Genomic DNA, 72,089 nt, shown 5'->3' on the forward strand with positions numbered 1-72,089 from the left:
AACCCGCTTGACCACTTTAAGATTTCAAGATTAATTGGACCCCCATCTTATGTTATACACAAAAATAAACTCAAAAGGATTACAGCTTAAATTTAAGACCTAAACCATAAAACTCTTAGAAGAAAATATAGAAGGTAAGCTCCCTTACATTAGCCTTGGCAATAATTTTTAAAACTTGACATCAAAAGCAAAAGCAAACACAAGCAAAAATAAGCTAGTGGGACTGCATCAAACTAAAAAGCTTCTGCACAGTAAAGGAAATCATCAACAAAATGAAAATGCAACCTATGAAATGGGAGAAAATGTTTGCAAATCATATATCTGATAAGGGGTTAATACCCAAAATATAGAAAGAATTCACATAATTTAATAGTAAAAAAGACAAAAACAAAACAAAACAAATCTGGTTTAAAAAAATAGGCAGAGGACTGAACGGACATTTTTCAAAAGAAGACATGAAAATAACCAAGAGGTCCATGAAAAGGTGTTCAACATAACTAATCATCAGGGAAATGCAAATCAAAACTACCTCACACCTATTAGAATGGCAGTCATCAAAAAGAAGAGAGAACAAGTATCGGGAAGGATGTGGAGAAGGGGGAATTCTTGTGTAAGATTGGGAATGTAAACTGGTGCAGCCACTATGGAAAACAGTATGGAGATTTTCCTCCAAAAAACAAAAATAAAAATAGAACTACCATATAATCCAACAATTCCACTTTTGTTTTCTGGGTATGTTTCTAAAGGAAATGAAAACAACCTCTCAAAGAGATATCTGCATTCCCATGTTCATTGAAGCATTATTCATAATAGCAAAGATACAGAAACAAGATGACTGTCAGTGTATGAATGGATAAAGAAAATGTGGTATATATGTGAAATGTAATATTATTGAGCCATGAGAAAGAAGGAAATCCTACCATTTGCAACAAGGATGGACCTTGAGGATATCTTGCTAAGTAAAATAAGCCAGAAAAACAAATACTTCACTGTATCACTTCTATATGGAATTTAAATAAGAAGTTAACGAAAGAAAATAATAATTACTCATCTTTCTGCAAATTGCCAAAAATATATTTTACAACAGCCACAATCAGCAACAACCAAAAGAATGGGATCTTGAAATCAGGCACAGGATAGAATCTTGGGTATCTAGGTGAGCAGAGTATGTAATAAGGTAGTTTCTCAGCAGTGAATACTTGGAAAAGAATTATTGGCAGTGCAAAGTCAAAAGCTTGGTAGGATTCTTGTGATCTTTCACAATCCATGGACCCTCTATTCCCTCTCCCAGATCTCTTTCCAATTACTGCTTACCCCAAAATTGATCCTAGGGGCCACCACAGCTCGGTGTTAAACAGATTTAGGCTGGACTCCCAATACACCTGTTGTTGAAAGGGCAAGTTATTTAGCCTTTTTCAATTCCAGTACTAACTACAGTTAAAGAGGGATTATAACATCTATCCCAACAAACTATTGCAGAAATAAAGAGACAGTGTTGCAAAGTACTTAACTATAAGCCTATCAATGCCTCAACATTGTCATCTGCAAAATGAGGATGGATTAAAAGTGACAGGTGACAGATGGCAGCTATATTTGTGGTGAGCATAAGTATAACATACAGAGTGGTTGAATCACTATGTTGTATACCAGAAACTAATGTAACGTCATGTGTCAACTATACTCAAAACAACAACAACAACAACAACAACAACAGAAGAAGAAGGAGGAGGAGGAGGAGAAGGAGGAGTGGAAGGAGGTCATCTCAGAGGTATCTTTCCCCTGATATGAAATTCCATAGCTACATAAGTATCCAAATTAGGAATTTTCCAATTAATTCTTCTTTGAGCTCAATAGCCTAACATTAAATTCCCTTCCTGTGCCCACTAGTTTTCATCACCAATCTTTCAAATGATTGTGAAGAACATGAAAGATGATAGGAATAGAATTTAGTACTGCGGGATGATCAAAAATTTTTGCAACTAAGGCAAACAAGTTATTTTAACTGCTTAAGAACTTGTTTTCTATTCTAAAAATTAGGCTAATAAGTAATACCAAAAGGTGCTAGAGTGTGAAAAGTTTCACTAATGTATCTAGCAGGCACTCAAAGCTATATAGTTATTTTATCTCAATAACTTGACCAAAATACCCTGAAAGAATCAAGAAGATTAAGCTTTAATACTTCTAGATATGCTTAAGGCATTTTGACAAAATAATCCAGCAGTGTTTTAAGAAAATCCCCTCCCCCAAATCTTGTGTATTTTAAAATAAAAATTACAGCAATAGTGAGATAAAAATGCTTGCTCTAACTTTGCCACTAAATTGTGACAAGATAAGACTATCGAACATGTGAAATGTGTCTCAGTTTGAACTATCAAGAATTATAACCACATCTAGAAATGCATTTTAAATTGTTGTAATGAGCACATATTAATGATGAAACAAAAATTGTTGTTTGCTTTTGAAAGACCCCCAAACTGAATATTTAAGTACTATTTCAAAACCTATTTTCACAAAGTGCATCAAAATGTTCAGAAAGATTATTTGTGAATAACAAAACACCATTTCAAAGTCAGGAAGAAACTAGAGAATGGCTCACTTTTCAGTTCTCATATTATTAGTTTAATAGATTTATTTAAAACCCTTTCTTGTCTCCTTCTCTGACTTACTGAAAGCAAATTTTGAAAAGTGAAGAACCTATAGAGGTTTTTGTTTTCTATTAAGTATCATCCATATATCCAACATCAATAAAATATGACAGCCCTGGACCTGAATATGACACCCTTTATATTGTTCCTACACATTGTCTAGCCTATCAGCAGAACAATCAGTAAAGTCAGCAAGAAGGAAGATCAGTGAAAATAGGAATGTGAATTTAACTCAGATAGCTGAGAATACCAAGTTACTTTCACGTATTCTCAGCACTGATTACTTTTAAAAATCCATAAAACTTAAAAAAAAAAGTATATGAGTACTAGTGACTAAAGAACAATATATTTCATGAAGACAGTGACCATTTCTGCCCCATTAGACCCCTGGAGATACTCAACTAATATCTACTGAGCACCTACTATACACCCAGACACCTTCTAGATGCTGTCTTTATGGTGGTGAATAAGAAAGAAACACAAGATCACTGCTCTGATGATTTTAAAAGGGAAACAAATGATAAATAAATGGCCAAAATAATTGCACAACATTGTAAATGCTACAAAGCTACAAAAGAGGCTACCAAAGTGATCAGGTGATTAGGGGGAGGGTACTGATTTAGCTTCCACAGTCAAGGAAGTTTCAGGAGAGCTTCTCCAACAACCTGAGACCACAATGACAAGAAGGAGGCTGCCATGGGGATAACTTAAACACAAAGAATTTCAGACAGAAGAAGAAGCATTTTAGCAAATACAAGTTTGAGTTTGGTGTATTAGAAGTACAGAAACAGGGTGACTGTATCTGGAGCCCACAAAACGGAGAGGAGACTGATAGGAAATGAGATCACAGAGTAGGTGAGGCAAGAGAGGAAATTCAAATTCTGTTCTAAGAATAATGTAAAGCTACTGGAATGTTTTAAAGGAAATTTCAGGTGGAAGGGACAGGAGGGAGGCAAAAGTGGGAGTTATCAGGATCTATCATAATAATCTACGCTAGGTATGATGAGTTTTGGATTAGGATTAAAAGTGAAAAATGAAGAGAAGTGGTCAAATTGGAATATATATTTGAAGATAAACCTTAAATGACCAGCTTTTGGTCTGGGTATGATTAAGGTTAAGACAGAGAGGGGCTGTGTTTTTGGCTTGAGTCATTTATGTGGATGGCTCTAAAACTACAAGAGGAATAGAGATGGGTGGGAAGAGCTCTGTTTTAAACAATGTTTCTTTTCTGCTATGGATATCAACTAATATTCAGCCTTTATCTATAGCAAGATTAATACAATGGCACACTAAATAGCATATATATTATGTAGTTTAATGCTTGCTTCCTGCCCAGTATCACTTTACAGCTCTATCCATGAAGTAATTTTTGTCAAATTATATGTACACTTCTAGCTACTTAAAGGTACACAGATATTTTTCTCTTTCACACCATTTGCCCTCCAAATGGAAATGACATTTAATTTATTGTTATTTTTAGAACCGAACAACCTAAATCAATCCTTGAAATCAAAGCCATAAGAAAGTTTTACCTATTCATGGGGATCTGAAAGATCGTAATGACCTACTAATGATTTTAATGTTTTGTTTCTGTGTGAAGCCTGCAGCACTGAGGGTGACAAATGATTTAATTATGTAAATAATAAGGCTCAATCCCTCAGTATCAGAAATTTCCAAGCCAAACTTTATTACACCAAGGTACTCCCAGGGCAGTATCACATGTTTGTCCATAATTAATATTCAGTTGGCTTTTATATTTCAACAATGACAGTAACAATAATAACAATAACAACAATGGTTAACAATTTCTTGAATACATGCTACAGACCTGAATCTCTGAACTTAGCACTTTACATATGTGACCTCATTTAATCCTCAAAAGAACCCTAGTCATAGTTTAGAAAACCAAGGCTCAAAAATCTTAAATAACTTCACCTGATCAAACATTAAGTAATAATGGAGCCAAGATTGGAATTCAGACATGCTGTATGTCTTTCATTTATTCATTCATGTATGTATGCATTCAACAAATGAATCTTTTTCTAAAGATATGCCACTATAGTAGAAATATGGCTGCCAATTATTTCTCCCTGTACTAATTGAGAAACAAAGCCCATTTCCTCTCCACTTGAATCTGGGCTTGCCCTGTGACTTAATTTGACCAGGGGAATCTGGTGGAAATAACTGAGTCACTTCCAAGGCTCAGGCCTGGCCAAGGAGATCTGCAGATTTCTGCTATCATACTTGTGGAACATTCTTGGAACTATTCTGTAATAGAGAAGCCCAATCACATAAGAGACCACATGAAAAACAAGATATTCCAGTTAATAGCCCCAACAGATGGGGCAGCATCAAACACGAACTCTGTGTGTAAACCATCTTGACAATTCCAGGTCAGTAGAACATCATGATCATTATAGCTCCCATCAACACCACTAGAGCAAAAGAACCACCCAACAGAGTACACAGTCAACACACAGAATAGTGAGAGATAATAAACAATTGTTGTTTTAAACAACTATGTTTAAGTGTGGTTAGTTATGCAGTGACAATCTAAAGAGCCATAAGATTTTTCTTCAAAGGAGAGTATGAATTATAGCAAAATGTGACTCTAAAAAGCAAGAAAATACATTGAAGAGACTGCTTTGCTCTTATGGCTGTGTATATTTTTCTAATACTCATAGCCTATTAAAGTAAGAAAATCAGAAAAGATCATGGCCCATTTCCTTCACTTGTTCAATCACTTATTCATTCATTTACTTACTCATACATTTATTCGTATATTCATTCAGCAAGTATTTCCTGTTATATGTGAGCCTCAGGGGATTACTGTGGGTGAATCAAGAAACTAACAAAAGACTTTTAAGAACTTTTTAAGAATTTTTTAATCTAAAGAATGGCTTTGGGCACCTGGGTGTCTCTGTCAGTTAAGCATCCAACTCTTGGTTTTGGCTCAGGTCATGATTTCACAGTTTATGTGATGGAGCCCCGCATTGGGCTCTGTGCTCTCAGTGTAGAGCCTGCTTGGGATTCTCTCTCCCCCTCTCTCTATCCCTTCCCCACTCTCTCTCGATCTCTCTCTCAAAATAAATAAACTTTAAAAAAAGTAAAAGAAGGGCTCAACAAATACTTCTGGCTGATTAATTCTTGCTCATTCCATAGGGAATAAAGTGAAATTTAGGAAAGTGGAAGAAAAAAGTAGGATAAGCCTAGTTTACATCGAAAAAGTTTCTGTTCTGGGGCTCCTAGGTGGCTCAGTCAGTTAAGTGGCCGACTTTGGCTCAGGTCAGGATCTCATGGTTAGTGAGTTCAAATCCTCCACTGGGCTCTGTGCTGACAGCTCAGAGCCTGGAGCCTGCTTTGGATTCTGTGTCTCCCTCTCTCTCTCTACTTCTCCCCTGCACTTGCTCGCTCTCTCTCTCTCTCTCTCTCTCTCTCTCAAAAGTAAACAAACAAAAAAATCTTAAAATTTTTCTGTTGATAACACAACATAGATAATGCAGCATGCACTGTATTTACATTTTACTACTTTATTCCTACCCATAAGATGTTAACTCCCCCCTTCCCACACACACACACACAAATAGACATTAAAAAAAAGTACACATAAATTACTTTTGCTCTTCTGTTTGGCTCTCCTTAAAAGTACTGACTCATTTCCTAACCTATCTGAGCTTCAATTCTCTTAAATAAAAAAGTGAGATGATTCTAGCCCTATCGATCCCTAGAGATGCTGTGACATGCAAATGATAATAATTAGATAAATTCTTTAAAACTTGACATTTGGGCCAACAGTTGCATGACCATCTCATTCATTCAGTGAAAAGGTTCCTTTTTGTAAAAGTTATATTTTATGCACAAGTAAGCAAAGGATAAAAGAAAAAAAATAAACTGTAAAATCACTACCTAGACTTAACTAAACAGTGTCTCCTGAAATTTAAATATGTGATTCTAACAAGACTGAGAATCTTGGCCTCAGAACTGGACATGTGATGCAACAGAATCAAAGTATCCCCCTAAGGATATTTAGATTTAGAACCAATGGAGGAAGTGCTTGGATTTTGAATCACTGAGACAAGAGGATGTGAATCAAATAGGCTAGCATCATCTTCCTTGTTACAAGAAGGTTAGGTCCAAGGAGGGAAGGGCTTCAACTAGAAGGTAAGGGGTATAATCAGGTTGGTGACTGAGGTCAAGTTATCACATGTCTCTTTTGTTCTAACCAGGGTCTTATTTTAAGATTAGAGATGCTTTTATCCTAAGAGATTAATTGTCCAATTTATAAAAGTCTCAGATGACTTCAATATGCCTTTTACGTTCTAATTTTTTAATTCAAACTTGTTTGGTTACAGCCAATAGAAATTAAACTTCTACTAATTTGAATAATAAAAGGGAATTCATTGGCTCACAAAACTTTGAAGTTAAAGGCTATTATGGCTTCAGGCATGGCTGGATCCAGCAGCCCAAGTGAGGTTTCAGGACTTGTCTTTCCTTCACTTCTATAGGAAAATATGAGGTCCATAGAGAGAAATAAAAGGGAGAGACAAATCCTGAAAATCTCACTTGTATCCTCTTGCCAACCATATACCAACACAGGCTTTGTCTCACTTTTTCTTTTTAACTTCTATATCACAACATGCTATCCCTCTAGGATGCTACAAAATGAGCTCTAGGCTGGGGAAAGAGCCGAGAAAGGGAGGATAAAATTTAGTTTGCCATCTGTTGGCACAATAACTGATACCTCTAACCCTCAACAGATGCTCAGAAGTCCTGTGCCCAAGAAGCCTTATTCATTACCACTAAAGAAATTAATCTTACACATTAGCTGCACTGAATATGTTAGGGGAATGGAGAAGCAATGCTATTTGGATAATCAACTCAAAAGAAAATTAAATTTACTAATGAAAACTACCACTAGTCATTTTTTGGATTCATATAAAGATAAAGACAGCTTAAAACAGCAAACAGACAACTAATCTATTAACCTTCAGATATGGTGCAAAAACATGACCTAAAAGGTACTTAATCATTACTAGTAAAGTAGGCTATAGTCGCAAACTGCACCTTAGACCACTGAACATCTGCCTGTTTGTCTTGTGCTGCCCTTCCCTTTCAGTGCCCTAGATACCAAGGAACTTAGCTGCTAAAGGCTGAGGCTGTGATCAAAGTGCTCTAAGCTTTCCTACCAGAACTCCAATCATGAGGCAGAAGCAGACTGGGAAATAGATTCTCTCTAGAAACTGCATGGCCCTTCAAAATACTAGGTCTCTAAATAAATTAGCATGGGGCCAAACTGGACTCAACCCTAGTCCTAGGAAAGAGCAAGAGTATTGTGGTCATTCTGCCTTGTGGCCTTTGCTTACATCCAGAGCCACCCGAAGCTAAAGAAAGTCTCCTTGGTAGACCATGGTGAGCCCTCTTTTATCCTCCTACTGTCAGGGATGAAAGATTTCAAGCCTTGAGTGCAACAGAGCTGCAGGCGCCGACTTTTCCAAAAGATAGAAATCAAAACCCAAAAAAGACCACAAGTTCCCTTTGAAATACAGAAAAACCAGCCTTCTCAGAGTGGCTACTTTCCAGACACACAAACGCTTTAAAGATAAAAACAGATTGTCATATTTGTCAGGGCAAATAAAAAAGCCTAGAGCAGGGCTCTCAAGTCTCTCTTTTTGTGATAAGGAACATCTTTCCAATCCTTTGCGGCCTTAAGGCAAACGAGGACAGTGAGATGATGGGGGAAATTGCTGAAGAGGGCAAGAAAAGTGCCATATGCCATACACTAGCATACAGGGTCCAATACACAGGGGCAGCTAGAACAAAGAAAAGGAGTTTGGGTGTTCTTCCTGGAGTTTCCAAGTTTTTGGTTGCAGATTCTGTCATTCAACCAAATATCTACTGAGCACTTAACTGCATATTAGGCAGTATTCTAGGTCCTGTGGATTCATCAGTGGAAAAAGAGAGAGAGAGAGAAAAGAAAACCTGCTCAAGTAAAAGTTGTGTTGGACTCCGGGGAGAAAGACTGAGAATAAATAAAATAAGAAAGTTGTAATACCTTAGAAAGTAATAAGTACTACAAGAAAAATTAAGCCAAGAAAAAGTACTAAAAGAAAATAGAAGTTCTACCAAGTACTCAAAAGAAGAAGTATAGGGAGTGCCAGGAAAGCAAATGGTAGGAGTATAATTTTAAATCAGTGTTCAGGGAAGATACCAGTCAGAAGTAAAGTCTGAAAAAATATTTGAAAAAAGATATTTGGGATGAAGAGTGTTAGAGGCAAAGGACACAGCAAATGCAAAAACTCCAAGAGGGGACCTTGCGAGTCAAATTCAAAGAACAGCAAGGAGACCAGCATGGTTAGAGAGGAGTGAGTGAGAGAAGCAGAGGTTAGAGCTGTGATCAGAGAAGTAGATTTGAACCAGACTAAGTATAGATTTATAAAATTTCAGCTTTTTCTCTAATATGGGAAGTCTTTGGAGAGTTTTAAGCTGAGGTATGATATGAACTAACTTAGTTACAAAATTGAGGACAGAAATAGGATTAGTTAGAAGGTGCTCTGGGAATTACATATGCATTTTCATTTTATCAGTCTACCTTCAAATAATATTAAAACACCTCACAGACAATGAAGATCCTCACAAGAGAATGCTTACATTTCTCCCTCTTATCCGTTCTGTTATTGTCATATTTTATTCCTGCATGTGTTATAAACTCTACATTACTTTAGCTATAAAGAAAATTATTTTTCAAAGAAATATATGTATACATGGGGAAACAAAGCCTTTTATATTTTTCCACATATTTACCATACCCTTAATTCTTTTTTGTAGGTCCAAGCTTCCATTTGGTATCATTTTCCTACATCTGGAAACTTCCTTTATCACTTATTACAGTGCAAATATGCTGGCAGTGAATTCTCTCAGCTTTTGTTTATCTGAAAATTTCTTTATTTCACATTTATTTTTGAAAGATATATTTCAATGAACATAGAATTCTAAGTGTTTTTTCCTGCCCAGGATATTAGAGATGCCATTCTATTTTCTTTTGTATTGTGTATTTTCTAATAAAAAAAACAAGTGATTACTCTTATTTTGTTCCTCTGTATGTAATGTGGCCTCTCTGTAGCTGTTCTTAAGACTTCTTTTTAATCAATGGTTTTCAATAATTTCATTATGATGTACTTTAGTGTAGTTTTCTTTGTGTTTATTCTGCTTGTGACTCATTGGACTACTTGGATCAGGAGACTTAAAAAACTCCTTTAACTTTGGAGATTTTTCAGCCATTTTTAGTATTTTTTATGTCCCTGTCCCATCCTTTCTTTCTGCAACTCCAATGACATATGTTAGTTGTCTATGGTCCCAGGAGCTCACTGAGCCCCTGTTAATTATATTTAAAACTTTTTTTTTCCTTCTCTGTGCTTCAGTTTGAATAGTTTCTATTGCTATGTCTTCAAGGTCTATGATCTTTTTCTGGGGGAGGGGTGTGAAGCACGTGCCTCAAATACTGTTAATTTTTCATTTCTGATACGGTGTTTCTCCATTTTAGAAGTTCCATTTGCTTCTTTAAAAAAAATTTTTTTTAACGTTTATTTATTATTGAGAGACAGAGCATGAGCATGGGAGGGGCAGAGAGAGGGGAGACACAGAATCCGAAGCAGGCACCAGGCTCTGAGCTCCGACGCGGGGCTCGAACTCACAAACTGTGAGATCATGACCTGAACCGAAGTCGGACCTTTAACTGACTGAGCCACCCAGGCACCCCTCCATTTGATTCTTTTTACATTTTCATTTATCCCTTTGTTACATTTACATTTTCATTTAAATCCCTGAGCACATTTGCCAGACTTGTTTTAAAATCCTTGTCTCTTGATTCCACTGTTTCTATCATTCCTAGGTCTGATACTACTGAATGATTCGTCTCCTGGTTATGAGTCACATTTTCCTGCTACTTAGAATGTTTAATAATTTATGGTTAGATAATAAACATTCTAAATGTTTTATTAATGAGTGTCTGGATTTTGTTGCCTTTTTTTAAAGAGTGTTGAAGTTTGTTTCGGTAGTCAGTTAACATGACTTGCAAATGGGCTCTATCTTTTCAAGGCTTATTTTTTCTCCTCTGTTAAGGTAGGTCAAAACTAGCTTTTATTTTAGAGCTAGTATAGTCCCACTACTAAGACATAGCTCTTGTGGCATCTTTAATGATATGACGGGTGTTCCGTGAAGTCTCTCCAATATGACTGATTGGAACTTAAGTAGTTTGCAGGCTTTGTGAAACCCCAATTCAAGGGGGATATTATGCTGATATTTGGAGCTGTTTTTCTGAGTAATTCTCTACTCTCTGGCACTCTGTACCATAACTTTCAGTGCCCCTGTCCTCCACAAATTCCAACATTATTCTTTTCAACTCAGAAATACCACTGGGCTTTGCTCTGGTTGCTCATCTCTGGGATATAGTGCGTAAAGTACATGCACGATAAAAGCTAGAATAATCTTAGGGCTTATCTCTTTCTTTTTCTCAGTGAACGCATCCCTACACTGCCTGTTGTCCACTGTCCAAAAAGAGCATTATTTTATATTTTGTACAGTTTACTAGTTGTTTTTTTAATCAGATAATAAGAGTGACCTAGAAGGACTTGAAAGGGAATTCCAAGTCTTCATTTTATAGATGAAGCAACAGAGGTTTAGAGAGAGGTTGTGACACAGCCAAGATCACACAGCTACCAATAGCTGCCTTAAGTGCAGAAACTACATTTCCTAATTCTAACTCCAATGCATTTCTACCCCACTATGCTGTCTCCTACAAAATGTTTAATAGAAGGTGGTATACTAGTTTCCTAGAACCGTTGTAGCAAATTACCACAAATAGGTGGCTTAAAAATAACAGAAATATATTATCTTAACAATTCTGGGGACCGAAAGTCTAAATCCAAGTGTCAGTAAATTTCTGGAGGCTCTGAGGGAGAATTGCTTCCATAACTCCCTCCTAGCTTGTGGTGACTGCTGCAATCATTGTGTCCCTGGGCTTATAGACAAATCACTCCAATGTCTGCCTTGGTCTTCATACAGCTTTATACCCTGTGGACCTGTGTCTTTTCTTTTTTTTTTTTTAATTTTTTTTTCAACGTTTATTTATTTTTTTGGAACAGAGAGAGACAGAGCATGAACGGGGGAGGGAGGGAGACACAGAATGGGAAACAGGCTCCAGGCTCTGAGCCATCAACCCAGAGCCCGACGCGGGGCTCGAACTCACGGACCGCGAGATCGTGACCTGGCTGAAGTCAGACGCTTAACCGACTGCACCACCCAGGCGCCCCGTGTCTTTTCTTTTTATAAGGACACTTTTCACTGGCTTTAGGGGCCGTCCAGTTGATCTAGGATGATTTATTCTAGTGATCTTTCATTTAATTATGTGTGCAAAACTCTTTCTCCAAACAGGATCAAATCCACAGGGTCAGGGCTTGGATCTATCCTTTTGTGGAGGGATACATTCAACTCCATACAGGTGGGTAATGGGAAGAACAAATAATACAGCCAAACTCATAATACAGTTTGGAAATGTTTGCCTCATATAAATGCAAATATTAAGTCTGACTCCACCTGGGTCTATTCTGGAGAATTTGAAAGGGTTTCTATGTGGAGCTCTGAACCATGAGGAAAATATACAAAATCATATTGATAATGTTCCTTTTCATTTAAGCACAATTATGTTACTGGCTCATACCTTCTCACCACTTTCTGTATTATGCATTTAACACTACTGCTAATTTAGCCGAATCACCCAGATGTAATAAGAATAACTGTTTTCATTTCATCTAACCTCTTCTTTCTCTAATAACCATATCAATCATGACTGGAGTCTTGAATCCTGAAAACAATGACATAAAGAAGAAATAAATTGCTGACAAGGCCTTACCTATGACAGAAATATTGTCATCACTGTAATTGTATTCCTCTTTTTGCTGACATGACCCAATGCCACTTTCAGAAAACTTGGGGATAAAAAAGAAAGTCTATCATGTGACATCTAATTGCTATTTTATCTATTATTTTTGATTAACCAATAACCTTTGTTTTTCAGCATGAATTTTTTTTCACTTTTTTCCAACTTTCTCAGTAAGTTCAGATGGTACATTGTGAGACAAAAGCAACAGAGAATTATCTCACACACAAAAATTAGCAATAACGCAACAGGACAGGACAATAAAGGCATTATGTTAAAAAAATCATTCTAACATGAATAATTTGCAAGTGTTAATATGTTAAGAAAGATATCTAGAACAGATACCACCCTGGGATCCTTAAGCAATGACCTGAAACTTCATTTGCTACAAACACATCCAATGCATTGCAGTTGGGAATACATCCTTTAACCCAATTTTTAACAGGGTTAAAAGTCCTATCGGCTACTGAGCAGGGGTCATCTATTTGGTTTGCTTTATGATCTGGACCAATACAAACATTAAGTGAGGTCAAACAAAATGTCCACTTGCATTTCTCAAATTTCTAAAGCTGATTTAAAAGAAACTGGAAAATTGTGTTCAACAAAATGGCGAAATAAAGAGACTCATTTTTAAGGAAAAAGGAAACCTACCAGTATCAATCTCCATTGTGACACAGACTCCCCCCTCTCCCCACAAATAAACTGGAATGTAACAGCACAAACTGCCCAAGGAATCACAAGTTGGCAGGGGACAGGCCAGATTTAGAGGGATATTAATGGACCTAGAATTAGAATTGTGAATTAGAAAAGGGTATTCTAGGTATGGTAATTCTGGGTAAGTAAAGTAAGTTACAGATAATAGCCAAAGTAATTAGAAAATGAACCTAATACCGAGGAAGAGATGAATGACAGAATTTTGGCAACTGGAGAGAATTTAGGGCTCATACTCCTCATTTCATTATTTTTTAAATGTTTATTTATTTATTTTGAGAGAGAGAAAGCAGGAGCAGGGGAGGGGCAGAGAGGTAGAAAGAATCCCAAGCAGGGCCTGTGCTCAGTGAGCAGAGCCTGATGCAGGGCTTGATCCCACAACAGCAAGATCATGACCTGAGTCAAAATCTAGAATGAGACACTTAACCAACTGAGACACCTAGGTGCCCTTCAAACTCATTTTAAAGATGCAAACCATAAAAGACTCTTAACTGAAGAGAACAAAAAGAGTTGCTTGAGGGGAGGTGGGTGCTAGGATGGGTTCAATAGGTGATGGATATCCAGGAGGGCAGTTGTTGTGATGAACACTGAATGCTGTACATAAGTGACGAATTACTTATGGGTCATATTTATTACTAAAATAATGTACTACATTTTATGCGACTTGATAAGACATTACATTAAAATTATGTCTTAGGGGCATCAGGGTGGCTCAGTTGGTTAAGCCTCCAACTTCGGCTCAGGTTATGATTTCACGGTTCATGAGTTTGAGCCCTGTGCCGTGTTCTGTGCTGACAGTTCAGAGCTTGGAGCCTGCTTAGGATTCTGTGTCTCCCTCTCTCTCTGCCCCTCCCCCCTCTCAAAATAAACATTAAAAAAATTAAAATTATGCTTTAATTCTCAAAATAAAGACAAAGATGCAGATACAAAGAAAGTCAGGCCCAACGTGATCAGAACCCATACGCTTTTCAGTCTGGTGCTCTCTCTACTCAATTCCTTCTTCTCAAGGCTATGAGGGTATGTTAGAGTTCCACAGAGTTTATACCTGAGCCCCTTTTCCTTCTCTTTTCTCTTCCATTCATTATTTCATTCTTTTTCCATAGCTTTAAAGATCAGACTAATATCTAAATGTATTTCTCCAGTGCCAACTTCTCTGAACTTCAGACTTAGAGTTAACGGTTCTACTTATTTGTTTTACAGGCACCTCAAACTTAACATGTGCAAATGCAAACTTTCAATTCCCATCCTTCCTGCTACAAATCTATTCCCAAGTTATTTTCCATCTCCTAGATGAAACTACCATCTTACCAGTTCCTCCACCCAGAATTGAAGATGTCAGCCTTGAATTAGTGCCTTTCCCCTTATAATATATCCAACTCTCTAAATAAATCTCAAAAATGTCTCCACCCATTTTCACTGCCACCAACATAGTCTAAGGCACCAACCAATAGACTACCTCCTAAATGGTCTCTCTGTTCTGATTTTCCCACTTCTAATTCATTAGCTACACAGCAGCCATGCGATCTTTTAGAACCATTCTATTTTAATAAAATTCAATCCCCTCATTATTGCTTACAAGGTCCACAGCAATAATGCCACCTTCTCCCTTGACCACTCTGCGTTAGCCATGCTGGCCTCTTATATTTCTCTCCCTCTCTCTCTGAGAGAAAATCAAGAGCTGAAATTTTGAGTTGAATTCAAGAGTCAGATGCGTAATTGACTGAGCACCCCCTGACCTCTTAAATTTCTCAAACACACCATGGTCTTTCTACTTCAGGGCCTTTTCACATTCTGCTCCCTCTGTCAAGAATGCTCTTCTCTGCATTCCAAGATGCTGGTCCCTTTCATATACCTCAGGACTTTTAGTAAATGTCACTTATAAATAGAGGTCTCTGTCCACTCATCTAAACAAGGCCTTAGTTTCCTTTTGCTCCTTTCTATAGCACCACTGTATTCCCTTTATAACACTTATAATGACTTGTAATCACATTACTATTATTTGGTTATTGGTTATTACCATCATGTATTTCTCAGCTAAATATCAACAAGAATCAAATCTGTCTTTTCTATTGTTTCACCCTTGTATCACTCACATCTAGCATAAAGTAGGTATTCAATAAGTGTTCTTTGAATTAATGAAAATGAGGGACATTTACAGCAGGTTTCTCTCTACCCAAAAAGGACACAATGGACCATGGACTTTCATTCTATGTCAACATATTCACTAAGATAGAAGGAATGTCACAATTGAGGATTGCTAAAATACTGAAGGTTGTCAACTATTATTCTCTAGACATCTTTCTTAAATAGTGTCCATCCATCAAGGATGAATTAAATTCAGCCCTGCTTGAAGACAGAATGAAATGACTTTACCCAGCCCCTTATGAACTTATGATTCTTTGAAAAATCCATAAGCTCTCATCTTCCCAGCACACTGATAACTAGGTAATTATCCTTTTGATGAAAAAGGAACCCTTTTTATATCTATCCTTACTGAATTATAGACCTCAAAATGGAATTGGAGTTGAATAGACATCAAGCACCACTGCCTACCAGTTCCCAGCAAAGATGAGAGAGAGATCACTTGTAGTGGTATCTGGAGACTCAGGGACAATGCTGTCAGAGTGTCCTTCCTGCCTTCTCCAGTGACTCCTCACTGTGAGCACTAAGTCCACAGTATTAATTACATTCTCTCATTTTGTGAGCCAGTCCCTAACCAAATAGAAGATGCATTAATTGTCCCACCTTGTCTGTTCAAGGGTTTTGAAATTAAGCCATTTGATTGAAGATTTTGTATAGATTAAGTTTGAGATGCAATTTGCGCCATTCCCACCATGTTAACCAAGGTCAGAGGGCTTTGTTCTGACAGCACATCAATTCCCACATTGCAGTGTACCTGTCCCAGAACACTGTCTTGACACCTGTGTAAGACCCTGTCCACAGTCTCCCCCAATTACTAAATGACTGCTGGAATCATACCATTAACTGCCCACCTGATTGTGCCCAGAACCCACAATATTATGCCTGCCCCATGACCTACAGTTTATTGGCACTACTCAATTATCAATACTGGGTCAGATTAAGCCCTCATTAGCTAGCTACCCCACCCCATAGTCAAGGCTATCACTCCAAGATTTTCTTGCCTAACTCCCCATTTTTAGGGCCTCAGACTACAGACATTTACAGTTGAGCTTATACAAACTATCATGGCCACACTTTTACCTGGTCTCTACATATTAATCCTCTGTGATTTCTTTTCATACAACTGTCAGTTTGGAGGCATAATCTTGTAAGCCTTTACCTTCTGGACATCAGCCTTGGAAAACTTCATTATTATTAGTTAAGATACAACAGAGTGACAAATGCAGCTTCAAAAAACTACACAACTTCTTTCCCTTTGAAAATTTTTGCACAGCTTTCCATATTTGGTACCCAAGGACATTTCTTTTCTCTCTCTGCTAACTTGGAGTACAGCAAGGTTACATTAGCTAATAAAAGCCCTCTGCTGACAAAAGATGCTTTTGAAAAGTCACTCAAAAAGGGAGCACTGTTGATAGCTTTATTAAAATAAAATGCCACATCTTTGTGAAGTTAAAAGTCTCTGGATTGCGGTTAAAAGTCTGGTCAGCTCAAAATACAGTGGAAAGTCTTTAAAGAACCATGTTTTTATTAAGCTGGCCTTACACACATAGCAGCTAGAATGTAAATCCAGACAATTCCAACCCATCTATCATTTCCTTTCTATGTCATGAATAGAAGAATTAAATGAGAGATAGGTTCTATTCTGAACACCAATTAATAGAAGTTATTGAACTTAAAACAACTTCATGCAAGTTAACACAATAGTTAGCTAACGGATTTTGCTGATCACGTGGCAAGAACACTTAAATATGAATGCTGCATAGATTGCAAAGAAATGGTATTCCCACACACTTCTGTGAAAGTATACTTGCGCAGCCTTTCTAACAGACATATTGATAGTCTGTATTAAAATGTAAAATGCAGATACTCTTAAACTCAGTGATTCCTCTTCAAGATATCCTAGAGAGACAACTTCTCATTTGCAGAAAGGGACCTTTATAGGGATGGCCAGTACAGAACTGTTCATAATTATAAAAATATTGAGACTCAGAAAAGTGCCCATCATCTAGGGAATGGTTCTATGTACATCTATTTGGCCTTGAAAATAATAAGGTAGATTTACATTTACAATGATTGGGGAAGATATCTATACAAGAATACAAAAAATATAATCCTTTATGTGTAAAAGAGAAACATATTTAAATCTTTACATATATTAGTAAATGCACAAAATAAATACATATTTATTTAAATGTATATAAAAAGGTTGTGAAGAAAATATTTACAAATTATATATCTGGAAAGGGACTTGTAGCTAGAATATATAAAGAATGCTTACAACTCAATAAAAGGACAAATAATCAATTTAAAAATAGACAAAGGATTTGAATAAACATTTCTCCAAAGAAGATACACAAATGGATAATAAGTACATGAAAGATGCTCGAGATTATTAGTCATTATGGAAATGTAACCAAAGCCACGAGATAATGCTTCACATTCACTACAATGGTTACAGTAAAACAGATAAGAGCAAGTGGTGACAAAGATGTAGAGAAGTTGGAATCCTTATTCATTGCTGGTAGGAATGTGAAATGGTGCAGCTACTATGGAAAACATTTTAGCAATTCCTCATGTAGTTACTACACATGTAGTTACTGTATGACCCAGCAGTTCCACTCCTAAGCCCACGTCCAAGCGAACTGAAAATATATGTCCACACAAAAATTTGTGCAGGAATGTTCATAAAATATTATTCACCACAGTCAGAAAGTGGAAGCAACCCAAATTTCCTTCAACTGCTAGATGGATAAACAAACTATGCTATATCTAAAAATAGAATATTATTTTGCCATAAGAGGAATGAAGTACTGATACATGCTGTGAAATGAATGAACCTTGAAAACATTATTCTAAATGACAGAAGTCAGACATACAAAGCTTATTGTATGATTCCATTTACACGTATTATCCAGAATAGACAAACCCACAGAGACAGAAAGCATATTAGTAGTTATTAAGAGCTCAGGGGAGCAAAAAATGGGGAGTGACTGCTAATGACAAAAATGTTTTAAAATTAGATAGTGGTGATGGTTCCATAACTCTCTGAAAATGCTGAGAACCACTGAATTGTACATTTTAAAGGAGTGAATTTTATGGTATGTGGATACCTCAATAAAGCTGTTATTTTAAATAATTTTTGAAAAATCTTGAAGGATATCCACCAAGCTAATAACAGTGGTTACCTTGGCAAAGGGATTAACATATATTTTTAAGAGTAAGAATTGAGCCCTGTATTTCTTATTACTATATAGTTTAAAATACATTGAAAAAAAGGAAGAAAAAGTCATAAAAATCACTCAGAATGGTGCTGTATAAGAGAAATGAATAGTAGTGTGTTTCACCCTTCTTGATTTACAACCTAAGAGCAGATATTCATTGCAGAAAATAACCTCTGTTTTTGAACACTTTTCTAGGCCCTGGGTATATAAAAATGCATAAACCATGATCCTTTTCCTCCATGAATTTAAGGTGCATATAAGAGTTGACACAGGTACACACAGCCAATTTTTAAATAGTGTGATAAATGGTACAGTAATAGTATGTACATCTAGCTATGGAAGCACAGGGGCAGGGACCCAGGGGAAAGGAGTTGAACTTTAAAAAATATGCAGAAGTTAGCCAAGCAGAGAAGAGGTAAAGGCAGACAGCCAGCAAAAACAGCATGGGCAAAAGACTGTAGAGGTGCTGGGGCATGGAGTTTTTAGAGAAGAGTGAACATCAGCAGTTAAGCCTGTAACCAATGGTTTATGGAGAACATGCTTACAGATGGAAGGGTAGGCTGGAATCAGATGGAAAAAGTCTTTAAACAACGCCTTGAGAAGGAATTAGGACATTATTGTGCAGGCAAGGGAAAGGAGCAAAGGAAAGGAGGAGACCAGATAGAAAGACATGTGACAGGGAGCTAAGAAAAATTCCTGATTTATGGGGCGCCTGAGTGGCTCAGTTGGTTAAGCATCCACCTCTTGATTTCGGCTAAGGTCATGATCTCACATTTCGTGGGTTTGAACCCTGAACTGGGCTCTGTGCTGACATCGCAGAGCCTGCTTGGGATACTCTCTCTCTCCCCCTCTCTCTCTCTCTCTTCTCTCTCTCTCTCTGCCCCTCTCCTGCTTGTGCATGCCCTCTCTGTCCCCCCTCTCTCAAATAAATAAGCATTTAAAAAATTTTTAGAAAAATTTCTGATTTAACCAAGGCAGGAAAGAGCTTGTGGACTAGAGCTGGGACAGGGGCAGTGAAGAGTGAGGTCAGATTCAAGAAATATTTCAGAAATAGAATAAGCCAGACTCTGGGACTGACTGGTGTGGGAGAGAGAAAGGGGGTGGCAGTGACTTTCAGAAGCCATTAGTTGTCAGAGCACATATACAGAGATTCCACTCAGACTTGCTTGCCCCTCAGGAAATAAAGGGGAGATGAAAAAACGGGTTTCATATACAATAAAAGAAAATATGCCTTGTACTTTGCATACTTCTAGATAGATAGATCCTCCTGAGCTCCAGCTGTTGTGACATCATGTACTAGGGCAAAGAGTATTTAACTTGTAGCATATACATACTTAGTTATATGCTATGCACTATGTCAAGTACTTTATGTGCATAATTTCATTGAGTCCTCAGGACACCCCATTGTAGAGAAAGAAAATGGAGGCTTATTGATATTAGAAAAAAAAAAAAAAGGTTCAAACCCAGGCAGTCTGACTTCAGAGGCCAATGTTCTTAACGACTGTACTATCTTCTGACAAAGATGCCTCCAAGAGGTTGAATTAAGCAGCTTTACTTATCCACTTCCAACAAAGGAAGGTCAGATTATAAACTTACCCTCCTTTCCCTCTCACCAGATCAAAAGCACATCCAGAGCATCCATTATGTCCTCCTGGTGAGATCAAAATGACTCTTCGATCCTGGCAGTGACTTCCAGGATGTTTGCAGTGGCCACGTGAAGCAGACACATCTATCAAAAAGCAGGACAGCTATGTGGTCTGCTAGGGAATCCAGGCAACACTAAAGTGCCTTCCAAAAAAAAAAAACACCAGTTCCTAATATGTGGAGATTCAGAGACTCGCTATAGTAAACATAGGTTGTTTTTTACTACTTAGCTTATACTTGCCACTTTTGTGTTAACATCATCCCAACTTTTCTCTTGGGAACCATACATGATCTCAACTCAGTCTGTATGGTTGGGGTGGATGTACTTCATCTCTAACTTCAAGGGTGAGCATATGACTCAGAGCTGACCCATCATGACATCTTATCTCCTTTGCCCCAGGACTTGGCTCAGAGTTGGGCATGTGATGCAGTTCAGTCCAATGATAGGCCCAGGATACTTTTTCAAATTGACCAGTAATAAAAAAATCTTCTGTTTCTTATGTTTGGACCTATAAGGAAGAACACTTGAAACTTCCAGGCACATGAATATGGCCAGACTCTGTTTGAGCTGGTTAGCCAAAAAAGAGGGATTAAGAGTTGCAAGATAGAAACAGGGAAACTTTGAGTACCTAAATCAAACCATTCCTGAAACTTAACCTGAACTTTTCTTTTGGTTACACAAGCCAATACATTCCCCTTGCTATTAGCACTATTTTGAATTTTTGACATCTGTAAGCAAATAAACAACAACAAAAAATCACAAGAAAGAAAAACCTAAAACACCTGCCTCAATAAAACTACAATGTGCTGAGTAGGCAGTTAGCTAGCTTTCCTGCAAAGGAAACATTCAGAGGGAGCTGCTACTTCCAAAGCTTTTTCTGCCAAGATCTATCTATCACATCCAGAGGTGCTCAGCATTGGCCTTGTAAATACTACATTACACAGAGCAACTGTGGGGCATAAGCAACAGAAGAGAAGGTTAAGTAATCTCTGTGCACACTATGGACCTGCTGTCAGCCCAACTTTCTCACATTCTGGTAAAAACAATTTCTTCTATCCTGACATCTTGCATGAGGGTGTTCTCTCTCAGAATGTCCTCCATATTCAAGTCCAGCTGTTCTAGCCATTTTGAAGACATTTCTAGATTAATCTACTCCAAGGAATCTTCCCTGGTTATTGTACCCTTTACTGGCATCTCCTGTGAGCTCCTATAATGCTTAGACCTAGTACTTCCCACATGGGATCCAGGCAAACAAGGCGAATTTTTCTATCTAGCTTGGGAGAATATTCCTCAAGTGTGATTTCCATATGTGCTGTAGGCCCACCAGGAGGGCAGTAGAAGAGGAATTGGGGGCTTTTGTCAAGTCTACAAGAGGTATAGATTTTAATATTGCAAGGAGAAATTGATAGGGTCTTTAATATTCTACACTTTTGCAATTCTGAAAAGGGCTTCCTGGAGAAGGACAAGTGCTCACCATAAGCCAAGGGTGTGAGCACTAAGGCTTTAATACAAGGGGCTCTGGGGGCCTTCTTTATTCCTTCCAAGGGTTGTGAACTGATGCAGAACTACAAGTGCAATGCTGTAAGATGCGGTCCAGAAGTGATGCTGAAAGTAAGGCTAAATGTGCAGGTGTTGAGAGCTCAGAAAGCCAGACTTCAACAGACATCAAAGTGTCTCTGAGAAATACTCTGATAAGCGAGTCCCCTGGGAACACTCCCGACCAGTAACACTCCTGACAAGAGACACCAAGGAGAGTGGCTTCTGACATTATGGCCACAAACACAGCAAAATCCTTTGTGTGGAACTCCTTTGCAAAGAGCAGCTAGACTCTGGCTAGAGAGTCTGGCTGGGGAACATTTCCCAGCAGCAGCTCAGCCTCTCGGCCCTTCCAACATGAGAGGCTGGATGGCATTGTATTCAGATAATAGGCCATGGACTGACAGACTTGGGCTGTTATGATAGCTGTGTCCCTGACTATTGTGTGACCTTGGGGAAATCTCTAATCACTTTAAGCCTGATTTTTTATCATTCATAAAGTATGGATAATACTATCACCTCACAAAGGTCTGGAGCAGATAAAATGCAATACAGCACATGAAGTGCTTAACTCTGCCTGGAACAAGGTAAACTGCTAAGTAAGTGTTAGGCATCATCATCATTATTGTCATTATCCAGAAGACCGTGATTAGAAACTGTTGGTGTCTCAAGATGCCATTCACTGAGAAGACAGGATAATAAATTCTTCTGCAGAAACCCAGAGCAGTTTGAGGTCCAGACTTAGCTTAGAGCTCTGGTTAATCATGGAGACCCTATGTTGTAGAAACCTCAGATTCCTAATGAAAGATGTAGCTTATAAAGGAAGATTATACAGATATTATCTTGAATTGCTTGTTAATTTTTCCATATGCTTTAATTTTGTTATCCTAGTTAGATTATAAACTTCTACAAAACATGACCATAACTTTCAACTCTTATTCTATCAAAGGGTCTAAATTAAGGTCAAAGGCCCTCGTTCACTGGCTGTCGGCAACAATGGCCCAAAATGGATGGCTGTAGTCATTCCCACAGTGACAGAAAATATTGCAAGTTATCAGCAATGTGTGAGAAGAGGAGATTCAAAGGTTAAACAGAGAATATGGCATCATAATAGTTCTATAAAAATATTACATAGCAGGAGTCTCAAAAATATTCATATCTTTTGAAATAATAATTCTATTTCTAGGAAATAGAATTTCCTACCAAAATAATCTAGCAAGTAGAAGAATGTGATGTGGAAAGCCATTCTTCTTATATATAGAATATATAAGCAGAGAAATTTTAAAACAATCTATGTAACAATAGAAATATGTTATGTAAACTCTGGATCTTCTTTCACGTAAAGTGCTTATTAAAAATAATGCTTAAGGGCTACCAGGGTGGCTCAGTTGGTTAAGCATCCCAGTTCAGCTCAGGTCATGATTTCATGGTTTATGGGTTGAAGCTCCCCATTGAGCTCTGTGCTGACAGCTCAGAGCCTGAACCCTGCTTGGATTCTTCCTGGCCACGAAGCCCAGCAGAAGTGAAGGAGCCCAGACCTTTTACACCTACAGGACATTGGAATACCAAAAAAAAAAAAAAAAAACACTTCTAAATTCTCCTCTGGGGCAAGGAAAGACCAAGGTCTGTAACTTACATATTCTCTTCTGAGAGGGAGAAGAAAACAAAACAAAACAAAACAAAACTACCTCTCATTAAAGACACCATCAGTGGGGAGTACTGTCACCAAGATGATGACATAGGTAGTTCCTGACTTCACTTCCTTTCACAAGAACAACTACCAAGTCTTCAAGAACAAGGCACCACTGAGAGAATCCTAGAACATGGAGGTGAGGTTCAAGCACTCCCAACCCTGCACCAAGGAGCCCCAGACAGACTGCATTAGAAGTATAAGAGAAGCAGCTACACCCTGACCCAACTGCCTCTCCCCCAGCCCAGCCCATCATCAGGCTGAGAGGTCTTTCCTGAACTTCAGTGCCTTTAGTGGGAAGAGAAGACCTAGGGGGGACAACCAGTGACCCTAGCATTGTGGGTCACTTTGTGGGAGCCACTAACTCTGATCTCACCCCATGGGAACTTCAGGGGAATCTGCAGGGCACAACCACTGGAAATCTGAATGTGATGGAGCCAGGGGAGCAGCTTGCTACAACTAGCACATGGATCTTGACAAACCTATCTGTACAGTTCATATCTGTAGTGCCCATGTACTACTCCCAACTAGTAGCTTTTCTCATATGCAAAACCAAGTTGTTGGTACCATCTGACCTGAAAACATAAAACAGTGCAGGTCTGATTGATTCAGATCCTCAAACAGGAGTTTTGCCAGCCTGAGAGCTTGGTTTGCCCATGCCCAGGCAAGAAGCTAAATGACAGCCACACCCCCTCTAGAGAAATTAGCGGGGGGGGGGGAGGAAATTATGCACAAAACAAGATTATCAAAGCAATAGAGAGGAACAAACAAACAGACATCCCACAGGGGAAAAATACAATAAGTAAACTAAAGAATTCAATAGAGAATTTTAAAAACAGACTTGACCATATAGAAGAAGAAACAGAGACCTGGAAAATAGAATATTAGAAAGTATCCAGTCAAAAGACAAAAGCAAAATGAATAAAAAATGAGTGAAGAAAGCCTACAAGACTTATGGGACACAACGAAAAGAAACAATATTTACATTATGGGAAATACAAAAGGAGAAGAAAAAGAGCAAGAGGAAGAAAGTATATTTAAAGCAATAATTGCTGAAAACTTCCCAAACCTGAGAAGAGAAATGGACATCCCAACCAATGAGGCCCAAAAGATTCCAAATAGGTTGAAACTGGATAGGGCTAAACGAAGATACAGTCTGATTATTACAAGTCAAAGAGAAAGAATTTTGAAAGTAACAGAAGGAAAGAAAAAAGTACATATAAGGGAAGCCTAATAAGACTTATCAGCAGCTTTCTCAACAAAAACATTTCAGGCCAAGAGAGACTACAATTGCATATTCAAAATGTTGAAAGAAAAAAATGGTCAGGAAAAAATTCTATACCCAACAAAACTGTCCTTCAAAAATAAAGGCGGGATCAAGACTTTCTTGAATAAACAAACCTGAGGGAGTTCATTACCATCAGACCCCTTACAAGAAATGCTAAAAGGAGTTCCTGAGTGAAAATAAAAGGATGCTTACTAACATCACAAAAACATAAACAGGTAATAAAAAACTAAGGGTAGTGGTAAATATATTGTGAAAGTTATATTCTGTAACATGGTGATAGTGATGCATATCTCATTTATAAACATAGTTTAAAAGTTATAACAATGAAAATAGTAAAAATAACCATAACTATAATAATCTGCTAGTAGTTTTACAATATAAAAATATGTACATTATAACAATAATAACCTAAACTGTAATGGGGAGAAGTAAAAGTATAAAGTTCGGACATCTATTAAAGTTGTTATCAACTTAAAATAGGAGATTATAATTTTAAGATTTTTAGATAAGCCTCATGGCAACCACAAGGGAAAAACCTGTAGCAACTACACAAAGAACATAATAAAAGAATCAAAGCATAGTGATACCCAAAAGACATCAAAATACACACAAAAAAGACAGCAAGATAAGAAACAGGAGGGTTTCATTGTCCCTCAAACACAGCTGTACTGAGGTCAGATCAGTTGGAACACCCAGGAAATCAGTCTGCAAATTGACAAAGGATCTCCATGGTTGGAAAGAGACAACGTGGCAGGTGCGAGGTACATGGAAGTGAATTGGGTGAGAGAAAAGCTGTGGTGCCATGGAGGGGGAGGGAACCCCTTCTACGGAAAGACAAAAGGGAGAGAAAGAGAGAGGAGTTGAGTAAGTGTGGCATCAGGCTTGCACAAGAGGAAAACCTCTCTAGACCACAAACTGGGGAGTGAAAAGTACTTAGTACTGCAGGGTTTTTTGGCAAACAGCTTTTGGAGCTTAAACACTGATGTTTTGGAAGCTTGTGACTTTCTCCAGAGCAGAACTATGGTGCATGTTCCTGGGGAGAAGGAGGGAGCTGGCTTGGGAGTGCATAGTGTGGTGTAGAGATCTCCAGCATGCACTGGGAGAGAATAGTCCCTCTCCTGGAGTACTCTAGGAAGAGGACATATTGCCTCTACAAGGACAAAAGACCCTGTAGGCATCAACAAGAGGTCTTCTCAGCAGGAGACAGAGGCGCACCCAGAGGGAATATAACCTTGTAGCTTCTTTCCACACACTGCAGGTGTAGGACTGCCTTTCTGGGACAAAGGACTTCAAACAAAGCATGCAGAGGCTCTACTCCAAAGGAGGGGGTGGGTCTGTGCAGTACTGTGTCCTTTAAGACTTCGAGTTTTTTTTTTTAATTTTTTTTCTTTTAATGTTCATTTATTTTTGAGACAGAGAGAGAGGGAGACACAGAATCTGAAACAGGCTCCAGGCTCTGAGCTGTCAGCACAGAGCCTGATGCAGGGCTTGGACTCAGACTGCGAGATCATGACCTAAGCCGAAGTCAGAAGCTTAACCGACTGAGCCACCCAGGCGCCCCTAAGACTTCGAGTTTTGAATCCCAGCCTCATGCCAAAGATAAATGCAGGAAAGCTGTGGCACAAGGTGAACTGACTGCCCTTGCTATTCTGAGGGCTGCTTGAATGGTGGGCGGCGGGGAGGGGGGCTGAGATTCCTGGTAGGAGACAATAGATTGGGGGTGGTGGCACTTCCTGCCCAAAACCAACATGGTGGGATTTCAGAGAGCAGCACAGCAGCCCCCAATGGAGGCAGGATTCAATTACACCAACACCCCCCCCCCCCCCACTCCCTACTCCCATTCCTGGCAACTGCTTATTTACTGGGGCAAGACTGACTCTGAGCCAAGACAGCAGGCTTCTCCTCCAGAAGACCAGCACGGCCAATACCCCCCATGCACCAAGTGTACTGAAAATCTAGTACTTCAAAATGACACCTGCAGTTCTGATGGAAAGAAGACCAGGCTTACTTTTTTTCTCTTTCTCTTTTCTTTCTTTTCTTTTTTCTTCATTTTTTCTTTTGGAATCAGGCACATAGTTTCTTGTTTGTTTCATTTCCTTTTCTCTTTTTTTTTGGAATCAGGCTTCAATTATTCTTTTCTCTCTCTCTCTCTCTCTCTCTCTCTCTCTCTCTCTCTTTCCCCTTTCTTTTTCTTTGGAATCAGCCTTGTAGTTTTTTTTTTTATTCTCTGGGTTTTTTTTCATTCCTTTTCCTTTTCTCTTTTTTTGGGATCAGGCTTTTTTTCATTTTTTTCCCCAGGTTTATTCTAACAAACAAAACAAAGCACACATAGTTAAAGGTCCAAACACTTCCCTCTGCAGAGGGCTAACCACTAGGGAAGAGCAGGCAAACAAAACAGCACAGTGCACACAACGTACACCAGAAAAACTTCCTGGTGTGCCAGGCCCTGGACAGTGTATAGCATTACTCTCAGGTGCAGGAAACATAGTAAGCTTTTAAAACACACAAAAGACAGAAACTTAGTATGACAAGACAGAGGAATTCTTCCCAAAATAAAGGTCAAGAAGAAATCATAACCAGGAACTAGTTCAAAACAGATATAAGCTATATATCCAAACAAGAATTTAGAACAACAGTCATAAGACTACTAGCTGGCTTGAAAAAACCATGGAGAAATACTTGCTGCAAAGATACAAACCTAAAAACTAGTTGGGCTGAAAAAAATGCTTAAACTGGGATGCAAAACTGACTAGATACAGTCACAATGAGTATAAAGAAGCAGAAAAGAAAGTAGGTGATATAGAAGATAAAATCATGGAAAATAATAAAGCTGAAAAGAAGAGGGAAAGAAAACTATTAGATCACAGGGGAGACCTAAGGAACTTAATAATTCCATAAGATGAAACAATATCCATATCATAAGAGTCCCAGAAGAAGAAGAGCAGAAAAATAGGGCAGAGGTTTATTTCAACAAATCATAGCTGAGAACTTCCCTACTCTGGGGAAGGAAACGGGCATTAAAGTTCAAGAGCCACAGAGAACTCCCCTCAAAATAAAATAAAATAAAATAAAATAAAATAAAATAAAATAAAAAACAGATCAACACCACAACATATCATAGTGAAACTGGAAAAATACAAAGAGAGAATTCTGAAAACAATCAGGGATGAAAGGTCCTTAACCTACATGGTAGACACATAAGGTTAGCAGCAGACTTGTCCACTGAAACTTGGCAGGCCAGAAGGGAGTGACAGGAAATATTCAACGTGGTGAATGGGAAAACTAAGCAGCCAAGAATTCTTTATCCACCAAGGCTGTCATTCAGAATACAAGGAGAGATAAAGAGTGTCCCAGAAAAACAAAAACTAACGGAATTCATGACCACTAAACCAGCCCTGCAAGAAATTTTAAGGGGGACTCCCTGAGTGGAGGAAAAAAAAAAGACCAAAGCAACAAGACAACAAAGGACCAGAGAACATTACCACAACAACATAAACCTAGAAATCAATAGTAAAAGGAAAACTGAAAAATTCACAAACACTTGGAAATAAAATAAATTTATCCTAAACAACCAGTGGATCATAAAAGAAATTAAGAGTGAAATAAATCAGACAGAGAAAGACAGATACTATATGTTTTCACTCATATGTAGATTCTGAGAAACTTAACAGAAGACCATGGGGGAGGGGAAGGGGAAAAAAAAGTTACAGAGAGGGAGGAGGCAAACCATAAGAGACTCTTAAATACTGAGAACAAACTGAGGGTTGATGGGGGGGTGGGGGGAGAGGGGAAAGCGGGTGATGGGCATTGAGGAGGGCACCTGTTGGGATGAGCACTAGGTATTATTGTATGGAAACCAATTTGACAATAAATTATAGTTATAAATAAATAAATAAATAAATAAATAAATAAATAAATGTAAAGGGCAAAAAAGAAAAAAGAAAAAGAAAAGAAAGAAAAATCTACAACCCAGGTGTATTTAGAAATAGGTCTTAAACTCTTGAATCTCATGTATTAAACTATTCCCATATCATTAAGTGCTCAAATTTTTGCCATAATTGGAAAAGGTAGTCACTCTTCCAGTTGCCAGTCTCAAACAAACAAATGTGAAGTGTGTGAACACAGGTGCACTAAAGTTTTTTGTTTATTGTAAACTTTGGTTCATTCTCTTATTTTGTAAGATACCAAAATTCCCGTTTCTAATCTAATTGCACGGGGATAGTTTGATTCTTCTGGGAACAAGAGAGAGACTGTGTATAGCATTCCAAAAATAAAACAACTTCAACAACAACAAAAAAAAATTAAGAGAAAATAAATGGTTTCTTGAGACAAATGAAAATAGAAATACAACAAACCAAACTTATAGAATACAGCAAAAGCAGTTCTAAGAGGGAACTTCATAGCAATAAACACCTATATTAAGAAACAGGAAAGATCCCCTATAAATAACTCAACTCTCTACTGTAGGGAACTAGAAAAAGATGAACAAACTGAGCTTAAAGTTGGGAGAAGAAAAGAAATAATAAGGATTAGAGCAAAAATAAACTGAAGAGAGAATACAAAAACAAGAGAAAAGATTAACCACAGTAAGAATTTGTTGTTTGAAAAGATAAACAAAATTGACAAGATCTCGGCTAGACTAACCAAAGAAAAAAGAGAGTGGTACCAAATTAATATGGTACCCATATGTATTCTGAATCCACAGAAATACAAAGGATCATAAGAGGCTACTATGAAATACAGGCCAACAAACTGGACATCCTAGAAGAAATGGAAAAGTTCTTAGAAACATACAGCTTAACAGGACCAAACCAGGAAAAAAATAAAAAGCTGAAGAGACCAATTGCCAGTAAGGAAATTGAATGAGTAATAAAGAATCTCCCAATGATGAAAATCCCAAGACCAGATGGCTTCACTGGTGAATTTTACAAAACACTTAAAGAAGAATTAAAAACAATGATTCTCAAACTCTTCCAAATAATCAAGGAAGAGGGGACACTCAAACTTATTTTAAGAGGCCAGCATTATTGTAATGTCAAAACCTGAAAAGGATGTTGCTAGAAAAGAAAACTACAAGCCCATATCCCTTATGAATACTGATGTAAAAATTCTAAATAAATACTAGCAAACTAATTCAACATCACATTAAAAGTATCACTCACCATGAGCAAGTGGGATTTATCTCTGGGATGCAAAAATGGTTGAAATATGCAAATCAATCAATGTGATACATCACATTAATAAAATGAAAGAATTGTATGATAATTTCAATACATACAGAAAAAGTATTTGACAAAAGTCAATGTCCATTTATGATAAAAACTGAACTATTTGGCATAGAAGGAACATATCTCAACATAATAAAAGTCATATGTGACAATCCTTCAGCTAACATCATACTCAAGGGTGAAAGTTTGAAAGCTTCTCCTTTAAGATCAGAAACAAAACAAGGGTGCCCAATATCACCACTTCTATTCAAAATATAGTATTGCAAGTCCTAGACAGATCAATCAGAATAGAAAAAGAAACAAAAAATATCAAAATTGGAAAGGAAGAAGTAAAACTGTTTCTATTTGCAGATAAGGTAATATTATATATCGAAAATTCTAAACAACCAATATTAGATCCAATTAATAAATTCAATACAGTTGTAGGATACAAAATTAATGCATAAAAATTTCTTTACAGTAACAATGAATTTTCTGGAAAAAATAAAGAAATCAATCCTATTTACAATAGCATCAATCTTTGGCTATTCAAGGTTCCATATAGTCAAGTCTATTTTTGTGGTTCCATATAAATTTTAGGAATGTTTTTCTACTTCTGTAAAAATCTCATTCGGATCTTGATAGGGGATACATTAATTCTACAGGTAGCTTTTTGTATTATACATATTTTAACAATATTACTTCTTCTAATCCATGAACATGGGATATCTTTCTATTTACTTGTGTCTTCTTTGATCTTTTTCACCAATATCTTGTTTTCAGAGTAGAGGTCTTTCACCTCTTGGTTACATTTATTCTTAAGTATTTTATTATTTATAGGCATTCTCTTCACAAATGATGCTGGGTTAATTGTATATTCACATGTAAAAGAATGAAAGTGGACCCCTATCATACCCCATTCACAAAAATTAGTCATAATGGATTGAAGACTTAAATATAGGGTGTGAAACCACAAAACTTGCAAAAGAAAACAAAGGAGTAAAGTTCCTTGATGTGAGCCTCAGAAATGACTTTTTGGATGTGACATTTAAAACATAAGAAACAAAAGAGAAAATAAACAAGTGGGAGTACATAAAATTATAGACTTATGTACAGCAAAAGAGACCATCAACAAAGTGAAAAGACAAACTACAGAATGGAAAAAATGTATTTGTAATCTATATATCTGATAAAGGATTAATATCAAAAATGTATAAAGAACTCATAGAACTCAACAGCAAAAAACAACCCAATTAAAAAATGGGCACATGATTCGAATAGACATTTCTCCAAAGAATATATACAAAAGGCCAACAGGTATGTGAAAAGATGCTCAACATCAGTAGTCATTAGGGAAATACAAATTAAAACCACAATGAGAGATATCACCTCATGCCTGTTAGAATGCCCACCAACAAAAAGACAAGAGGTAACAAAAGCTGGCATGAAAGTGGAGAAAAGGGAACCCTTCCACACTGTTCATGGAATTGTAAATTGGTACAGCCACTATAGAAAACAGAATGGAGGATCTCCAAAAAATTAAGTATAAAGAACTACCATATGGCCCAGCAATTCCACTTCTAAGAAAATATCCACTGGGGTGGGGGCGGGGGGGAAATACTAACAAAAAGATATCTGCACTACCACGTTTAAAACACCATTATTTAGGGGCGCCTGGGTGGCTCAGTCGGTTAAGCATCTGACTTCACTCAGGTCATGATCTCACAGTTCGCGAGTTCGAGCCCCGTGTCAGGCTCTGTGCTGACAGCTCAGAGCCTGGAGCCTGCTTCATATTCCGTGTCTCCCTCTCTCTCTGCCCCTTCCCTGCTCATGCTGTGTCTCTCTCTGTCTCAAAAATAAACATTAAAAAGAATTTTTAAACACCATTATTTAAAATAGCCAACACATGAAAATTACCTAAATGGGTGAATGGATAAAGAAGTTGTCGTGTATGTGTGTGTGTGTTTGTGTGTGCATGTGCACATGTACAGGGATATTATTTGCCGTAAAAATAAGGAACTGGAGTGCCTGGGTGGCTCAGTCGATTAAGCGTCTGACTTCAGCTGAGGTCATGACCTCACAGTTCATGGGTTCAAGCCCAGCATGGGGCTCTATGCTGACAGCTCAGAGCCTGAAGCCTGCTTCAGATTGTGTGTGTCTCTCTCTCTGCCCCTCCCCCACTTGCACTCAATCTCCCCTCACCTCTCAAAAATAAATAAACATTAAAAAAATGAGAAACTGCTACAACCTGCAACAGCTTGGATGAACCTTGAAGGCATTACACTAAGTGCAATAAGTCAGACAGAGAAAGATAAAAGCTGCATATTCTCACTTGTACGTGGAATCTAAAAACAAAAAAACAAAAACAACAAAAAACTCATAGAAAAAGATATCAGATTAGTGGTTACCAGAGGCAGGATTGGGGACTGGGAGGAAAAATTGGAGGAAGGTGGTCAAAAGAAACAAATTTCCAGGGATAAGATAAATAAGTGCCAGGGATGTTAATGTACAACATGTTGACTATAGCTAATACTGCTATATGATATACAGAAAAGTTGCTAAGAGAGTAAATCCTAAGAGTTCTCATCATAAGGAAAAACTTTTCATCCTTCTTTTTTGTTTTCATTATATAGTATCTATATGAGATGATGGATGTTAGCTGAACCTACTGCAATAATCATTTCACAATAAATGTAAATCAAACCATACTGCTGTATGAGCTAAACTTGTACAGTGATGTGTGTCAATTATTTCCCAGTAAAACTGGAGGGGGATGTGAAACACATCATTAACTTCTCTCTTTTTTTTTAATGTTTATTTATTTTTGAGAAAGAGAGGGAGCAGGACGGAGGGAGGGAGGGAGTGAAGGAGGGAGGGAGGGAGGGAGGGAGGGGCAGGGAGAGAGGGAAACAAAGAATCCAAAGCAGGTTCCAGGCTCTGAGCTTTCAGCACAAAGCCTGATGCAGGGCTCAAACTCACACACCTTGAGACTATGACTTGAGCTGAAGTCAGATTCTTAACCGAGCCACCCAGGTGCCCCACCATTAGTTTCTCAGTCAGGTTAACCTGCCATATACCTTTCAGGGCAGTGAAGACAAAACCTGTCTCCTCAGCCCTATCCTGTCTCCTCAGTATCTCTGTGGGCTGCTATCCTCACTGCAAATCACCTTCTCCAAAGAGGTGAAGAAACCTAAATGCCTTGAAGCCACAGTCCCATTCTCACCTTCTCATCACCATTGTCTCTTTCAAATACCCATGACCCCTGACAATCAGGAAACTATATTATTAGTGTATGTGTTCATTACTGTAAGGTTCTATTCATAACACCACTTAATAATGATAATATACTTTAAGAAAGAATGGATTTATAATCTTCCCAGATATCAGAACAGCTAGATAAGATTATTGATATATTTATTTGGAAAGCAATATTTTAAATATTCACTTTATTTCAATACCTCATTGGTGAATTGTATATCTTACAAAACCATCTCTCTCTACCTGATACACTTGTTCAGCCATGTTTTCCAAATAATAAAAAACAAGATGAAAAACAACTTAAATTATTTCCTTTTTCCTTCAGTGTTTCAAAGGACTTGGGTTGTGAATACTAATAAGATGATTTTTTTCCAGTTTCCTAGATTCTGGTCATCTGCCTGCTCATTAATTAATTAGGAATTCAACTCAACAAAAAAACTTCTTGGAGATAGAAAGTTAATGCATCAGCACAGAGAAAACAACATCAAATTACTTTTGCTGATCATAGTCTGAGAAATGTCTAAAGACAGCAAGATATTCTAAGGATGCTCCCACTTCCCTTATGACCCTCTGACTATTCAGAGAACAAACTCAGGATTTCAGCACCCTTCACTAAGACCTAATCATTAAAAAAAAAAACAAAACAAAACTTCATGTATTATTGATGAGGACAGCTAAGGAGGTAAAAATAATCTCCTATCACTTCAAAGAAATTGTGAGTAAATATAAAATCAATTCATCAGATATGTTTTAAAATCACAGATGTTAGACTTAGAAAGAATCTCAGAAGATCATTTCACTCCATCTACTGGCTTTATAATAACAAAGTATTATTCTTTCCACATGAGCATAGAGGCAGCCCAGAAGGTTAGGGGAAGGTCTCTTGGCACACAGCTGATTAGGACCAAGAAACAACATGAAGTTAGATTTCAATTTCCAGTGTCCTCATATAGGCCTCTTCCCACTGTGCCCAGCTACTTTTCTTCTAAAAATTATTCTGTTTGGAGCATTAGTGGTCATTCCTGTATTCATTCTATGTTTTTTAAGCATATACTGTTTGCCAGGAAGTATGCTAGACAATGAAAAGAAAAAAGAAAAAAATATATAGTATCAGCACTATGTGTGTGTGTGTGTGTGTGTGTGTGTGTGTGTGTGTGTGTGTGTGTATACAGCTCATAATCCAGCAAGGAGAAAGTTACCATAAACAATGAACCGTATACTAATTTCATAGCGATAGCAAAGTGCTCTGAGAACATATGAATTCTGCCAAGAAGATCGGAAGCTTTCAGCCCCAAAAGATGAGGAGGAGGTATTCCAGGCAGAGGAAATCATGAGAACAAAGGCATGGATGTGAATGGCATGCTTGAGAAGCAGCAAGCATAAAGCAAGAGAGACATTCCACATCAAAAACAAAAGAGCCTTTGCTTTCACACAAACCTAATATGATAAAGCATCCTCACAGCTGTACACAGTTAAGTCATCTCTGCATCACACAGGCCCTCTAAAGGGCATACCTAGGTTTTCCTTACCTTTATTCCATGCTCTCTGTCAGGAAAACCCCTCTCCTCTTCCTCTGGGCCAACTCCCCAGTGTCCTTCCTGATAGATCTCTGATATTACCACTTTTTCATCCTCCCAGGAAGAGTTCATTATCCCTTCCTTTGTGCCCATTTTTTATATCTCTTTCTAGAGAGTATTCTAATTATTTGTTTACTTACATGTCTATGTCCCAAACAATTCTGTGAAGGTTTCAAAGACAGTCTACCTTTAGATCATTGTATGTTTGGTAAACCTACAAATGAATGAATGACCTTTTAGATGGAAAGCTAGGTGCTAAGGATGATAGATAATATGTGTAGTACGAGCTCTCAAGAAAAATAGATGCATACATAACTTATAAGTGGAAGAACAATTTTCAGAATTGAAACCCCCAGGGAAACATTTCCACTCAAATGAAGTCCATAACTGTGATTCAAAGATTTTCATATACAACTGTTTTGGTATTGATTTAAAACTCCACCTACATAGATTCATAAACTCAGATAATTTTCTTGTTACATTCTTAGAGCTCATAAAGATTGGCCTGAAAAAGTAGGTCTTTAGGTATAATTTAGTCATATTAAACAGAAGTGTAAGGGGGAGAAAATGACTGGTCTTTCTTTCATCACTGGCATGTAATTCATTATAAAGGTGTTAAACTCATCGGTAAGTGTGAAAATGAGAAGAAATGAGTCTACTGACAAAAAAAAAAAACTGCAATGAAACAGTAAACTAAAATTAATGCTTCACAAATCTTCAGCTTCTCAGCCTCATTGTCTCAATTTGTTATTCTCATGAATTATCAAAGTGAAGCACAGACACTGCTCCTAAAAATAAAGATTTTATTAAACTTCATTATGCACCAAAATGCCTGAAGACATTGCCTCTCCTTTGACCTCATGAGCTTTTCAAGCTACTCAATCCCAGGGTTAAAGAAATATCTCATTAGCAGTGCCTGATGTCAGCAGATGTGTTATTAAACTGCCTGTCACTCAAGCCCTCAGTACTGAAAAATACCTAGGTCATCCAATCCTTTACACTACCTCCATCTCTTTGCAATATAATAGCAGAAACTGTAGTGCCTGGAATTGTTATAATAATAATTCTAGAAGCTTAGTCATTTCTGGGATGTCTTCGAGGTGATGGGAAAGAAGCTACCACCTGCCAGCAGATTGCTACACATCAGTAAGAGATGACTGATAGATGATAGACAATACTAGTTTGCTCCGACTGTCCTAACAAAACACTACAGACTAGGTGGCTTAAACAACAGAAATTTAATTTTTCACAGTTTTGGAGGCTGGAAGTTCAAGATCAAGTTGTCAATGGGGTTGATGTCTAATGAGGCCTCTTATTCTGGCTTTCTGGTGGCCATCTTATCACTAAGTTTCCACATAACCTGTCCTCAGTTTGTGCTCATTCCTGGTGTCTCTTCCCCTTATAAGGACATCAGTCCCTTATGATTTCATTAACCCTTAATAGTCTCCTTAGATAAGCTATTTCCAAACACAGTCACTTTGAAGGTTAGTGCTTCAACAAATGAATTGAGGGGTGGGAACACAATTCAGCCTGTAATAGATACGTAGTCATATAGATAGGTAGGTATGTGATAGATAGATAGATAGATAGATAGATAGATAGATAGATAGATAATGGGAGGGGGGAACCTTTAACTTGCTAGGTAGGTAGACTCCAATCAGATATAAATCTGCAAGAAGTAAGCCATTGTCTATGAGGTTAAAAGTGAAAATTGTTAGAAAAGTCCACACTGCTCCAAAGTGTTGTATATGCATGTGTGTGCGCACACACACACACACACACACACACACACATGAGGTACTATGCCTAAAGTTTCACATTAATCATTCAACAAATATTTATTTAGTAAGAACTTTTAGTAACTTTGAGTAATACCTAGCTCTGAGCTACGTATTATGGACTATGTTAACTGAATTCTGGACTGAAGATGCTTATACTCTAATAAAGATGAAAGAATCTATGCATTAAGAATGTTGTTCCGAGCCTTTATTGATAAAAGGATCACTACTGGGAGTGTTAAAATACATATTCCATAACCAAATCTTCTTGATCTAAATAGCCTGAAGAGGGCCTTGGACATATATATATATATATATATATATATATATATATATATATATACAATATATTTTTTAAAAATCTCTTCAAGTGATTCTTATACATCACTAATACAGAAAACAAATTCAGTCTACTGAGATAAACATTGGTCTTTCCTTCTAAATAGCAACATCTCTGGAAGATCGTACTACTTCAGTGTGGATGAACTCAATAGACAGCTAATAATAAATGATACATGACAATATTAGACTACTGAGCAAGAAAAGGCATAATGATTTAGGATAGATATATATGAAACTTGATTGCAAACATGAAATCCCTTCATAAATGTAAGAGATTGTTATGCAGCAGGTCACTATTTTATCAAGTAACCATTCCATTTGAAGTGCTTCCAAATACTGAGCCAATACTTGTCTTTTTGTAACTTTCTTCCAATGTTTCTAGTTCTAAACTTTTCAACTCCCTGCCTTTTCTAGAAATTTTCAGGATAAGACTCCACAATGCCTTAGGTCTGTGACCATAGCTCTATGGGGGTCCCTGAGTGAAAAAGAACCAAGGCTAATAAAGATCACTAGGCTTAGCTGCACAAACAGTTAAGTCTGAAATTAGTCCTGCTGTCATTACCCTGGGCTTCACTGGGTTGTGAGCCCAGGGTAGCTTTTTGTCTGTTAAGCAGCAGACTTCCCCTCAATCTTATTCCACCACACCCATCTGATCCATTCAAGTGGACCTCTGTCTGGGTTTCCTGTCCTCCACTAGAGCTTTCACTAGAACCTTAGCCTTCTTGGTTGGTGCACTGACACTTTGCCCAGCCATTGCCACCTATACCTTCTAGGGCTGGCTTCCATCCCCTGTATATCTATCTAGTCAGTGGCTGGGCTACTTTCACTCTTGGCATGCCAAAGCTGCTGTATGGACTCTTAGACTAATGCTTCTCAATTGAAAAGGCTCTGCCTCCAATGGAGTGTTTGGAAATTGCTGACAGTATATTTGGTTGTCACAATAGAAGCTGCCTCCTCCCACAACACCACTCTGCTTTGACTGTGCTTTGACTCCTAAAGTGTAGGAGTCAGTGAAAATAGACATCCTACAATGCAATGGACAGCCCCACACAAGCACCGGCTGTACTATGTCTTTCTAGACATTCATGTAAGTGGAATAACCTCTTTGACATTATCTGAGCCTGTATGCTAACTTTGTTTTACATATATTCTCAAAGTACTTTTGACACAAGTTCTAATACCTAACAAATTGTCCAGAATAGTCTCCAGCCTATCAATCAAGAGGGATCTGTGCCATCTAGCTAGGACCTGTACCAAGAATTGTTCATTATTGTGAAAATCACGTCACCAATAATGCAATGACATTCTTCGTACTTGAGTCACAAGTATGAAACTCCTGTATGAGTATACATTTGTGATTTCCATTCTCTGTGTGAGTATAAGCATGTGACTGCTTCATCATGTCTTTTGTATCAGCCAGGCCCATGTACTTACAAATTGAAATACACATTAATTTATTATTTTTAATTACTCTACACTTGCTAATCCATTATATTAAAATTAGGGCATTGTAACGATTTATTTTCTGTGTGAAATTACATATAAAGATGGATTTTATTATCTATAAGTCATATTATCTTTGGGAATAAAAAAGTACATTACCAAATATCTGTTAGCAAGAGGAGATATTAGGTCTGATAGGTTTGAGATATCAATATTAGCTTTTATTCAATGAACATTTACCATGATTCTTGCGGATCTTTGACATACTCTTTCAGGGTTCAGCTACACTAGTCCCTGCAGTCTCACTCCCGTAAAGGCACTGTCCATACCAGGGATATCTCAGTATGCCTTGCAGCCAAGACTACCGATTTACAGATACCATCCTAAAATTCAAGAAGAAATTGTGGAAATTATGTCATTCATTTTAACTAAAAGCTAGATTCATATTAATAATGATAGCATATGAGAGATTAATACCTGTTTTAACCTATATTTAAATGCTTTTACATGTATTGATTTTATTTGATATTCATAACACCCTGTGAGATCGTAGGGATGACAGTGTATTTCTGTCCCTGCTTAACAACGGAGAAACCTGAGGCTCTTCACGGCAGACTGGCTCAAAGTCACAGGTCTAGCAAGAAAGAGCCGAAATTCAAACCTGCACTTTCAGAAGACAAAAGCTGTACTCTTTTTGTTTATGTAATGCTGCCTCTCAAGTAACAAGAGGAGAAAAAAAATAATAGAAAGACTAAAATAAAAATAATCAATATGAAATGCTGCAACATGCAAATATTCTAACGGTGATTTCTGAAAGCCTAAAGAGGAAATTCAACACCATAATCTAGAATATTTAATTAAGGTGGCTCTTTTGACATGTAAATATACTCTTCAAATGCAACTGGCCATAGGTCATATCTTCGGACCTGATGTGTACAGTGCCCATGTACATGCATAAATGGCTCCCAAAAAAGACACTTGAAAATAACTGTGCTGCTCTCTACTGTTGACAAAGGGGTAGGCACACAAACAGCAAACATTTGCTACTTGTGTCTCTGAGGTGATAATAAAAATGGAGAGCTACAAAGTACTACTAACATCATTTCACTTTTATTCATGATTGGTTCAATAGCAACTTTTTCACTGAAATAAATATTTGACTAAACATATTTGTTTAATGAGACCAAACAATTCCTTTGGCTTAGAACAGACCCTACAGGGGTGCCTGGGTTGCTCAGTCAGTTAAGCACCCAACTCTTGATTTTGGCTCAGTCATGATCTCATGGTTTGTGAGATTAAGCTCTACATCAGGCTCTGCACTGACAGCACGGAGCCTGCTTGGATTCTCTCTCTCCCTCTCTCTCTGCCCCTCCCCTGTTTGCATGCCTGTGTGCATGCACGCTCTCTCTCAAAATTAAATAAATAAATAAATAAATAAATAAATAAACATTAAAAATAAATAAAACAGACAATACAATTATAGTTTCTAATTGTTTTTATTTGAATTCTGTGCTCAAGTCTAGCTGAAAAGAAATGAACTAGCTGAAAAGACATTCAGTACCTGTAGCTAGTTTGCAAATTCTTATGTCAGGGTTAAATGAGTCCTGAAGGTCACAAAAAAGCAAATGAATGTCTTACAGATGACAATTCATCCATAGGAAGCAGCTGCCTAGAGAAATGTGTTAAGGTGTCTGAGGTTCTGTCGAGGCTCAGTGAGAAAGAGTGCTATAATTGTTTAGTAATGTCTTCCATGGAAGGTAAAATGAGATGGTTGTACACAGACAACACACCTGTGATCCTGCACTAATTTGATCCACTCATTTTACAGATGAAGAAATTGAAGTCCAATAAGATTAAATTCAAATTCAAATTAAATCAAAGATCTCCTCACTGCTTGAAGTTAGGCTAGGTCAAGAATTCAAGCATCTCATATTGTGGAACATTCTTCTTGCAATTAGATATGTTTCTTAGTTAAACCTCCAAGAACAGTGCTCAAAAAATTCCAGCCCAAATTTCAGAAAGTAAAAAGTGATGTTCATTTTCAATATAGCTTAAGATAGTTGTTTACTGGCATCAATGTGCATGTTTTCTTCTTTACATAGATCAAGAGCCTTTGTGAAAGGTATGGGCACAGACAAAGCCCTTTCATCTTACAATTGATCTTTTTGATGATTTGTTCATAAGGAAATAGAATTTCCCATTGTAGAGTCATTTCCATGGTTACCTATTGATTTCCTATAGGAAACATCCTGTTTACACGGCCATCATGTCTTTATTGTGGAGGGTAAATCACCTTCTGAGTTTTCACTTTATCTGCAACCTGAGCCATGTAAAAATGAGCTCTGCAAAATTACCAGAACAAGATAAATAAATGATTCATGTGAATTGGTTTTGCATGAATAAGTGATTAATCCTTTCTTTCAACCTTGTTAGGAGAAAATGCAGAATTAATGTCATTCTATGCAAATAGAAGCCCACTTTCCTGAATTCTGACCTAATTACAGGTATTTGTGAGTCAAAGTATATGTGGAATTTCTTGCAGTTTTTTTTTAAATAAGACTGCTACTGAAAATCAGAAATTCAACTTCTCATTATAAGTCTTAACTGCAGATACACATAGATGATATTGAGATTTACTCTCAAGGTTCTTTCAAAATGTCCCATTTTTAGCATGCCAAAGATAAATGACCTTAATGGTTCAAAATAGGCCTTACTATTGCTTACCAAATAGTTGAGCCCAGAGGTCATGTCACAACCGTACCGGCCTGAACTGACTATACTCTTAGAAGCAAAACACCCAGGATACCAGTGTCTTGGTGTAGTGAAAAATGAGTGAACCATTCATTAAATCAGTAGAACACTCAAGAACCCAAAACAACATCAACAAAATGAAATTCCCTTAACTCTGAGGCAGAAAATTATAATTCCACTCTCTAGAAATGTGCCTCAGCTCTGTGCTAGAGGCTTAGGTCTCTGCCTCCAATAGCATTTTACCTGTAGGTGGGTACTTTGAACATAAACTAAGACTAACCAAATAATTCTGCACAAGTCACAAAATAAGAATACTTGAAGGAAGAGGTCACTTTGGACTGGAAGATGGTCAAAAAAGACTTCTTGTGTAAGAAGTGGAAGTATATTTTGAGAAATGGCCCTGAAGAAGCAGTAAGATTTGGATAGATACAAGTGGAAAATTACAGCAGCTAATATTTAGTGAGCACTTACTATAAGCCAGGTACACCACCAAATCCTTTACACTCCCTGACTTACTTCATCTTCACAACTACCCAGGGAGGTGAGAAAGCTATTAACATCTCCTTTTATATGTGAGAAAGCTGAAGTTAAACATCTAGTTTTACAGGGCTAGTAGCAATGATTTCAATGCAGACTGACTCCTGAGTCTACAGTTGTAACTATACCATTCCAGGCAGAGGGAAATAAGGAACACCATGGCAGGATGCAAATCATAGAGAAAGAGGGTGGCAGAGGGTAAATCAGTCAATCAAGACATGAGTCCTGTAGGGAGAGGGAGGGACAGCTAGGAAAACAGCATGGCGATGGATTATAGAGATCTCTGAACACCATTCTTGGTAGAATAAGATATGTGAGAATGGAACTCCAACTGAAAAGGTGCCAATTAATTCAGGTGGCACTGACCTGTGAGGCAGAATAGGTCTTAATCACCAGAACACTAAATGCTCATTATCCAACCTTTTAATGCGCAGTCTGGAAAGTTATCCTTGAAGAACCAAGATTTGATCATGCTGTTAAGGGGAAGAGAAAAAAGAAAAAGAATGAAAGAAACAATGCTTTGATCTCTCCCAGACAACAACTCTGTATTTCAGATGCATGTTTTCATTTCTTCCAGGTCCCTAGTGGAGATAAAATGAACAAAAGGAAAGAACAGATGGGACTAAAAGCAAAAGTTAGCTGATGAAAGAAAAAAAGCAAGGCTGGGGGAAGAGTGTATAGAAGGACACAGAATTAGAGCAAAGGGTTTTGAAATGTAAGGTTATCTCCCCTGCTGAGTTAAATACAAAACAACTCTATTGACTACTTTGCAAAGTAAAGTGGCTTTAGCAAGTCCTGTTGGAGACTGGTGCCTGGGAATATTCATATAGATCGTTCAGCAGAAAGGTCACCTGATGGAAACAGGTCAGCTATAAGGGCCTGGGGCACATGCATCAGTGCTTCCTTGTGAAAACAAGGTTAGAGACTACTCCAACATCTTAAACTGGTACAAGTGGAAATTAAAACCAGAGAAGGTCAAATGAAATGACATTGTATTGGGAATCAGGAGAGTGGTTCCTACTTTTCCTGAGAGGATAAATGCATTTTCCCAAGGTGACAAGATAAGTGGTAGAGTGCCCAGATCACATGTCCTGACTCAGGAGAGCATGCTTTCTTCTATACCCATGAACTGTAGAATGGACCAGACCTTTATTCAAATTCTAGCTGTGCCACTTCTTAGATATGTGACCTTAGGTAAGTTATTTTCCCCCCTGCTGCCAAGATTTAAAAAAAAAAAACGCAAGTTCTTTGCTCTCAAATAAGTAAAGTAAATCTAACACAAATAGAAAAGGTTGAAAAGGAGGAGCCAGTGCTATTACTTGACTTTCTGCCCAGCATCAGACTCATTGTCATAATTATAAGTGGGTAAAGTGTACTGATTTCTTCAGCAAGTGACAATCTCCTTCTCCTTCTCCATAGCTGCCAGACTGACTCTCAGAGTTGGTCTGATTGTCTTGGGAAAATGGCAGGAAATCAGGAAAGTACCTTCAACACCAGATAGTATGTATTGATTACTCAGAGCTGTCTACTGTACTTAGAGCTTTATATACATGATCTCCTTCAATCCCTCAATAATCCTATGGATTACGATCTCAGTTGTACAAATGAGAAAAGTGAGTTTCAGAAAGATTAAGTGACTTGCCCAAGTCCTACTGGAATTAGCATGTGGCTCTAAGCTACTAGCAATCTAGCAAGTTCTTATGTGAACCACAACAAAGCTGCCGACTTCCCAGTATATTTACCGTGACCAAACTCAGGACTGTCTAGTACAAACAAGGAGGTCCTGCTAGTCCAAACATACTTCTTAAATCCCGGGCATGATTGCTATTCCCCCATGGAGCAGAATTTTTAATGCCAATTCAATAACTCTGTTGCATTTCAACAATTTCCAAGGCACTGAAGTGGCAAATAAGTCCCTTCCCCTTCCCTTTCCCTTTCCCCTTCCCCTTGCCCTTTCCTTTCCTTTCCTTTCCTTTCCTTTCCTTTCCTTTCCTTTCCTGCCCTGTCCTCAAGGCAGTTGTAGTTTAGTATGAAGCTGACAAGGAAAGAAATAACAGCAGGTTAGGTTGTCTTATTCTAAGACATACTTGAGCAGTATAGATGTACAAAGGACAGAGACAGGAAAGGAACAGGCAGTGAGACACTGAGGGGAGACTAGGAAGGAAAGGAAAGGAAAGGAAAGGAAAGGAAAGGAAAGGAAAGGAAGGGAAGGGAAGGGAAGGGAAGGGAAGGGAAGGGAAGGGAAGGGAAGGGAAGGGAAGGGAAGGGAAGGGAAGGGAAAGGAAGGGAAGGGAAAGGAAGGGAAGGGAAAGGAAGGGAAGGGGGAGGGGAAGCAGAAGGGGAAGGGGAAGGGAAAAGGAAATGGGTCTTTGTGCACTTACTAGCATACTCTGTGCTAGGTTAGGTACGCCTTATCTTTTAATTCTCCCAGCACCCTGTTGTAGGTAACATTACTCCCATTATATCCCTGCTCCAAATCCTGCAGTGGCTTTTCAACACACTCAGAATGACCTGGTCCTTTGTCTGTAGCACACGGACTCCTTTACCATGCCTTGAACACAATAAGTTCCTGTTAACCTTACAGCTATTCTTGCCACTCAAAATACTCCCACCCTACTCCCAGATAGCCACATGGTCTGCTTCTCTCCTTCCCTTCATTCTGTTATCTACTCAAAATTCGCTTCCACAGAGAGGCTTTCCCTGACTCCCTAATAACCTACCTCCCACATTTACTCTCTGTCTTCTTACTCTGTTTTATTTTTTTAAGGCATTTACCATTACCTAACCTTCTCTGTAACTATTTGTTTACTGTCTGTCTCCCAACCCCTCCAATAGAACTTGAGTTCCATGAGGGCAATAATGCATCCCCAAAGCCTAAGGAGTGTCTGGCACACAGTAAGTGCTTAAGAAAAATGTCATAAATGAGCTAATCAATCTGTCTTTGTGATAGAAAGAAAAAAAAAACTGAGTCTCTGAGAGTTAAGTTCTTTAACCAGTTCACATAGATGGACGACTGACATCACGGGGTTGTTATGAGGCTCACTTCTGCCTCATGCCTTTGGCCTTCAAATCGTCTCTGTTGCCTGATCTTCACATAGCTGGCTCCTTTCCTTCAGAAAGGTCTTCTGAGATCCCTCTATAAAATTGTCCCCCACTCCCAGTCACCTTCTATCATGTTACCTTATTTTACGTTGTTCATAACACTTACCTCTCTCTGACATTATCTTGTTGGTTTCCTTTTTATTGTCTTCCTTAGTAGAATGTAAGTACCATGAACTCTGAGACCATATCTTTCTTTTTGCTGGTCCACTCAGAACACTGCAAATGCAGATTAGGCAGTGAAGAACAAACCAATACAGGCATACCTCCTTTTACTGTGCTTTGCAGATACTGCATTTTTTACAGATTAAAGCTTATGGTAATCTTACATCAAGCAAGTAAGTCTATCAGCACCATTTTTCAACATTTGCTTTACATCATGTCTCTGTGTCATATTTTGGTTATTCCTCCAATATCTCAAATTTTTCCTCATTACTATATTCGTTATATTGACCTATGATCAGTGATCTTTAATGTAACTATTGGAGCTTGAAGATGTGACTGAATTGTTGCAATCTCATGATAAAACTTTAACGGATGAGGAGTTGCTGCTTATGGATGTGCAAAGAAAGTGGTTTACTGAAAAGGAAGCTAGTCCTGGTGAAGATGATGTGAAGAATGAGGAAATGACAACAAAGGATTTAGAATATTACATAAACATCGTTAATAAAGCAGCAGCAGAGTTTGAGAGGGTTGACTCCCAATTTTGAAAGAACTTCTGTAGCATTTACCTACAGAGAATTGCATGCTACAGAGAAATCGTTTGTGAAAGGAAGAGTCAATCAGTGTGGCAAGCTTCATTTGTTGTCTTATTTTAAGAAACTGCCACAGCCACCCCAGCCTTCAGCAACCACCACTCTGTCCATCAGCAGCCATCAATATCAAGGCAAGACCCTCCACCAGCAAAAAGATTAGGACTTGCTAAAAGCTCAGGTGATGGTTAGCATTTTTAGCAATCAAGAATTTTAAAATTAAAGTATGTACAATGTTGTTTTACACATAAGGCTATTGCACACTTAATAGACTACAGTATAGTATAAACATAATTTTTATATACACTGGGAAACCAAAATATTCATTTGACCTGCTTTACTACAATATTTTTTGGGATGGTTTGAAACCAAATGCATAGTATCTCTGAGGTATGCTTGTAAACGAAAGAGAGTGTGCATGGAGATCTCTTGGCACTATTCATGGTCCATGAGAAGTGCTTAGTAGCTACTAATTATTTATTTTGTAATAGTAGAGTTGATGAAATTAGTAATAAGGTTTTAACAGGCAAAGATCACAGGAAAAGAAATTCAAAATAAAAGGGATAGTATAAACAGAGGTGGCTTATCTATTAGATTGTATTACCAAGGTAGTGTTGCCCCATAAGTCTGTGGTCTGGGTTAAAATAGTAGAAACTGTCCTCAGTGTAACCACAGGGATTCTGGGAGATTCTTTCACTTCTTATGGATCAAAAACACTGTGTTTCAAACAAGAGCATGGCTTAGGGTACCTTCCTGCACCATTCTACATAATTACAAGATGTATAATATTTTAACTTCAGGAATGGTACCTAATGTGCAATGTAATTTTCCAACTCTAAAGAGTTGGCAAAGGTAGTTATTTTCACTTGTGGCAAACAGTTTGGCGAAATTATGAGTGACTATCCAGGATTGGCAAGAAGCAAAACACCAATCAATTTTCCAACTCTAAAGAGCTGGCAAAGGTAGTTATTTTCACTTGTGGCAAACAGTTTGGCAAAATTATGAGCGACTATCCAGTACTGGCAAGAAGCAAAACACCAATCAAAGGCAATAAAACTGGAAATCCACAAGACATGTGGTCTGAAACATGTATAGTTTCTTTTAATTAAAAATATTTTTTTAAAGAAAGAGAGCATTCAGCAGGGGAGAAGGGCAGAGGGAGATAAGAAGAGAAGCTCAAGCAGGCTCCATACTTAGTGTGGAACCCAACATAGGGCTTGATCCCACAACCCTGGGACCATGACCTGAGCTGAAATCAAGAGTTGGAGGGTCAACTGACTGAGCCACCCACATGCTCCTGAAACATATAATTTTTAATTAATAATTTAAACAAGAATTGATTCTTCCAGAAGAAAGAATTGAAAGAAGTGATAAAAATTCAAGTCCTAATATGGAGAAAAATTAATTAAGTATTCATATGATTTCAAGATTCTCTCACAACCAATAGAGAGTGGAGGGTAACTTCATCATCCTAGAGTAAATCTTTATTTTAGAATTTTGGCAATAACTGCTATTGCCAAAAAAAACCAAAAAACAAAAACAAAAACCCTGATTCACACTATACCCAACTCCCACAGCCTCCACCATTCCTGGAAAAGAAGAAAGAAAGAAAGAAAGAAGAAAGAAAGAAAGAAAGAAAGAAAGAAAAGAAAGAAAGAAAGAAAGAAAGAAGAAAGAAAGAAAGAAAGAAAGAAAGAAAGAAAGAAAGAAAGAAAGAAAGAAAGAAGGAAGGAAGGAAGGAAGGAAGGAAGGAAGGAAGGAAGGAAGGAAGGAAGGAGAGCTGAAGGACGCTGCAAAGAACAGTGAACTGGGAATAAAAATATATGTACTCAAATTTTGACTCTGTAGTATATATGACTGGAGGGATGAACAAGAGTGTCAATGTGTTGAATCTCTGCTCAAGTATCAATTCCCCAACTGCCAGCCTCTCTCTTCTCTGTATTTATACCATTTCCCTTGAGACAGAAGGGTTAACATGCCAAGACTTATCTTGGGAAGGCAGGCCTCCCCGGAAAGAAGTTAGCTTTCTACAAAGCTTCACACAAACTCAGCAATGACCTATTGCTTAAAGCAATTAATCCTGGTCAATGGCGGCAAGTCCTGGGCCCCAGTTCCCCAGTCATGCCAGATTCTCCAACCTGAATGTTTATGTAAAAAATCCTGCCATTAGTTTGCTAGATAATACAGCTGCAATCACAAGTCTTACACTTCAGCCCACTAATCACTTCAGGGGAGAGGCTTGTACCCCCAACCATAAATGCTGAGTTAGCAGCATGAAGGTAGAGCCCACTCTTAATGGTGTTGTACCCTGGCTGGCCACGTACAACAGCAAGGAAGAGCTGATGCTTCCCTAATAATTCATCCTAAAAGCCCCAAATCTCAAGAATGGAAATCTCTTTGCCAGAATCTGATTTCTAGCCATGCCAGATTGCTTTGTGCTGCCCCAGAATCTTATGAACAGAGAAAAAAAAAACTACACATCTGCTACTAGATGACATTGTAAGTTTTCCCCCAGGGCTGATATGTGTACATTCTGGCTATTTGCCCTGGTTGCCACAATATTACTACTGATAATACTTATCAAGGGAGGAATAATATCTCTTGATAACCATATCTAAATGGTTAAAGTATATATATAGACTAGATATAGATATAGATATAGACACATATATACATACATATATAATATATATATATGTATGTGTGTATAAATATATTTACATATATATTTATATAAATAAGTATATTTATATAAATACACATATTTTTAAAGTTTATTTATTTATTTTGAGCACAAGAAGGGGATGGGCAGAGAGGGAGAGAGAGAATCCCAAGCAGGCTCTGAACTGCCAGCACAGAGCCCAATGCAGGGCTAAATCTCCCAAACCACGAGATCATGACCTGAGCTGAAATCAAGAGTCTAACACTTACGCGAGTGAGCCTCTCAGGCACCCCAAAATGTATTTTTTTACATATAGACTTATATATGGTTTACTCTATGACTTCTCATATCATATGAGTCTCTGCAGTAAATATGTAAAAATAAATAAATAAAATTATATATTTTATTTTTGAAATATATTGAAATAAATTATATATTTAGTTTTGAAACATGTTTTACCATGTATTATATAAAATATAAGAATATAATATACATATTTTCAATATGTCATATATTTGTGTATACTTACACATTTTAAATATATATTAAGAAATATAAATATAGATTAATAATATAATTAATATATAATATATTAATATATAATGTAATTAATATATTATATTAATATAATTAAGTATATATTATATAATATAATATATAAATATATATTAAATATTATAATAAATATATTTCTATAAAACAAACATTATATATGCTATACATAAATAAATATATGTGTGTTTTATACATATTTATATAAATATATTTATGTGTTTTTAAAATATATATTTATAAATGATATTTCTATTTCTAGGCATTTTGGGGTTCGATGGTAAAGGACTTAGCCATATCTGTACACAAGCCAGCATGGGTATCCTCAAAGCTACAAAGCTTTTAGGTAACCTAGTTGGAGGCTAACAGAGGTAGGATGCCTGGGATACTGAGCAGGGCTGTGTGAGAATGTCTTGTAGTCATGGCAGCAACCACTGGGACTGGGCTGCCGCTGACTCTCATAGAACCTTTGCAAAAGAGTCCATGGATGTGTAGTTTCCCCTACCTTTCTAAGCTGTCTGCTTCTTCCAGTTTTTTAAATGATCCAGACCACCCCTTCCATACCTGCACACATGCATACTTCTGCAGTGGATTATGTCAAATATTAGCTTTGGTGTCAAAGGCTCACTGTCAGAAGAATCTGGAGTAATGCCTGTCCTAGCACATAAACACCAATTCTGCCTCAGTTTCCTAATTAACACCACATTATCCTTTTCTGCCTGTAAACCTGCCCTTAATTCCAGTCCAGCCCAAGATATTGTTGGACGTGGCTTGCAATACATTCCTACATATTCCTCTCTATTCTGGATATACTAGTTACTAGGAGAGCTCAAATTCTGCACCCAGCGTCCTTCCCATGAAGATCTAGATTTTATTTTCATCTGTTAGGAGTTCTTATGGCTTGAATTATGTTTCCACCAAAAAGAAGTCCTAACTCCTGGTACCTCAGAATGTGACCTTATTTGAAAACAGAGTCTTTACAGAGGTAACTGAGTTAAAATGAGAGCATTAGGTGGGTCCTAATCCAATCTAACTGGAGACCTTATTAAAAGAGGAAATTTGGACAGAGAGGCAGACATGCATAGGAGGAAGGTGATGTGAAGAGACTCAAGGAGAAAATGGTCATTGACAAGCCAAGAAGAGAGGCCTTGGACAGGGATCCTTACCTCACATCCTTCAGAAGGATTCAACTTTGAACATACCTTGCTCTTGGACTCTAGTCTCCAGAACTGAAACAATATATTTTTGTTAAGTATCAATATGTGGTACTTTGTTACAACAATCCCAGCAAATGAATACAAGAGGGGTCCAGAGTTTCCAAACTAAAAGTGCGCATACCTGAACATCAAATCATTGTGGTCATCCAGAGGACACATTGCACTGCTCTGGAGGGCAGCATTCCCATGGTCATATCATGATTCATACCCAAACTGGGCAGTTTATACTCTGCACAGCCTCACATAGTGTCCCTGACCAAGTCAACTGGTGGATAGAATTGAATAGTGGACAGAATACCTCAATGATGGTCAGGAAGCACTTACTACGTATATTTAAAAACCAGCTTTACATTTAGCTAACTTACAGGCAAATTAAACATTATAAGAGAATGATATTAGGAAGGGGCACCTGAGTGGCTCAGTTGGTTAAACGCTTGACTCTTGGTTTCAGATCAGGTCATGATCTCATGGTCTATGAATTCGAGCTCCACATCGATCTCCACACTGATAGTGAGCCTGAGATTCTATCTCTCCCTCTCTCTGTCCCTCCCTTACTCGCATGTGTGCTTTCTCTCTCTGTCTCTCAAAATAAATAAAAAAGCTTAAAAAAAATATTACATAGGCACTACTTGGTTTTCACAGTGCTTCTAAAACTAGAAAAATTAAGCCTTTCCGCACTACCCAGAGAGGAGTCCATATGGCATTGTTTTGCATTCCAATTGTAACTTAAAGGGAAACTTTCACAGTGTCTGGAACCCTTGATGTCCTACTAGTGAAGGAGGAAGATGTCCTCAAATTCTTTGCAGCAGGAATCCACTTAGGTGATACCAACATTGACTTCCCAATGGAACAGTACATCTACAAAAGGAAATGTGATGGCATGTACATCATAAATCTCAAGAGAACCTGGGAGAAGCTTCTGCTGGCAGCTCATGCCATTGTTGCCATTGAAAACCCGCTGATGTCAGCGTCATATCACCCAGGAATAGTGGTCAGTGAGCTGTGCTGAAGTAAGCTGCTGCCACTGGAGCCATTCCTATGTCTTGCTGTTTCACTCCTGGAACTTTCACTAATCAGATCCAGGCAGCCTACTAGGAGCCAAGACTTCTGGTGGTTATTGATCTAGGACTGACCACCAGCTTCTCACAGAGGCTTCTTATGTTAACCTGCCTCCATTTGTATGTGTAACAAAGACTGTCCTCTGTGCTATGTGGACACCGTCATCTCTGCAATAATAAGTGAGCCCACTCAGTGGGTCTGATGTGGTGGATACTGACCTAGGAAGTTCTGCACATGCATTGCACCATTTTCCGTGAACACCATAGGAAGCCATACCTGATCTCAACTTCTACAAAGACTTGAAGAAATGAAAAAGAAATTGAAAAGAAACTGCTGAGAAGACGGTGACAACGGAGAAATTTCAGGGTGAATGGACTGTTTGAGTTCCCGAGTTCACTGCTATTCAACATGAAGTCGCAGACTGATCTGAAGGCATGGTTCTCTCTGTGCCTATTCAGCAGTTCTGCACTGAAGACTGGAGTGCTCAGCCTGCCACTGAAGACTGATTTGCAGCTCCCACTACCCAGGCCACTAAATGGATGGGAGCAGACACTGAGTGTTCTCTTAAACTACTTTTCCAAACACTCAGACAAGACAGAAATAAGGTTGATGCAAAATAAGCAGCTTATAAAAGTTGTAAAAAAAAAAAAAAAAAAAAGAAAAAGAAAAGAAAAGAAAGAAAAAAAGAAAAGTAGATAACTTAAGGTTAATAGTATATTGGGATGTCTTTTAGCACAAAATTACAAAACCAGAGAATATATTTGTGGAGTTAACCTAGCAGGACACTCACCTGAGTATGAGCTGGGAAAAATGTTTTCATTATCTTTGTAAAGCTGGGCTTCCCACATACTTCCCATTGGTCATTGATCCAACAGGATCAGTTCTTGAGGTAAGAAAATGGGTGCAAGGTAAGTAGCAGGATCAGTTCTTGAGGTAAGAAAATGGGTGCAAGGTAAGTAGAAGTGGGTGACTTTAGGTGTTGCACTTGAATATTCAGGCAGCTGGGATACAGCACTGTTTTCTGATAATGAGATTTAGAAGGCTTAAAGATTTAAGCTATCCCCAGAGTGGAATGGGTTTCCTCTTTTAGCCTTTCTGGCACAGGGATATTCAGCTAAAAATTGTATTGGTCTGCCTATCCATCTCCATAGTAATACTTATTCATTATTAGGAATGTCCTGGCTATTGAAATACAAAGACCATAGTCATATCAATCTGTTCTCCAAGTGTTTACATTGTAGTAGAAGATATAAGATAGATATATATAAAATTTCAATACAGAATAGAAAATTATTAGTGTCACAAAAATAGTTAAAGTGTCACAGAAGTTCAAGAAGGAGGATATTGTGGAAGTGATGGTATTTAAGTGACATAAATTACATTAACAGGTAGAGAAAATGGCATAAGCCAAGACAGAGTAGAAGTTGAGGAATGACTAGAGTACGGGCATGTTTAGAGGAACTAGGAAATATGGTTGAAAGATCAACTCTGTGTCAACTATAGAGGATATTAATTACTAGACTAGGAATGTAAGTTTTATTCTGAAGACCAACAGAAGCCACTCAAAGATGACATTACAGAGATGTTGTGAGAGAAATTCCAGAGGAAAGATGTCACCCTATCATATGACTTCTGATGGCTGTCTTCCTTCCAAGATCCCCTCAGTCTCTGGATTCATGTAAGTTTTATTCTGAAGACCAACAGAAGCCACTCAAAGATGACATTACAGAGATGTTGTGAGAGAAATTCCAGAGGAAAGATGTCACCCTATCATATGACTTCTGATAGCTGTCTTCCTTCTAAGATTCCCTCAGTCTCTGGATTCATGTTTAAGAAGAAATAATCCTTCAACAAAGACATGGACCACATTGGTTGAGTTAAGGCTTGGGGTATGGGGAAGCTACTAAATATTTCGGAAAATACTGGCTATATCACAGGTGAGGACAGAGGGAGCAAAGTTCAAGCAACTAAAGGGAATAGCAAACCAAAGCCATGGGGGCTCTTCCCTTCCTGGCAATCCCTCTAGGCAAGAAGCCAGTTCAGAGACATCGTCAGCTTGTCTTTTCACAAATGACAATTTCTCAGCAGGAAAGTGATATTTTTCCTCTTTGCCTCATTCCCTGACACATAATTGGTAATCTCTTCCAATACTTGATGGTCTAATAAAAAAAAAGCTGATGGGAAAATAACTGTGGGCTGGAAGGAAGAACCTAAACTCTAGGCATCTTTAGCCTGATTCAAATCATTAACAGTGAACTTTAGCCAAGTGAAGCAAATACTTACAGAGCAACTAGAAAGGACCTACAGGATCCACTGAACTGGAATTTGCTACACTGAGCCAACCCTGCAAAAGTGTGATTACAAAACCACAAAGCTTGACCAAGGAAATGTTCATGTGTTCCAGGGCCTTGTATCTAAAATTACACTCGGTCTGAAATCCCCATCCTTTCCTACTATAAGAATTGACTAACTGTATTGCTCTACATACATAATTTTGTATCTAAATATTATGATCAACTCGAAGTGTGGTTTCTAGAAATTTATTATGAAGAAACACAAATATGCAAAGATGCATGAAGAAGGATGTTCCCTGCAGCATTGCCTAATTTTTTGAAAGTCTGTATTCATTTATCCATTTAAGTAATCTCTACACCCAACGTGGGGCTTAAACTCATAACCCTGAGATCAAGAGTCATATGCTTTTCCAACTGAGCCAGGCAGGCACCTCCAGCATTGTCTAAACAAGCAAAAGACTGGAAACAATATAAATATCCAATAGAAGATGATTGCTTAAGTGAAATACAGTAATACAACGAACAACCAGTCACCAAATAAAAAGAATAAATTAAATGCACATACTGTCTTTGACTTGCAATTTTTCAAATTTATATTAAGAGGGAAAAACAATAAACGTTCAATATAAACCATACTTCAAATTCTGAAACTTCTGAATTTTGATCCTTTCCCAGGCTAAGTATATGCAGCATGACCCGCTTGCATGATACTGGACAGAAGCAGCAAGCTGCAGCTCCCAGTCAGCCACACAATCATGAAGTTAAACAACCAAAACACAACCACTCTGTTTTGCACTTTCAGTACAACATTCAATAAATTATACAAGATATTCAGTACTTTATTACAAAATAAGTTTTGTGTTAGACGATAGTTTTGATGATGTGTGTTAGATGTGTTAGATGATAGTTTAGCCCAACTATAGGCTAATGTAACTGTTCTGAGCACAATTAAGGTATGGTGTTCAGTAGATTAAGTGTATTAACTACACTCTCAAATTATGATATTTTCAATGTCTGACGGCTTCAACAGGATGTAACTCCATCATAAGTGGAGGAAGTGTACTAATAAGAAAATATGTCTATGTATTGTTGTCCATGTGTCCCCTAAATATTGTCATGAAAAATGACTAGGATGCAAATGGTATAATACAATCTAATTTTTAAATACATATATAAAAATTTTATTTATGCAAGATATTTGTATATATTTGTAATATATATATATATATATATATATATATATATATATGCCTATCATCTCCATGTAGAGAGATAGAATCTGTGATATATAGACATATATGAAAAAAATGTGTGGGTGTAAAACCTAAAAATTGTGAACCAAGTTAATAGTGTCTCTGAGGGATTTAGATTGTGAAGAATCCTTCATTTTTGAGTTTGTGCACTTCTGAATGGATTGAAATTTCTTACAATAATCAAATACTATTTTTATAATCATATAAAGGATATTTATATCTGAAAAGATAGTAAACGCACCAGTCCTTCATTAACTTTTCAAATTTCATTATCATTACATCAGAGATAATTTTAAGATCTTTTTAAGCATGGTGAAAATTACAGCATGGCACTAAATAAGCCATGTGGCATAGTGGAAAGAATACTGGAAATAAAGTCCAAAGCCTTCAGTTGAGCCTGAGCTCTCCATTTTCCCTTTCAAGCCTTATCTTTCCTCATGTATAAAATAAGTTGGTATATTTACTGACTCTCAAGGTCCTAACCAATACTAACATTTCATTATTCTAACTGGAAATAAATATACCAAGATTCAGTTCTCCCTTATTAGAAATGGCCTACAATGAGCCTCACAAAACTATAATCAATGTAAAGAGAAGTGGAACTAGTCCCTCTACACACTTGGAAGGGCTGGAATGGAATAAATTTCTATCCTAAATCCCCAAATCACAAGCATATTCTACTTCTTTTAGCAAAGAATGTGAGGGAAGGTGACCAAGTTGTTTTTATAGACTTGCAGTCAGAATGTTTGCCAATAATTCTATAATAATTGCCTAAGACTCACTCACTCATTCACTCACCATTTTTTAGACATGAAATTGAGACCAAACAGGTAAAGGTACCTGCACAAAATCTTACAGCTAATAAGTAGAAGATTCAGGACTATGAACATTTAAATCATATCTAGACTGAGTATAATACTCTTCAGACTTTACAGCTTCAGAATAAGCATAAATTGTCATAAGTACCAAATAATGCTTCAAATTTCCCCATAGTCTTTACCTGATGAGTCTCTTTGTAATACCTCTCCCAGTCCAACTTACTTCTCTGAAACTGTAACACATTACAAGGGAAAGACTCTTGAAGATGATTTCCATCTCCCTTTTCCGGCACACTGATAATTACCTATCATCTGCTTTGGGGATGCAATTACACTCAAGGTGTGATCTAAGTTATCCTAACCACTTGCAAGAAACCAAAGAAACAACTACTGTAAGATGGAAGGTAAATTAAAAAGGGTCAACTTAGAAGCATAGAGAAGCTGTGTTTAATAAAAAAAAAAAAAAAAAATCACAAAACAAGGAAACAGAAGACCTAAGTTTAAGTCCTACTTCTGCTATTCAGTTTCTTTAGGACCCTGGTGAAGCTATTTAAGAATTCTGTGGCACAAGAACAGACACTCAGATCAATGGAACAGAATAGAGAACCCAGAAATGGACCCACAAACTTATGGCCAACTAATCTTTGACAAAGCATGAAAGAATATCCAACGGGATAAAGACAGTCTCTTCAGCAAGTGGTGCTGGGAAAATTGGACAGCGACATGCAGAAGAATGAACCTGGACCACTTTCTTACACCATATACAAAAACAAACTCAAAATGGATGAAAGACCTCAACGTAAGACAGGAAGCCATCAAAATCCTTGAGGAGAAAGCAGGCAAAAACCTCCTTGATCTTGGCCGCAGCAACTTCTTATTCAACACATCTCCAGAGGCAAGGGAAACAAAAGCAAACACGAACTACTGAGAACTCATCAAAACAAAAAGCGAAGGAAACAATCAGCAAAACTAAAAGGCAACCCACAGAATGGGAGAAGATATTTGCAAACGACATATCAGATAAAGGGTTAGTATCCAAAATCTACAAAGAACTTATCAAACTCAACACCCAAAAAACAAATAATCCAGTGAAGAAATGGGCAAAAGACATGAATAGACACTTCTGCAAAGAAGACATCCAGATGGCCAACTGACACATGAAAAAATGCTCAACATCACTCATCATCAGGGAAATACAGATCAAAACCACAATGAGATACCACCTTACACCTGTCAGAATGGCTAACATTAACAACTCAGGCAACAACAGATGTTGGTGAGGATGTGGAGAAAGAGGATCTCTTTTGCATTGTTGGTGGGGATGCAAGCTGGTGAAGCCACTCTGGAAAACAGTATGGCGATTCCTCAGAAAACTAAAAATAGAACTATCCTACAATCCAGAAATTGCACTACTAGGTATTTATCCAAGGGATACAAGGATGCTGTTTTGAAGGGGCACATGCACCCCAATGTTTATAGCAGCACTATCAACAATAGCCAAAGTATGGAAAGAGCCCAAATGTCCATCAATGGCTGAATGGATAAAGAAGATGTGGTATATGTATACAATGGAGTATTACTTGGCAATCAAAAAGAATGAAATCTTGTCATTTGCAACTATGTGGATGGAACTGGAGGGTATTACGCTAAGTGAAATTAGTCAGTCAGAGAAAGACAAATATCATATGACTTCACTCACATGAGGACTTTAAGAGACAAAACAGATGAACATAAGGGAAGGGAAACAAAAATAATATAAAAACAGGGAGGTGACAAAACATAAGAGACTCTTAAATATGGAGAAAAAACTGAGGGTTACTGGAGGGATTTTGGGAGGGGGATGGGCTAAATAGGTAAGGGGCACTAAGGAATCTACTGAAATCATTGTTGCACTATATGCTAATTTGGATGTAAATTTTTTAAAAAATTAAAAGAAAAGAAAAAAAAAGAATTCTTTGTCTCAGTTTCCACATGTATAATTGAGGAAGCATTCATTAATTCATTTGTTGAACAAATATTTGGTTGCTAACATGTAAAAGGCATGGTACTAGATGCAGAAGATACAATATTGGGAGGAAAAAAGATAAAATGTTGGGTCAAACCAGATCCAGTTAGTACTTGTTCTCGTGGAATGAGTAGTCTAGAAGGAGAGTTAAACATTAAATAATCATACAAATTAATGAGAATTAGAATACTAAAAATGATCTTTTTAGAATATATAAGTACCTGAACTGTTCTTGAGCAAGTGATGCCTCAACTTGGATATGATAGATGAATAGTTACTAAACTGGTGAAAGGAGAAAGGAGCAAAGAGGAAGCACCATGTTCAAAGACCCTGTGAAAACAAAATAGTGTTGGTTTGAAAAATGCAGACTAATTGTGAGATGATACGAAACAGGGCATAGAATGTTGCTTTAACAATTAAAGTACAAGATACACTAGGTGTTAATAGGAAGAGAAAAGCCCAAATCAATTGAAACAACTCTCCTCCTAATTGAAAGGCACTGTTAAAATACTAGCTAATAGGGGCGTCTGGGTGTCTCAAGTCATGATCCCACAGTTTATGAGTTCAAGCCCCACAGAGGGCTCTGTGCACAGCTCAGAGCCTGGAGCCTGCTTCAGATTCCGTGTCTCCCTCTCTCTCTGTTCCTCTCCTGCTCACACTCTGTCTCTGTCTCTCACAAAAATAAATAAAGATTAAAAAAAATTTTTTTAAATACTAGCTGATAGATTTCAAGATACACTACAAAGCTGTAGTAATCAAAACAGTATGGTACTGGAACAAAAATCGACTCATAGATGAATGGACCAGAATAGATAGCCCAGAAATAAACCCACAATATATGGTCAATTAATCTTTTTTTTTTTTTGGTCAATTAATCATTGACAAAGGAGGCAAGAATATGCAATGGGAAAAAGTTTCTTCAACAAATGGTGTTGGGAAAAGTGGAAAGCTATATGCAAAAGAATAAAATTGGACCATTTTCTTGCACCATAAACAAAAATAAACTCAAAATGGATTAAAGACCTAAATATTAGACCTGAAACCATAAAAATCCCAGAAGAGAACACAGGCAGTAATTTCTTTAACATCAGCCATAGCAACATTTTTCTAGATATGTTTCCTGAAGCAAAGGAAACAAAAGCAAAAATAAAATATAGGGACTTCATCAAAATAAAAGGTTTCTGCACAGCAAAAGAAATAATCAGCAAGACAAAAACTTACTGAATGGGAGAAGATATTTGCAAATGGCATATCCAATAAAGAGTTAGTATCCAAAATATATAAAGAACTTATACAACTCAACACACACACACACACACTCTCACACACACACACACACACAAAACCCAAATAATCCAATTAAAATGGGCAGAAAACATGAAAAGGCATTTCTCTAAAGACATACAGATAACCAGGTCTTCTGGGTGGCTTAGTTGGTTAAGCATCCCACTTTTGGTTTTGGCTCAGGTCATGACCTCACAATTCGTGAATTTGAGCCCAACATCAGGCTCTATGCTGACAATGCAGAGACTGCCTGGGATTTTCTTTCTTACCCTCTCTCTGCCCCTCCCATGCATGCTCTTTGTCTCTGTCTCTCAAAATAAATAAGCAAGCTTTAAAAAAAAAAAACATACAGATGACCAACAGACACATGAAAAGCTGTTCAACGTCACTCGTCATCAGGGAAATGCAAATCAAAACCACAATAAGATATCACCTCATACCTGTCAGAATGGCTAAAATCAAAAACACAAGAAATATGCGTTGATAAGGATGCAGAAAAAAAGGAACCCTCATGCACTATTAGTGGGAATGCAGGCTGGTGTAGCCACTGTAGAAAACATTATGGAGGTTCTTCAAAAAATTAAATATTGAATTACCATATGATCTAGTAATTGTACTATGGGGCATTTACTCAAAGAATATGAACACACTAATTTGAGAAGATACATGTACCCCTATGTTTGTTGCAATATTATATATATAGCCAAACTATGGAAGCAACCCAAGTATCTATCAACAGATGAATGGAGAAAGATGTTGTGTGTATATGTGTACACACACACAGTGGCATATTACTCAGTCATAAAGAAGAACGAAATCTTGCCATTTGCAACAACATGGATAGATCTATAGGGTATAATACTAAGTGGAATAAGTCCATCAGAGAAAGAAAATACCATATAATTTTACTCATAGGTGGAATTTAAGAAATAAGACAAATGAACAAAGAAAAAAGAGAAACAAAACACACTCTTAACTATAGAGAACAAACTGGATGCTTACCAGAAGGGAGACGGGCAAGGGAATTGGTGAAATAGATGAAGAGGATTAAGTGCTATCGTAATAAGCACTGATTAACATATAGAATTGTTGAATCACTATATTGTACTCATTGTACTCATTGTATGCTAAATGTATTGGAATTAAAATTAAAAAATTAAATAATAAGCAGGGCCTGAGTGGCTCAGTTGGTTGAGGGTCCAACTCTTGATTTAGGCTCAGGTCATAATCTCAGGGTTCATGAGTTTGCACTGACAGTGCAGAGCCTGCTTGTGATTCTCTCTCCCTCTCTCTGCCCCTCCCTGACTCATGTTCTCTCTCTCTCAAAATAAATAAATAAAAGCTTTAAAAGATAAAATAAAATATAAATTAACTAATAAAATCAAATGTAATACTAGCTGATCTTGTTCAGTGACTAGGAAACTCTGTTAATGAAGGTAGGAAGAGAATGTAACAAATATAACAGCACTACAGTGGCTTTCTTCAAGGTGAAAATCTTCCAGCAGCAAGAGCAAAAGATACAGATTCACCATGTTTAAAAGAAGGGTCTGCCTTTATGAAAACAAATGACAGGATTTGTCAGAGCCACCAGTGGCTGCTGACCCAGTCTGATACAGTGCAGGTGAAATGCCACAACCAGTCACCCAGGTTGTGACCAAATGTAGCTGCTTGGAAACAATTCAAAATGCAGACACATGACTTCCCGAACTCCTGGGTCAAGTTCCAACCACAGAAATTATAAACTGTCTTTGTCACAAACAAAATTTCTTACACAAAATGGATATTTTATTTTTTACTTAAATGAAATGCTTTAAAAAGTCTTAAAAAAGTTGGTGGGTTTTTTTCTTCCTGAAGAACACTACTGAAAAATTTACTAATAGACTTATAAATGAAGGTGATAGAATGTCAGCTTTGATAAAAATATTAATTAAAAGAAAACTGTTGACATTTCTGCAAGTGCAAGTTAGTTGATCAAACATAAATCCAAAGGAAGAGAAAAAGTCCACGTGATATTTTACACGCCAGAAAGTGGGTTAAAAGTTTCTGAATAAGCTAAGATACATGAAGTTGCAGACCTATGGACTTTTATGCTTAGAGAAAATCTAAAATAGAACCATCTAAATTTAAGCGGCAAGAAATTTGTAGAAACAACATATTAGGTAGTAATCAGCATGACTTAATATAGAACAGACCAATGTACACTGTCTTCTTTGACAAAGTGGCAGATCGCACAGATAAAGGGAATAAGGATATGTAATCAACTGTAACTTTTAAAGTGGTACCATGAAATACATAGTACCATATAAGAACAATTCTAGATTTTATAGTAATGAGGTGGCTAGAAGGTTATCCCCAAAATAATTAACTTTTTACCAGAATAAATTACAGTATTTAAAGGCAGAAATATACAAAATAAAATAATTTTAAAACTAATTGAATATTTGTTAAAGCTTTAAAAAAGAAGTTAGAAGCAATTTGAAAAAACAGAAAGAAAAAAATGGAAAATAAGTTATTATATTACCTTCAAATGAACTTACTACTGAATATCAAAAACATAACCAAAATAAAGACAAATAACTGAATGGGGAAAAATATTAGCAAATAATGTAACTGACATCAGATCACCATTTTTAGTATGCAGCAAGGTCACTAATGTACCAGCAGGAAAGTGGGTAAAGAATGATAAAGACAATGGAATTAAGGCCTGGTTTCTAATGAGGTCTTGTTTGAGTCACAGCTTTGATCCCTATGTATATTTGTCACCTAGTGTCACAAAACAAATTACCTCAAAACTTAGTAGCCTAAAACACCAAACATTTTTTATCTTCCTTTCCATGAATTAGGAATTTAAAAGCAGCTTAGTTGTCTGGGCAATAGCCATCTGAAGACTTGACTGGGGTTGAAGGATCCATTTCCAAGATAACTTACACACATGGATATTGGAAAGCAGCTTCAGTCTCACCACATTAATCTCTCCATAGGCTGCCTGAGTATTCTCAGGCAGGGCAGCTGATTTCTCCCAGAGTGAATGATCCAAGAAAGAACAAGAAGGAAGCCATATATTTTATGACCTAGCCTCAGACATCACACTGTCATTTCTACAACATCCTACTGGTTACATGGGTCAACCTTACCCAACATAGGAAAGGACTAAATTGGGGATTGAATGTCATCAGACCATTGATTAATAATAGAAAATGTAAATCTTTCTTTCATTTACTAAATATATATTAAGCATATACTATCTAGAGCACTAAGTGCCACTCTGATAAGAACCAGTTCAAAACAGTGAAACTCACATTCACAAAAAAAAACCCTAGTATTAGTAGTTTATTCAAAATTGAGCAAACGTGAGAAATGCAGTTTCCAAATTCTGTGGGCCACTGCACCAATGGGGATGCTGACAACTCTACTCAATGGCTACAGGGCTGTCCATCAATATCAAGATACCTCTGCCCAACACCAGACTTGTCGCAAGCAAATTTGTCAACACAAACTTCCAAACAGAAACCAATACCTTTTTAGCTAAGACCAACATAAGAATTATCAACCAATGTTTAAGAGGTGAAGATTTGAAGCTTGTAGAAATTCTCTACATTGTTTCAGATCCAACTCATAACACTTTTGGGGGGTTTAAAACTTTATCCTATGTACCAAAAATGACATTTTTTGTTCACCAACCCTAGAGTGGACATTTTATTTTGTCTACTGGCCAATCAACAAGTATCTATGGAGTATCTGTTAGGTGTCAGGCATTATACTGGTTCTGGGGAAACATACATTGTCTTCATGAGAGAAACAAGTATCTATGGAGTATCTGTTAGGTGTCAGGCACTATACTGGTTCTGGGGAAACATGCATTGTCTTCATGAGAGAAATAGGCATTGAGCAAACCAACAAATAAGCTACATTATACAACTTCTTAGGCTCTAGGAATGAGGACTTTAATTGTTCCCAGGGCACCAAATCTGGATTGTTCTTCTTAGGATCTTGCAATGTCTGATCATACTCAGGGAGATCAACAAATTCAGAACACTACAGCAGATGCACAAACATTTCTCATTCTGGGAAGAGCATTCTCAGTTAAAGAACGCTTTGCTTAAAATTCTTTTTGCCCCTTAAATATTCCAAGAGATCTTGCTTTCTAAGATTCCAGATCTGCTAATGTTGTAATCAAAAATGGTTGGGTGGCTCAGTCAGTTAAGTGACTGACTCTTTTTTTTAAATTTTTTAATGTTTATTTTTGAGAAAGAGAGAGACAGAGCATGAGTAGGGCAGGGGCAGAGAGAGAGGGAGACACAGAATCTGAAGCAGGCTCCAGGTTCTGAGCTGTCAGCATGGAGCCCGACATGGAACTCGAACTCACAAGCCCTGAGATCACAACCTGAGCCAAAGTCAGAAGTTCAACCAACTGAGCCATTCAGGCACCCTAAGTGACTAACTCTTGATTTCAGCTCAGGTCATGATCTCATGACTCATGAGTCTGAGCCCTGCCTCAGACTCTGTGCTGACAGTGCAGAGTCTGGCTGGGATTCTCTATCTCTCTCCCTCTCTGTCTTTGCCCCTCCCCTACTCTCTCTCAAATCAATCAATAAATCAATCAATAAATAAAATAAACAAACTTTAAAAATTATTACTATTATATAGTATTAACAGTTCAGGATATAAGTTTTCATTAATAGTATCTTATTAAAATGTAAGATGATGGCTTATTATGTTGTATTATTCTGTACTAATAACAGCTTATTAAGCATTATGAAAATGCTTGGGAAGACCTGGACCTACCAGAAGATAGTTTGGCTGAATCAGGGAGCAAAGGGGAGAGTCCTTCAAAATGAGGGGTGCCTAGGTGGCTCAGTCTGCTATGCATCTGACTTGATTTTGGTCTCATAGTTCATAAAATCAAGTTCCATGTGCTGCTCTGCGCTGACTGCACGGAGTCTGTTTGGGATTCTGTCTCTCTGCTCCTCCCCCATGCTTTCCTCTCTCACACACATTCTCTCTCTCTCTCTCTCTCTCTCTCTCTCTCTCTCTCTCTCAAAATAAATAATAAATAAACTTTTTTTTTTAATGAGGTAATAGAGCTAAGAGGAAGGGGCCAAACTGAACAGGGGTCAAACTTAAGGCCTCTGATCTGGAATTTGGATTTTATGCTCATATAGGGAAACCAGTGAAAGATTCTCAACAGATAAATGCCAAGGTCAGATTTAAATTTGAAGTTCATGTCATAGCACATTAGACCCATGTCTTTGTGTGATAGCAGCTAAGAAGTGAGGAAGGCAGTCAGGGCCAAGGAACCAGGCAGCCTGATTTAGCTCATATAGGGAGAGATCAGACCCTTGGCCTTATCTTCATTAGAACAGTGCCATTTATACTTGGGCATGAAATAAATGCAGCTATTGCTACTGATGTTTAGTCTGTCCTCATTTACTAAAAGTGAAAGGTCTTCTCTTCATGACTCATCCACAAATCCTGCTGATCTTCCTAATTAAAAAGTTTTCAAACAAGTTGATACATTAGTTATTATGAGTCCAGACACACCAGGCATAAATCCTTTCCTGCCACCCATATGCATGCCAGTACTTCACTGCTGCATCTTTCATTGTTGTAAGGGAGATTCTTAAATATAATTTTCATGACACCATCTGCCCTATTCTTTATCAACTTCTTTTTTTGGTGGGGTGACTTCTCAGTGATTATGAATATCATAGCTGCCATATTTAAAAAATGAAGCCTTAACAGAGACTCAAGAGAAAAAAGAGTCATAAAACTTACCAACTGCAAGTGCTATGGACCACAGATTTAGGAATGCACTGTGAGTTAGTCTTTTTTACACCAAAATCAATAATGCTGCTAAAAATGGAGTAAACTGCATTTGTGGTCATCTTAGTTTTCAGCAAACTGACTGACTCATTCTTGCTTCCCTTTTGAGCACTGCACCTTCTCATTGGTATAATTGGTTACACATTGTGAACTCTTAAAGGGGGAAAGGGCAATTCTGAAAATTAGGCTGTCTCTCCACTCACCTTAAAACTATTTATCTAAGGCTCTGATGCTCAATCTCCTCTACGAGAACTACTCTAATCCAAACACATAGCTTAATCACATTATGTGACATTACATGTGGCCTCTGACACAAAGCCATTAGCAAACAGACATGTATCTTATTTTTTTCCCTTTCCCACCCCACCCCCAAAAAAGCCCATATGGACTTGGGTGCAAGGAATTTATTGTGGAGATACTCCCAGAAAGCAGCAGTTAGGGAATGGAGAGAGTGAGACAAAGAAGTATGAAAAAACAGGGGTAGGTGTTGTTAAACTGATGTTCAGTGGACAACTGATGTTCAGTGAAGCTGGGGATCAATTCTTGAGAGACCATGTAGAATGTACCTAAGAATGTTCTCTGAAGAACAAGGGAAGAGGCATTTATTCTACTTTTCATTGGATGAGGTTTGCTCCTGGGGGCATTAACTTCCCCACAATTCTGTGCTGCCCAAAACAAGAGAGTTTCAGAGGATTCAGAAAAAGCCTTGAGGCAGAATGGAGAGAAGTGGAAGGTTCTTAAGCTGACATCATGCATGGGAAATGTCCAACACAGCTACACCAGAATTTAGTGGCAGGTCAAGGGAATGTGGTACAGGACAAAAAAAAAGTGTCTGCTACAGCACAGAAGTGATGTCACCAGTGATAACAATGAGGTATGAATAATCATTTCTCTTTTTTCTTAGTGTTACAGAGAGACTGACCATCTGGCTGAGTCTAATAAGTGTCTACTGAATATGAAATGAGCACATACTGAGCACTAGCTAAATAGTATGGGGCAATACGTATGTTGAAGACAAGGTGCCCAACTCTCAAGGAGTTCACAGTCTGGTAGGGATTATCAATAACCACAAACAAACTAATATGTAACTGCTGGTTGTGACTATAAAGGCAAAAAAAAAAAAAAAAAGTGAAAGTATAATGAAGTGGTTAAGAGATTCCACTCTGGAGTCATACAGAGCTAGGTTTATATCTAAGCCAGGATCTGCTCTGTGACTATGGATGAAGTGCTTACTCTCTGTGTGGCATAATGTCTTCAGAGAGAGAGAGAAAGAGAAAAAGAAAGAAGAAAAAGGAGAGAGAGAAAGAAAGAAAAGAAGGAAGAGAAAGAGAAAAAGAAAGAAGGAAAAGAAAAAAGAAAGAAAGAACGAAAAAGAAAGAAAGAAAGAAAGAAAGAAAGAAAGAAAGAAAGAAAGAAAGAAAGAAAGAAAGAAAAAAGGAAAGGAAGGAGAAAAGGAAGAAAGGAAGAAATAATGGCATCTGCTTAATGAGATAAATGTGAGAATTTAACATATGTAAATTACTAAACACTGACTGACATAAGTATTTGGTAAATTTTCATTATTTTTGTGAAAGTTAAGTAGAAATTTAATAGTAGAATATGATGTAGGGAAAAGAAGGATCTCGTCTCCATGTCACACACTTTTCTTTCTTTTTTTTAATTTTTTATTTATTTTTGAGAAAGAGAGCATAAGCGGTGGCGGCGGGGGCGGGGAGGGCAGTGGGAGGACAGAGGATCAATAACCCACCAACCTCAGCCGAAGTCACTCAACCAACTGAGTCACCCAGGCACCCCTCTCTTTCTTAAATAGAGATTTTCTGTAGGTTCTGCTCTAGAGCCATTTTACCTCTTCTAGAAGCTATATTATCTAAGGAACTACTTTTATTAAAAAAAGAAGGCAGGCACTTAAAGGTGCAGATATATGGTACAAAATGCATGGCCACTGCAGCAATAACCAACTAATTTCAAACCCATACATCTTGCCACTGCATGACTTGGGTAAATTTCTGAAGTACTCTGCCATTTGACTTTCTTACCTACAAAATACAGACAATATTATTTGCTCATAAGGCCACTGAGAAGAGTAAGTGAGAGTATTTCTAAAGGGTTCCCAGTGCATTTTAGACCCTCAAAAGTGCTGATTATCACTATTCGCTATTCATTCAATGGACAGTTATAAGGCACAGTACTAGGTTTTGGGCCACAAAAAGAAAAAAAGCATGAATAAAATATGGCCTCAACAGACAGACAAAAGTCCTACAGGTGAACATTGTTAATACTACTTAAACAAATTTAGCCTTTTAAAGGTACGCAAATTAGTAAGTTACCCTAATATCAAAAGCTATTATCCTAATATTAAGGAGAGGGAGGGAAGGAAAGAATGGAGGGAGGGAAGGAATTAAGCTAGTTAGCTCTAAAGTTTCCTGGAAATATAAGATAATGAAAGCCATCTAAATTCATATCCTTTCTATGAGCAATCAGAACAAGCCTGCAATACGAACCAAACTCAGAAAAGTTTTCTCTAACACAGGACTAGGAATATATAAAGCAGAATCTTACTCACCCTGGTCTTGAAACATATAATAATGCTGTTGTTCCCCAATCCTACTCACCCTGGTCTTAGGACATATAATAATGCTGCTGTTCCCCAATCTTTTAATACAGGTGAAAGCAGGATTAAAAGTCCATCAATGACAACCAGAAAGGGAAATGATGTCATAAGCTTGGGTAGAGAAGAAAAAAAGAACAGGGTGATCATGGGGATTGCTCTACCAGCTGAGGTACACATAAGGCCTCACCTCTTCCCTAAGTCAATGCCTTGCAGAATAGATGTTCTCCAAAGTGGAAGACCTAAGACAACATCCCAATATTATTACACCTCAAGAATGGGTTTCAGGATGAGGATGGTCTTCACAGGTCTGTACCCCTCTTCAGCTCAGTAACATTCCTTCCTGACATTTGCAGAACACTTCATAGTTCACAAGCCACTTTAATGTCATTATCTAACTTAATTCTCAAAAAAACTGTGTGATTTGAGGCTTTTCCCCCCATTTCATAGATGAACAAGCTGATGCACATAAAGCTTAAGCAACCTGTTTGAGGTCTTATACCAAGATGCAGAAGATCTCCGATGGAAACCCAAGTCTTCTGGTCCCATTTCCAAGTCATTTCTCACATTTGCATGCAGCCTCTGAGGACAGGTAAAGTAGAATCAATGGAACTGGGAGGCAGTGACAACAGGAAGCAGTTTGTCTTCAGAGACCTTGAGGGATCTCCCTCAAATCAGAATTCATAACTAAAGAACTAGTGACTCCAAATCTGTGCCATTGCTCCAGGCAGTCAAATGTGAAATCCTTTATGAACATGGAGTCTACTCCATGAAGAGCACCATTAGATTCATGACAGTAAAATTCATTTGAAACTAACTGGTGACTAATGAAGTTACTAAGCTTTATGAGCCTTGTGCGAACACTAATACAGAGGTACAGTGTCAACAATAAAACTGTAACCGCTGACAAAACTAGCTTTCTGTGGAGAAAAGGCAGGCCTTTTTCCTAAGTCTAGAGGCAAAAACAGCATTAGACAATTTCAAGAGTGACAAAGCAAAATCACTTTTTCTTGCATGGTGTTAAATGGTGAATAGAAAGAACAGCTTTACCCTTAGAAATAACTGAGTATTTGATAATGGGACAAGGGAAAAATGTATAATTCTCTAGCTAATTGCAAGCACTTACAAGAATGGTGTGTGTATATAATGAAATATCTTCAAAGGATGGCCAGAGACCAGAAGAAAATACAGAGCCCCTTTATACCCAAGCTTGCACATGCAGTTGTCTGCTACCACAGCGGGGTGCCAGAGAAAATGTGATTATAAGTAGAAAAGGACTAACCCCTCTAGTGGACCTATCAAAAGGTGTTATCCTCCTATGTGCTTCCTAAAAAGATGAACAAATAAATCCATTGAGTGGTTAGGAAAAGCTACTGCAAAACAATTATTTTGGTTATTGCTTGGCTGGTATTGAATTGTTCTTCTTAATTGTACTGCCTAAAAGAAACAAGTGTGTCTAGAGGTCTGTCCTAGACAGTGTCAGCAAGCCAGGACATCCCCACTGAGAAGGACCTTATCTTCACACTGACTCTAGAGCCTCACAGTCCAACATAGTCTCCACAAGTCACACATAGCCATTGGACCCAAAAATGTGGGGGGCGCCTGCGTGGCTCAGTCAGTTAAACGTCCGACTTTGGCTCAGGTCATGATCTCGCGGTCTGTGAGTTCGAGCCCTGCGTCGGGTTCTGTGCTGACAGCTCAGAGCCTGGAGCCTGTTTCAGATTCTGTGTCTCCCTCTCTCTCTGACCCTCCCCCATTCATGCTCTGTCTCTCTCTGTCTCAAAAATAAATAAATGTTTAAAAAAAAATGTGGTTGGTTCAATTGACACATGCAGTATATGTAAACTACACCCCCGATTTTGAAGACTTAGCAGGAAAATAATGTAATATATCTTATTAACAATTTCTATATTAATTACATTTAAAGCAATAATATTTTGGGTACAGTGGATTAATTAAAATAGATTATTGATGTATTTTAAAAATTAATTTCATCTGTTTATATTTTAATTTTTTTCTTCCAAGTTTTTATTTAAAATTCAGGTTAGCTAACATATAATGTAGTATTGATTTAAGGAGAACTCAGTGATTCATCACTTACATGTAACACCCAGTCCTCACCACAAAAAGTGCCCTCCTTAATACCCATCACCATTTACCCATCCTCCTGCCCACTTCCCCTCTGGCAACCCTCAGTTTCTTCTCTGTATTTATAAGTCTCTTACGTCATTGAGGAGGGCACCTGTTGGGATGAGCACTGGGTGTTGTATGGAAACCAATTTGACAATAAATTTCATATTAAAAAAAATTTTTTAAAGGCTCTTATGGTTTGCCTCCCTCTCTGTTTTTATCTTATTTTTTCTTCCCTTCCCCTATGTTCATCTCTTTTGTTTCTTAAATTCCACATATGAGTGAAGTCATATGGTATTTGTCTTTCTCTGACTTATTTTGCTTAGCAAATACACTCTAGTTCTATCCATATTGTTGCAAATAGCAAGATTTCATTCTTTTTGATTGTTGAATAATATCCCATCATATATATAAACCACATCTTCTTTATCCATTCATCAGTTAGTGGACATTGGTCTCTTTTCATAATTTGGCTATTGTTGATAGCACTACTATAAACATTGGGGTGCATGTGCCCCTTCGAAGCAGCATTTTTGTATCCTTTGGATAAATACCTACTAGTTCAATTGCTGGGTCATAATGCATTTCGATTTTAATTTTTTGAGGAAACTCCATACTGTTTTCCAGAGTGGCTGCACCAGTTTTCATTCCCATCAACAGTGTAAGAATGTTCCCCTTTCTCTGCTCCCTCGCCAACATTTGTTGTTTCCTGAGTTGTTAATTTTAGCCATTCTGAAAAGTAGTTTTGATTTGTATTGCAGTTTTGATTTGTATTTCTCTGATGATGAGTGATGTTGAGCATCTTTTCATGTGTCTGTTAGCCATCTAGATGACTTCTTTGGAAAAGCATCTCTTCATGTCTTCTGCCCATTTCTTCACTGGATTATTTGTTTTTTGGGTGTTGAGTTTGACAAGTTTTTTGTAGATTTTAGATACTAACCTTTATCTGATATGTCATTTGCAAATATGTTCTTTCATTTTGAAAATTGCCTTTTAGTTTTGTTGATTGTTTCTTTTGCTGTGCAGAAGGTTTTTATTTTGATGAAGTCCCAGTAGCTCATTTTTGCTTTGGTTTTTCTTCCCTCTGGGGACGTGTCTAGTAAGAAGTTACTGTGGCTGAGGTCAAAGAGGTTGCTGTCTGTTTTCTCCTCTAGGATTTTGATAGTTTCCTGTCTTACATTTAGGTCTTTCATCCATTTTGAGTTTATTTTTGTGTATGGTATAAGAAAGTGGTCCAGTTTCTTTTTTTTTTTTTTTTTTTTTTTTTTTTTTTTTTTTTTTTTTATGAAATTTATTGACAAATTGGTTTCCATACAACACCCAGTGATCATCCCAAAAGGTGCCCTCCTCAATACCCATCACCCACCCTCCCCTCCCTCCCACCCCCCATCAACCCTCAGTTTGTTCTCAGTTTTTAACAGTCTCTTATGCTTTGGCTCTCTCCCACTCTAACCTCTTTTTTTTTTTTTTTCCTTCCCCTCCCCCATGGGTTCCTGTTAAGTTTCTCAGGATCCACATAAGAGTGAAACCATATGGTATCTGTCTTTCTCTGTATGGCTTATTTCACTTAGAAAGTGGTCCAGTTTCATTCTTCTGCATGTTGCTGTCCAGTTTTCCCAATACCATTTGCTGAAGAGTCTTTTTTCAATTGGATATTCTTTCCTGCTTTGTCAAAGATTATTTCGCCACACATTTGTGGGTCTGTTTCTGGGTTCTCTATTCTGCTCCATTGATCTATATGTCTGTTTCTGTGCCAGTATCATACTGTCTTGATGATTACAGCTTTGTAATACAGCTTGAAGTCTGGGATTGTGATGCCTCCAGGTTTGGTTTTCTTTTTCAACCTTACTTTGGCTATTCTAGGTCTTTTCTGGTTCCATACACATTTTAGAATTGTTTGTTCTAGCTCTGTGAAGAATGCTGGTGTTATTTTGATGGAAATTGCATTGAATATGTAGATTGTTTTGGGTAGTATCAACATTTTAACAATATTTGTTCTTCTAATCCATAAGCATGGAATGTTTTTCCATTTCTTTGTGTCTTCTTCATTTTCTTTCATAAGTTTTTTATAGTTTTCAGTATACAGATCTTTTACCTCTTTATTTCAGTTTATTCCTAGATATCTTATGGTTTTTGGTGCAGCTATAAATGGGATAGAATCCTTGATTTCTGCTGCTTCATTACTGTTGTATAGAAGGGCAACTGATTTCTGTATGTTGGTTTTATATCCTGTGACTTTGCTGAATTCATGAATCAGTTGTAGCAGTTTTTTGGTGGAGTCTTTTGGGTTTTCTATGTAGAGTATCATGTCATCTGCAAAGAGTGAAAGTTTGACTTCTTCCTTGCCAATTTGTATGCCTTTTATTTCTTTTTGTTTTCAGGTTGATAAGGCCAAGACTTCCAGTACTATGTAGAACAACGGTGGTGAGAGTGGACATCCCTGTCATGTTCCTGACCTTAGGGGGAAAGCTCTCAGTTTTTCCCCATTGAGGATGATATTAGCTGTGGGTCTTTTGAATATGGCCTTTATAATGTTGAGGTACGTTCCTTCTATCCCTGCTTTCTTGAGGGTTTTTTCCAAGAAAGAATGCTATATTTTGTCAAATGCTTTTTCTGCATGTATTGAGAGGATCATATGGTTTTTACACTTGTTTATACTTTTTAAAACATGGCTACAAGAAATGTAAAACTATAAAAATTATACTAAAAGTTATAAAGGTGGTTTGCATGTGTGATGTTCATTCTATTTCTATAGAACTGTGCTGCTCAGCAGTGCTATGTAATAGAAACTGGAGACCAGAGATCCAGACCCGTGGCCTGACTTTGTA

The 72,089-nt window shown here is 37.5% G+C and overlaps 1 pseudogene; it reads left to right on the forward strand.

Moving 5' to 3' along the window:
- Positions 1 to 21,884: 21,884 nt before the first annotated feature.
- Positions 21,885 to 51,666, forward strand: LOC115501277 (annotated as a pseudogene).
- The last annotated feature ends 20,423 nt before the right edge of the window (positions 51,667 to 72,089 follow it).

This window comes from Lynx canadensis, chromosome A2, assembly GCF_007474595.2.
Source record: "Lynx canadensis isolate LIC74 chromosome A2, mLynCan4.pri.v2, whole genome shotgun sequence".
In the NCBI taxonomy this organism is placed as follows: Eukaryota; Metazoa; Chordata; class Mammalia; order Carnivora; family Felidae; genus Lynx; species Lynx canadensis.